This window comes from Cryptomeria japonica, chromosome 2, assembly GCF_030272615.1.
Source record: "Cryptomeria japonica chromosome 2, Sugi_1.0, whole genome shotgun sequence".
Taxonomy (NCBI): domain Eukaryota; kingdom Viridiplantae; phylum Streptophyta; class Pinopsida; order Cupressales; family Cupressaceae; genus Cryptomeria; species Cryptomeria japonica.
The window spans coordinates 84,186,186-84,258,274 of NC_081406.1; the positions used below are offsets into that span (position 1 = coordinate 84,186,186).

Consider the following 72,089-nt stretch of genomic DNA (forward strand, 5'->3'; position numbering starts at 1 on the left):
TCTGTGGGTTCACCTGGTTCTCTAAATGTCTCGGTGAGTTCATAATCACTAGAGGATTTGTCTGAACCCCATTCTCATCCATTAGAGTTAGTGGAATAGCGGCTCTCTTGTTGATCATTGAAAATCATGATTTGCAATGCTTCTTCTGATTTGTGAGTGTTTACCCTGGAAGAGATGAAACCAAGCCCTTTCGAGCGCTAATTTTTAAATGTTGATTCTAGTTGCAAAGGTTGAGTGATACCTTCTTTTCTTAAGCCAAGAGGAATTTTACCATCGTACCCAAACTTTTGTAAGATCTTGAATCCTTTGCCATATTTTTCACATGGTATCTTTACGTGATCTTGTGTAACATCTTCAGGGTCTTTGTAAAGCATTTTGTATAGGTCTTCTTCTTCCATTTCACCCCACTTTTGGAATATAGTAGGATCCCATTTTAACGTAATGATAGCTACCCGTTTAGAAGGATGTGGTTGTCCATATTCTTTTGGTGACCTCATAACTTTTCGTGAGCACATGGTTTGATTTAAAGTGTATTCACCCATGCCTTTGTCCTGATATTTCCCTTTAAGCTCACCTTGCTTTGATGTTGAAGGTTTTAATGATTCAGGGTCAATATATGCAGAAGATGGGATAGTCTCTCTATTAATTGGAATTATTGTCTTGGCTTTTGGCCTCAAGTTATTGTAGTATATAAATGGAGTAGGGTCACCATTAACTATTACTTCAACTCCATTATGAGGAAACTTAATGCATTGATGGTATGTAGATGGGACCGCTCTCATCTCATGAATCCATGGACGTCCTAGCAATATGTTGTATGTGAGATCGAGGTCTACGACTTCACAAACCACATCCTTTTTAACCAACCCTACTCTAAGAGGCAAGGTGATTGTGCCTTTGAATGAACGTTCTTCATCATCATATGCCTTGATGGTAATTTTGTTTGTAGCATTCATAGCTTTATCTGAATATCCCAATTGTATTATTGTGTTCAAAGTACATATATTGAGACCAACTCCTCCATCTATCAGGACTCATTTTATTTGATGTTTGTGTAGGAAGGCTTCAATGTGTAAAGGTGCATTATGTGGTTGGCTTATGGAGGCGTCGTCAGCTTCAGTGAATGTGAGAGAATGTGGAATGGAAAGGTATCCCACCATGGCTTGAAACTGGTCCATGTTCAAATTAGTGGGGACGGAAGTGTCTCTCAAACTTTTGTCAAGAATGGCTTTATGTGTGGGGGATATGTGTAAAAGCTCTAGGATGGAGATAAGCGTGGGCATCCTCCCTAGCTGTTCTACTAGATCGTACTTAGGTTTGATTGATGTGGAAGTGGTGGTTTTAGCTGGAGCACCTTCCAAAGTGACCTTACCTCGACGGGTTGTGACATTACATTTGGAGGTAGATTCAAAAGAAGGTCCAATGCCTTTTAGGACAACTTTGGGTCTTTGGGTAGAATTTTCAGGCATTTTGTCCTTTATGATAATGGTAGAGACATAATTGTCCATCAAAATGTGATTAACAGTTGAATCATAGTTATAGGATGCTCTGGTATAGTTAGTCTTCTTATCTATGGCTTTGGCTTTTCCCTTGTCATGTTTAGGGAATGGTTCCTTAAACATCTCATGTTCTTGATTGGATGAATGTCCTTCAATCTCAATGTCACCTCTATCAATAAGATCTTGTATGATGTTCTTCAACCGATGATAGTTTCCTGTTTTATGTCCCTTGCTCTTGTGATACTCACAGGTGTCATCATCATTCCACCAATTTGGTTTGACCTTTGGTTCATATGGAGGATTGTCTAGAATTGTTATTATCTTGTTTGCCACTAGCATCTTGAAAGCTGATTCAAGTGGTTATCCCAATGGGGTATATTTTCTTCATGGTTTTGAAGTTGTTTGAGTATTCACTTGGTTGTTTATAGAACTTGATCTAGAAAGAATGATTTTGGGTCTCACTGTGTTAGCATCAACAACGCCATCATTTACTGTATTCTTGTTTTTGTTCCAAAATCTTGGCTTGTCTTTTCCTTTAAAGTCCTCTTTGTTTTCTTTGAATATCTTAATTACTCCTTGTAGAATTAAGACCTTCTCTATCGCTAAGCCTTTCTTAATGATGTCCTTAAAAGTAGATAAATAAGCTTTCCTTAAGTCATAACCAATTTCTCCATGGACATTCTGTATGAACATCTCTACCTTTTGTTTTTGTGGAATTTCAAAAGAGCATCTGCTTGCTAAATTCCTCCATCTTTGTAAGAGTGATGAAAATGACTCCCCATACTTTTGCTTGGTGTTGCACAAAGTGGTGACTGATATGTCTATCTCTATGTTGTATGAGAAATGTTGTATGAAAACTTCCACTAGATCACCCCAAGACTTAATTCCAGGTGGAAGTTGGGAGAACCATTCCATAGCTTGATCACCTAAGCTTTGTGGGAATAGTCTCATCAAGTATGTTTCTTCTGATGCTACCTCAATGCAAGTTGTGAAAAACTATCTTATATGTGCCTTAGGGTCTCCCTTGCCTCTATACACGAAATGTGTAGGAAAAGGAGGCATTGGAATTCTTTTGTCAAATGGATAGGGACATATGTCTCTCATTGTGTAAGCTGGCTTTGGTGTATTTATATCCTCCATTTTCTTTTGTAAGTCCTTTATTTGTTGTTCCAAATTGTTCTTAGGTGGAGACCGACTTCTTGGACCATATCCCATGCCTGAGCCACCAGGTGGAGGAGGTCATACTACATGTACGGATGGTATTGATCATAAACATGTTCATACGAAGGAGGTCTTTAATGATACTGTGTATGAGAACCACCTGGTATAGAATCATAATGAGGAATGGAATATCTTCTTTGTCCATGTATATCATATTCTACAGACATGTCATGAGTTTGTTCTAGTGTGTTGCCCCAAAATTTGACACGGGGTTTCCTTGTGTCCAAATTTTGAGCATGCCTCTGGATATCCAATTGCTTTTGAGGTCGGTCCTTAGCATTGGCATGCAATTGAGTATATTTATCTGCATAAGACTTCCATAATGGTCTGCGCAGACGAAGTTGTTCATGAGATGCTCTTTCATGAGTATCATAAGCTTGACCATGTGTATTTGGGACCTTAGATTTTTGAAACAAAGATGATGGAGACTCAGGCATGAAATGTGGTCCTCTAGTACCTCCACTATTAGGTCTCCTTTGATCCATGTTGAGTTGAGTTTCTTGCATACGTCGATTTTCCACTATTTGAGACATGTCAAAATCATGAGGTATCTTAGCTCCACTTTGTGCCATTACTTGTAAGAAATATTGTTTATCTCTTCTCATGATTTCCTCAACCAATCTATTAAAATAGGGATCCATGATGGAGTCTTCCACTTCTATTGAATGTACAGAAAAGATGTCTATCTTGTCATTGTGTGTATCATTGTTGTTCGTATTATCCATGTTCTCAACATTTTGAGTGTTTCTATAAGTGTCCATGTCAGGTAATGTGGTATGATCAAAATTGAAGAAGATATCATTGTCATACTCATAGGCACTCATGTTTGCGGACTTTTGAGCCTCTTTAGCTTCTCTCCTAGATTTTTGGGAACAGGTTTCAACCATGAACTAGGTCTTGACCAAGATGTGTGAGACTAGATGAAAATGGAAAGAGTATGGAAGACCAAGAGTTGGATGGAATGTAAATGAATCAGAAGTGTACTTGCAATGTCCAAAGTGTAAGACCAAGTATGTATGTGGTAGAGTGGGTGTGGCTTCCAAAGAGATGATAGTTTCACTTGATGAGATAAGTTGACCTTGACACAAGTAAGACCAAATGAGACCCAAAGGTGATAGACCTTGATGAGGGACCACTTAGCAAAATGTTGTTGTATGTAGTGTGTTGACAAAGCAAGATGAGGACAAGCAAGTGACCTTTTGACTCAATTTTAGACAAATGTGAATGTAATGCAAGGTGTAAAGCAATGATGGACTTTGTGAGACCCAAAAAAAGGCTAAATTCTAGATGAAAACCCAAAGAAATAACCTAGGAAGCTCAATGAATCTGAAACTGACTGTTCTTGTTTGTTGGACTGTAAGTTTTTTTCAATACTAAACACAAACGTGCATGTATGCTTCACAGACGCAGTTTCCCAACACAGACATTTTTGAACACTGCACAGACGCGCTTTTGAGATTTTGTGAATGCAGTTTTGCTTATGATGACACAAACACGTTTCTATCCTACACAAACATAGTTAAATGACACATATATTTTTGAAAACTGCACAGACGCGTTTCCAGAAACTAAGTGCAATTTTTCCAATGTGTAAAGTTGTTGTTGTGACCAAATCTGAATTTTTGACTATTTTTTCGTGACAAGAGGACACAATGTTGATGAGGACTCAATGTTTATAAGTGTTTAGACTCAAAATGACTCAAAATAAAAGTGTTTTGTTTGATGTAAAAATGTTTTACATACACTTGAAGACATAGAAGACACAATGTTTTGATGTCTGATCTTGAATGTTCTAATGTTTAAAAGAAGACAAGCACAATTCTTATGGTTGGGCAGGACAATAGCTGTTGATCCTACATGGGGTTTCCCTTGAGGCTGCGCTATTCAGAGAGGATACTTAGATGCTTGATCCCACTGGCTCTACCCTCGACACTCACTTCTCCAGGTCAACCAAGCATCAGTCCCCACGAAAACTCCCTGTGGTGAACTTTGTATCTCTACTAAGAACCATATGTGTGTGGGTCGCTCCAAAGGTCCGACCTCCTGCCCCAACAATTAGAAGGATTTTGGCTTTCTAAAACAAAAAGGTGCTAGTAAGGGCATCCGCTCATGTGGCCATACATGCGGCACTTTCAGCTCTGTAAATATAGAAGGCTCCCAGCCAGTAGGTGTTACGCCCTACTACTGGTCAAATAAATTTGATCAAACGGGTTTATGGGGAGACATAGTGTCAGTATGAACTAATAAACACACGTTACCATAGCTTTCACCATGGATACAGTTATTTATAATGGTTCGGAAGAGGTGGGTTTTCCTCGCTACCACTTGGGTCATTCTCTCCTCATAGTCCTAATGACCACACTGGGAGACAGACCCTCTAGAGATTAAACAAAAAGAGCCTATTGCTCAAGACACAAAAGACATTGGTTCAATTTTAGTGCACTAATTGAAGTATTTGGTAATCTATGAAAACAAGGCACACAATAAAGATCAAAAAACCTTGCCAAAATTCTACAACAAAGATTTGTTAGTAGTTTTGCAATAATACCCCTCCTGCAAGCACACAAGTTAGGTAAATTTTAGATCCAAAAGACTTTGTGAAATAGGGGCCTTCGACAAGACATGTTGCTTCAAGGACAAGTTGCACCAATTTGTTAGCTAAATCACAAGATGTTAGCCCAAATAAACTAGATCTAAAATCAAAATGTCGAAATAAAGCCCTCAAAACTAGAACAAAAACCAAAATTGCAAAATCAAAAGCACATATGTGATTGGATCTCACGCAGACGCAATTAGACGCCACAAATGCGGTTTCAACCCTCACAAATGCATTTCAGCAACACAGACGCGGATCTAGAACACAAACATGATTAAAAGATGCATAGACACAATTTGGGAACACAGACGCAACCCTGCAATCTACAAAAAAGGTAAAATAATGTCGAAGATGCAGATGCGATTCTAGGGGTCACAGACGCGGCAAAAAAGAAAAAATGTGGTTTTGATATGCGCAGACGCGAAAATGTCAAAATGTTGTCAGAAATGTTAGATCTGCAACTTCAAAAACACAAAATCTACAACAAAAGATGTTAAATGCAAAAGGGACAAGAGTCCCACCGGGCATGCCAAAATGTTTATGGTAAAAATGGAAACAACAATATTGAAAGACTAAATAGATTCAACCACAAAACCCCAGCCTAACAAAAACAAAGATCCACCATAACATATGAAGATTACCTAAGACAATACAAATCAATGAAATCACAAAGATTATACCATCACATGTCCAATAGGGTTTGGATCTCCATTCTTCCTATCTCCATTGATCTTGCTTGATATATTTGCTCTCAGATTTTATGTGTGCACAAGAGCTCAACAAAGAACGGAAATGTGGTTGATAGCTAGATTGCATATGAAAGTTCGAATGCTAGATTGCTTGAGAGTGCTAGTAGTTGAATAGGGTTGATAATGAAGGAAGTATCTCCTTATATAGAAGACACTATAAGAAATGGAGGGATAAGATTGAGAGGTGTAAGAGATAAATGGCCGGCTAGGATTAGAGGGTAGGTAGAAGAAATAATAAAATAATGAGAGGGTAGGCAGTGTAGGATTTAAGAGATGAATGACATGTGTCATGGGTAGAAAAGGCTAATGAATTAATTAAATAAATAAAGATTTATTTAATTAATAGAAGAAGTGGGATCAACTAAATAAATAAAAGTATTTATTTAATTTAGGAAAAAAGACTATTTAAATAAATAAATGTATTTATTTAAATGAGAAATAAGGCTAGAAGAGGATAAATCAATTAATTAAATAAATAAAGATTTATTTAATCAATAGAAGAATTAGGCTTAAATAATTAAATAAATAAAAAAATTATATTTAATTAGATGGGACAATTTTAGGTGTCTACATTTTTCTCCTCTTTGAGACAATGCAGCTTGTCACGTTATTTCAAAGAAGATAAGATGAACTGATACAAAGTTGCCCTAAGATGGGAATGATATGCCCTCTCAAGAGATTTGATGAAAATGTCTGAAAAGATCGCAAACAGTATCTCGATAAGAAAGAAAGGCTAGAATGGACTAAAAAGATAGGATGGAGTGATAGAGTCACGGGATAAAGAAGACTCACTCGGGAGACTAGGTCTAGGGTAGTCTATAAAAATGACTACGAGGGAAAACATCCTCATTGTCATCCACACACGTAAGAGATCAGAGTGTAGAGAGAGCAGAGAGAAGTCAGCAGCGATGGCATTGGTTCACAAATTCGATTGTGTTCGTTGATATCAGAGGCCAGCAAATGCAGGAGAGCCTGTGAGTACCACAAAACCTCCTTGTACTTTGTTGCATTAATTGTTGTCATAAATGCATGATAGGTAGTATAATAAATGCGCCCTAGGTAGACTTCCAAAAAAATGTCAAGCGGAGTAAAAATGCTAAGGCGCGTCTGCGTTGGTGCCAAGCACGTCTAGGTAGGCTAGGTGCATCTATGTCGGGTTTAAGCGTGTCTATGATTGTAATAGTGTCTATGTTCAATGCGAGCGCATCTGTGAAATGCAGGTGTGTTTTTGTAGGATAGACATGTTTGTGTGAGTCAGGCGCGTCCGTGTTGGGCAGGCGCGTTTGTGAAGTATGCAAGCACATTTGTGTCATGAATGCACGTTTATGTCTTCAAGGTCGAATTGACAGTTCTGTGATAAACATATGTTGTCGATTGGATAAGCTTCTGAGAGGATACACTCAAGAAGGTCCTCTAGGGAAGACTAGGATAGGGCTAGGATTGACAATTTTGTGATAAAACATATGTTGCCAATTAGGAAACTACTCAAGAGGATACACTCAAGCAGAGACCCTAGGATAGGATAGATCGAGGCACTTTTTGATGAACAAAGAGTACCAAAAAAATTGACAATTCTGTGATAGAACATACGTTGTCAATTGGATTAGGCTGAAATTGACAATTTTGTGATAGAACATAAGTTGCCAATTGGATAAGCTACTCAAGAGGATACACTCAAGTAGGTTCCCTAAAAGATAAAAGCAACACTTTGTGATGAATAGGGAGTACCACTAGGATAAAGTGCAATATGATAGATATAAGCACTAGCATAAAAAGTAGCACTTTATGATGAACAGGGAGTACCACTAGGATTGACATAGTTGATTTGCTTGACTGTAGGAGGACCTACCTATGTTGGAGTCACGAGAGAGATTCCCTTCGACTCAGAGTTTACGACCAGAGCTAACATTTGAGGATAGAGCAGTAGTGGAGGCTATGAGCTTGCGATATATTATGTATGTGCCTAAGTTTTGGGCAAACATGAGATTGTTGAGTGCATTAGTTGAGAGATGGCACTCAGAGACATGCACATTTTATTTGCCAATGGGTGACATGACAGTCACCTTTGAGGATGTATACAGGATATTGAGGATACCGATTGTTGGTGAGTTAGTTCCTTACGATCGAGAGGGAGACAGGGATGCACTAAGACGAGTGTTTCAAGATCTAGGACTAGAGATGAGGGCTAGACATGTGGCTTGGGACACTATGAACGCTACAGGATTGGCTCTATCGCAGTGTTGGCAGGAGTGATCAGTGGATTTCTCTATTTGAACAGGGCGACACGAGGGTTGGCTGTGGAATGGGGGAGGACACTAGAGACATTGGTGACTAAGCACACTAGGTTTGGATGGGGGCCGTGTCTACTGGCACACTTGTATTATGAGCTACATCAGTTTGTATATCATGGATCAACAGGATTGGGGTGCGGAGTGACATTGTTGCAGGTATGGGCATATGAGCATCTTTCGGTTACACGACCGATACATTTTAGAGGCAGGGGACATGGGCGCAATTATGTGCACCTGGATGATATGATTACTTCTCAGCCATAGATTGGGAGGCTAGAGTATTGGCACAGGGTGATTGATGAGATAGACAGTGTGGTATGGAGGCCATAATTAGACTGTGAGGAGTGGGAGGATGACATAGTGGAGCGGATTTCTATGTTCTTGGATTGAAGATATTGTATCATGATGATTGTAAATGAAAAGAGATTATGCATCTTGTAATTGGTACCTATATGTAATTATAAATGAAATTGCAATAGGACATGATGTAGTGATTAGAAGAAGAGTTTGTTGATGTATCAGATGTTCATTATGTGATATGAGTTTATGAGATCTATTTGAAAGTGAAATGAAATTATTTATATGTATTTGAGTTGCATTTGTATTTATGAAATGGAATTGTGTTATGTCATGCTTAGAATAAATGATGGAAAGAATAGAATGGTTGCATTGATTCTTACCTAAGTAATTAGGAGATTATTGGGATCAAATGGTTAAAGGAATTCTAGAATGCTTTCATAGAGATTACTATGTGAAGAAATTATGCATGTGTTGATGTTGTTCTAGATGCATGAGAAATAAATGGTTAAGGGATAATAGAGTATGGTCTTCTAGATAGATAAATGTTATGTTAGAATGATGTCAAGTAGTGACGTTAAGATGCCCTAGGGAATGATTGTGTTTGCACTTGAGTATATTTGGAATATGGTGATGTTTAGAAATAATTAATCCGCTTGCATAATATAGATTTATGGTTTTATACATGTGGTTTTATGTGATCATGTAATTAGTTGATGTTATATTTATGTAGGTTAATGTTATCATAGTGTAATGGATTTTTATTTTTTTAAATTATCTTCGTTTGTTAGTAGATTTTTAGATTATTTCTCTAGGGTATTTTGGCGAGAATTACAGGGTTTAGGTTCAATTTGGTTGAGTGTTAAGGTTAGGGTTCAATCTGGTTTATTGTTTAATTTGGTTCTCTATGACCTCATTTGGGTTTAATTTGATTTAGGGTTTTGACTCACTTTGGTATAGGTTAAGTTTGAATGTGATTTCAACTAGAGTTTGGCTTCGGGTTCCATTTGATTTAGTGCTAGGGTTCAATTTGGTTTAGTATTAGGGTTAGGGTTTGATTTGGTTTTATTAGGGTTAGGGTTGGGGTTGGGGTTAAATTTGATTTATTATTTAGTTAGGTTTAGGGTTAGGGTTCAATTTGGTTTAGTGTTACGTTTATGATAAATTTTTATTCATGATAAGGGCTAAAGTTTAATTAGGTTTAATATTTAATTAAAATTATGGCTTGAGTTCAATTGAGGGTTAGGGTTACAATTAAATTTGTTTTAGGGTTAGGGTTCAATTTGGTTTAGTGTTAGAGTTACATATCAATTTAGTTTAGGATTTGGGTTCAATTCGGTTTAGGGTAATAATTCAAGGGACCTCTTGGTCTATTTTTCTTTCTTTTTTATAAATTATAATGTGATTCAAAACATTAATTGAAAAACTTATCACCTAATTAAATTTGAAAAAAAATTATAATTATTATATGATAGTTTATGAATTAATATTTCTAGAATTTTCATGATTCATTTTTTTAATGATAGACTATAGTATGTATATGTGAAGATCAATAAATTTGACCATCCTTTATCACATGTGAAGCCTTAGTATTAAATTATTTTTATTGTTCATAAATATATATATGTTTGCCCACTTTCTTTGCTAATCATACTGGTATTGGTTCACATTCACAAAACTTTTAAAAGATTATATATAATAGGAAGAAGTAAACCTTTTATAGATTTTTTCAAGATAATAATTTTATTACTATATTCATATTTATAAATATGAAAAAATAATTTTAATACAATATTAAATAATTTTTAGTAATTAAATTATAGAAAAAAAATATTATAGAAACATCAAGAAATTGAGAAAATAATTTTTATATAATCTTAATTAATTTTTAGTAATTAAATTATAGAAACAATCATGGAATTGAGAACTAAATGTAAAGACAAGTAATAGATATTTAATAATAACGGTTTTGTTACTATATTGATATTTATAAATATAAAAAAATACTTATGACATTATCTTAATTTATTTAAGTACTTAAATTTAGAAACATTATGGAATTGAAAGTTGGGGTTTATTTTATTTTAGTGTTACGGTAGAGGTCAATTTGATTTAGGTTTATGATATAATTTGGTTTATAATTTTAATTTATTTTAAAATTTAAATTATAGAAATATTATGGAATTAAGAATTGAATGTAAAGGCAGCAAATATATATTTGAAAAAAGTAACAATTTTGTTACTATATTGATATTTATAAATATGAAAAGATATTATTGACATAATTTTAATTTATTCTAGTAATTAAATTTTAGAAACATCATAGAATTGAAAATATAAAAATATCTTTATTCTCATTCATTACTTTTTTTTATAGAGCTTTAAAAAGAAATATTTCATATATTTTTTCAAAATAATAATTTTATTACTATCTTCATATTTATAAATATAAAAAGATTATTATGATTAAATCTTAGTTTATTTAAAATAATTAAATTATAGAAACATCGTGAAATTAATAATTGAAAATTCTTATTATTTTTTAGCATTGGTATGATGATAATAGCTTTACAATTAAACAATTTCAATATATTTTTTTTGAAAAAATCAACAATTTTTTTTAATAGGAGCATTAATATTCTATTGAATGGATATTTTAGCATAATTTTACAAAAAAAATGTATGGTTTTTAATGTTTTACTTGAGCAAAAAGTTGTATTCCTTGCTATGTTTGTGGATTGAAGATGAAAGTGAACATTATCAATTACATTTACAAAATCAACCTTATCATGAATTATATCTACAAAATCAAGATTATTACCAATTACATATACAAAATCAGAATTTCCATCCAAGTTTCTCAATCTTTCCATAATCATGCATATAACAAGACTTAATTAAAAGAGTGGTTTTTTTTTCTAAAAATGTGATCTTTTCTACAACTATACGTAGACAAAACTTGATTAAAGATTCAATAAAAACCTATCCTTGTGTAGATTGCATTGTGAACTATAACCTTAATTCAAAGGATATTATATTTAGATGTTTGCATTGCGATCATGAAACCTTAATTCAAAGACTAATATATAAGATGGATTAAATCAAATAAAATTTACCTTTATCCTTAAGAACCTCCACCTACAAGATATACTATAATAGTACATATGACTATGTGCAACGTAGAGGAATCAATGGCATTCTATACAATTAAATTAAGACATGTTTTGATTATCTTCTTTTATTAAAGATCATAGTCTTCAAAAATACAAATTTGAATGATAATAAAAGATCTAAGGATAGAAACTATCTTCTCAATAGTCCTTACTTTTTTGAAGGTGAATGCAACTCATTTACATCAAACTTGTAACATGTAATTACAATAAAAAACACAATAACATTATTCGTATAAATAAATTGGTGATAGTCAAAGCTTTGTTGGGCCTCGATCCTCGATTTGCCAATTTTTTAAAAGGGAACTTCATAGAACAAATTGGTGACAATCAGAGCTCTATTGGGCCTGTTGGGCCTTGATCCTCGATTTGCCAAATTTTGAAAAGGGAACTTCATAGAACAATGGCCACCCTGTGTTCTTCCTAAGGCAATAAACCCTCACGTTGTGTTTTTTAAAGAAACATGTTTAGCATTGATCTAACATGCGGTATCTTTTAAAGTTGGAAATATTAAAAACTTGCAAACTACCCATTCTTTATCTCTTTTTTTAATGACGTAGATAAGAAAGTGTGCTGCTAATGTATAATTATGCCTCGACATAAAATTGATAATATAAAATAATTTAATTTTTCACTATTTTACTTAAATAATATAATATTATACATTATTAATTATACCATTTTATATTATATTATATAAATATTAATTTAATCTTTTAAGAGATAGTAATTTTTTTTCATTTTTAAAATATTTTAAAAATATATCATTATTATTATTTTAAATATGAATTTAGAAATTTACTTTAATTAAGTATATTTTTAAGAAGGATATGGTTATGAAGATAATTTATTATTTAATATTTAAAAAAGAAAAAGCATTTTTGGAGGGATATATTTATCCATATCATTCTTATGCTTTTCTAATATAACATAGCTAATAACAATAATGTTTTTGATATTAAAAGTAGCCAAAACAAGGGGGCTGACCCAGGAATAAAACAAAGAAACAGTGGCAAGCCAACTATCAGCAAAGCATTAGCAAAATTAAAGCCCTCTCACTTTCCTCTATCAAAAATCATGATCATTCTACATAAGTTCAATAGATATATTAAAGTCTTAATAAACATTTTAAATATTTACCATGCAGGGCAACGGGTAGATAAGTTCAAATATAAACAGAAATTAAAACCATCATCCCAGAGGCTACTAGGGCCGAACAAAAAACTGGAGGTCCAAGACATAGAAACAAACTATTTCTCTTTTCCATGGCTCCTCTTGGAGAGGAGCTTCCTAGCCCATTCCTTGGTGAGGAATTTGAAAAGGGCCCTATAGTCATCGTCTTCCTTGCTTTTGCCTTTGATATAACTTTCCTGCAGAAGACACAGTGGTCGCCAAGCAATGCATCACGTTCAAAGAAAACCTGGAGAGGTCCTACAACTTGTTTTCCATGGCCTCCATTCTGTTGGTGATTTCCTACACATTAATAAACAAACCCGCCACTTTCTTACCCAACTCCACCAGGTTGTTGTCTTCTTCCTCCTTTATGCTACTTACTTCCTCCACCACCATCATCTTCTCAAACTGAGAGTTGGGGAGGGAGAATTTGTCTAGGATTTGGGGCCGGCCTCCAGACTCATGGAATTTTTAGGGTTTTTAGAGGTGTGGGTAGAGCTAATAGAGTGGGGGGTTGAGGTAGATTGAAACAAGGCCACATTCTCAGAGGGGATGGAATTCCTAGTTTCATGGGATTAGGAGGGGTCTCTTAGTGATTTTCCAGGGGGTTTGGAGGCCAATCTCACAGAACGGCGGGGGGTGTTGGCCTCATCTGTAATTTCCACATCGGAATCAATCTCCTGGATTCTAACTTTCTTAGGGGTTCTAACATCCTCAGGAGGGCGCTTTTTGTTTTTCTTACTACAAGAGCCAATTTCAGGCAGCCGAGGAGGGCTTGTATCAGGTTTATTAGTAGCAATAGCTAGGGGACGGTTTTCAGCCACATTTTGGACAGAGATTGTGCGGGGTGGGCAAAGGGCCAGGTGGAAGTTGTAGAGATGAAGGATGAGGCATTGGTGTAGAATGGGGAAGTCTTTTCCCTTTTTCTTGGCCTCGACAATATCCTTAGCATTTGAGTCTAGCGAATGAAGTAGGAAAACTAGAATGGAGATATGATCTTTGTTTCTAAGGTGGTTAAGGAAAGGGAGGTGGTAATAGTAAAATATTCCATACCTTCCTTCCAGAGTGAAGTATTTCATAATGATATAGAAAACCTCATCCCATGGTGGCGGAAGCTGCTCCCAGTTGAAGCCACCTACCCTCTTCACTGGGTTCTCTCCTTCACAAAAAAATTGGTTTAGGATGGTGGTATTCGAAATGCGGCTTTGTGTCTTTCATTTCCTCCCCTCCACAGATAGACCCGTCGCTTGGGCAATCACTTCTTCATTTATTTTGAAGGAGATACCCCCCAATGGTAACCCTTCTATCCTCCCAGGAAGTCACGAACTGCTTAGACAATCTCTCATCATTCCTTTTCATTCTTTCCATAAATTTGTCGATCCCTCCTTCTGAACAGACAAACCACACCGTCGTCTTAGCTTTAAAATCATCAGTTTTGTTGGGTTCCAGTCTTAGCCTGTCACCACCCATGGTTGTTTCTTCCAGCTTAGCAGAGCAGAAGAGAAATAGAGTATCAAAAACACAAAGCCGAACCAGAGCAAAGGCAGAGTCGTGATAAAAGCTTAGCCAATCCTGAGATAAAATCATGCAATAAATGATGTGATTATTGCAAGTTGTGCCTAAGTAGATTTCACATACTACACTCATGCGAACCCTCAATCCAGCCAATGTGATTTGGCCGATCCCAACTGTCGCCTTTATCATTGCCAATAATCTCCATCCGGATGATAATTAGGAAATTACCATTCTCGATATCAGTACTATAATCATTATTAAGCCCCTTTTGTAGGTGATGACAAGGCCATTTGTAGCTATGTGGCAGACTCAGCCCACGATGGGCAGGTTTCCCCTCCAAACCTGAAATTTGGCTCTCTTCATTTGGTGATAGTTAAACGGGTTCATCATTAGACTTGGTTTTTTCTGTCTCCAGGATCTCCTTGGTGATCATTGGTAGCAAATCGAGGTTCCTCCAGCATCACAAGCCATTCTGCAGCCTTCCCACTATCGCCATAGAGTCTGCAGTAGCATTCCCTTCTTTGAAGATATGGCGGATGGTGAAGCCATCAAGGTTAGTCAGAAGCATCCTAGCATCCCCTCCACTCGGCAGCAGATCTACTACTAACCGCTTCCACAATGATCTGCAAGTCACCTTCAATTTCCAGATGTTTAATACCAATAGATGTGGCAAGTCTCAGACCCCATAGGAGAGCCATTCCCTCGGCCTGAGTGACCGTATGGTTCTTTAGGTTGCCCGCATGTTGCAACAGTATTCCCTAAGTGGCCACTGATGACTCCACCTCCAACTTGGCAAGCATTTTGGGCAGACCCATCAAAGTTCAATTTGTACCAATGGGGTTTTGGGGCTAACCATTTGGTCCTTTTCCTATTGATTTTTGCACTGTTGTTGAAGACTTCAAACTCCGGGGGGAGCTTCCAAAGTTCAACAATTTTTTTTCCATCGAATTAGGAGGATTGCGGGGGGGGGGGGTTTCCACTTAGTCACTGATATATTATCCAAAATCATTTTGAGACAATTGTAGAAGACTCTATTTGGGGGTGCTTCAGTATCTCTAAAAAAAAAAATCTTTCTTTCCAAACCCCCCATCAGATATGCGGCGAGATCTGCCTCCATAATTGGAGGATCAAGGGGTGGTGGGAGGGAGGATTCCATCCAATTATAAACTAATTAATGCTATCCTGAAAAACCCATTGCAAACCACATTTTTCAAGAGTAATGGTCCACAAGTGTCCAACGAAGGGGCAATGGATGAAAAGGTAGTCAATAGTTTCCTCGTCAGCTTTACATAAAATGCATCTATTGGAAAGTTGGAAACCCCTCCTTTTTAGATTGTCCCAAGTTAAGATTTTTCCATGCATTAGGGACCACAAAAAGAGGTTGACTTTAGGATCAGTTGTGAGTTCCATATCTTCCTCCAACACTCAACATTGTCAGTGGGTCTCAAGAGCTGTCTGTAAAGAAGAATTGACTAAGAAAGCCCCCGACTGGGTCCCCTTCCAAATGAATCTGTCTTCCTGGGGAGCTAAGGGAATTCTAGATTCCAGCATAAGATTCTATAGCTCCAGAGCAATTGGTAATAGGTTAGGCCGATTAGAGAATATCTGGGCCATGTTCTTCCATCTTCCTCTGCTTGGTTCCATATAATCAGCAATGTATTCCCCTAGGTGCTCCTTTAGGGGATACATAATTTGGTGGAATCGAGTGTCTTCCATAAGTTTGTCATCCACCCAAGAGTCTTCCCAGAACCTAATCTTCCTACCATTTCCAATCTACCATTTCAGTCCTTCTTTGATAACTGGTCTGAGTTTCAGGATGTTATTCCAAAGTTTAGACCCATGAGGAAGGTCACCAGTATTCAAGTTACAATAGAATTGCTCCCTTTCCAAATACTTGGCCCTGATAATGTTGTACAAGTCCGCCTCACCTTAGCTAGGGTCCATCCCACTTTTGCAATTAAAGCCTTATTCAAGGCACTTATCTTTCTAATACCAAGTCCTCCCATGGATTTGGGATTAAGGAAAATTAGAAATGTTTTTCTTATGCTTTGAAAACAAAAAAAACTTTGCATTTTAAACTTATTAAATTTGATAATATTAAAGGAAATGCATTTTTTTTGCTTTGGAAACAAAAAATATATATATTTAAAAATTATGTAATTTAATAATAAATAAAAAATTAAATACTTTCTTTTTTTTAAAAAAAAAACTTTGCATTTAACAATTATGAAATCTAATAATAATAAAATAAATTAAATGTTTTTTTTTTAATTGAAAATTTGTCGACAGTCAAATGCATGTTAATTTAAATGGCTTTTGTTTTTATTTACAAAGGTTTTTTACATTCGTCTATGAGTGTAATATGCCTCTCGGTGTAATTATAATTCTCCAACAAAAATATTGTAGTCTATATTTATTTTTTGTTTTAAATGATTATAAAAATGACATTTTTCTTTATTTTAATTATTTTTGTAAGTATAAAATTTAATTTTCTAAAAAAAAAAGATTTTTATACACTCTGCTCATTAAATAGAATGCCAATTTACACAAATGGCATTAAATCAATAGCTATATACCCCCTAACTATAGTTCCCTCCCCCCCAGAATAGTTGTTGTTGGGTAGGAATTGCCGACTATAATTCGGGTGGGAAACTAGCTGTTCCGGGAAGAAGAAGCGTTAAGGTTCATTGGGTGGGTGGGAAGCAATAGTTCTAGAACTATAATTCGGGTGGGAATATAGGAAACTATAGTCCCATGAATCTTAGTTCGAACTAAAATTCCCTCCCACTGTGTGTGGGGATGGGTGGGGGGCTAAAAGGATTAGCCTGCTAGAATAAGGAAACTAGTTGTTCTTGCAGGGTGGGAGGTCTAACTAGAATTCTCAGGGAACCTTAGCCCCCCACAATTTAATCTACCAACTAGAATTCTTAATAACTATTCCCCCCAATCTCAAATCCCTCCCCCCCCGATGGGAGGCTATGGATTGGGTTGGGTGGGGATTATAGTTCACCTGCTACAATAACCCATCTCGAGTGGTTTCTTTTGGGAATCATAGTTACGAAAACCCCCGAAATATAATGGGTGGGTGGGAAGTAATAGCCCATAGAATAGTAGGGGTTAATTAATCAGCTTGCTAGTTTTTTTTGGAAAGTAAGTGCCCCCTGCCCTTAATTAATCAGCTTGCTAGAGTAAGGCAACTTTAGTCCTATTAATCAACTTACTAGAATAAGCAACTATAGTTTCCCACCCGAGCTTTAGCCCCCCATAATAACCCTTTAGAATAGTAGGGGCCCCCCACCCTACTATAGCCTCCCAGGGGTTCTAGCCAATCCCTAGAAGATAAATGGTGTCGAACCCCTATGAAGCAATAGTTCTATGGTGAGAGGAAGAGCATAACCCCCCACAATAACCATGACCATAGAATTTATAGGGTCATCCGACATATAGAGCGACAAGTTCCCTCCCACTTTATTAATTAGTAAATTAATCAGCCCGCTACAATAAGCTAGAATAAGGAAGCAATCCCTATATCCTCCCACCTACCAACTAGAATTGGGTGGGAGGCTATAGTATAGTTCTGGAAGACCCTAGAAGTCCTCCCACCCAATTTAACTAGCTTGAGAATTTCCCTACTATTCTAAGGCAACAGTTCCGAGTCTAATTTGTAGTTCATTATTTCTTTAAGGTCAACTTAAGGCTTTTGTTAATTAGTCTAGTTCCCAGAAGTCAAGGAGATGGTTGTTGGCATTATACTATCATTGATGTCAACAGTTGGGCAGATGCACTAAACAGTGATGCAAAGACTTCCACTGGACAAAGATGCAGGATGGTGAATGTCCCAAATGAAGGTCAGATTGATAATGATGGTGTTGTCCAAGTTGGCAGATGTGAGTAGATTTGATTGTATGTGTACAAGTTGAGTGTGAGAAAGTTGAAGGCAAACAGACCATAGAGTGGTAAAGGCATTGGGCAAATAGTGAAGACTCAAAAAAAGTGCAGTTGTGGTTATGCATAATTATTCATCTTAGTCGCACACAATTATAACTATAGCATAACACACTATGTTATCACACACACCATGTCTATTGCCACGGTCTACACACATCCGCAAGGCAAAATTCCATCACTAATAGATCATCTGTGGATCTGTGGGTAGAAGGTAAGCAATCTCCGCAACTCCACAGGTCCACGCAAAGTGTCTGCCCAACCACTCACGGAATTATTGTGCACATAACATAGAGTGTTAGTCATATAGCGGGAAACACCAAGCTTAGCACGCCGCCCATGAATTCAATGTGGATTTCTTATACACATGGATTATACACGTGGATTATTAATGAGCACAAGAATATCTTGATGGGTCCCACCATCCACTATGCTGCTAAGTGAGTTGTGAGGGTTAGGTGGACAATAAAAAACCATTTTGTTGGTTGGCCTTTGAATTTGAAAGAAGAATAAGTATGAAAGAAGATTTCCGATTTGACCAAAAAATAAAAAATGGAGTTAATGATGAACAGAGGACAGATCGATCATTTCCAGAATGGGGACTATGTACAAAAGAAAATCAGATTGCAGAAGTTGCAGTGAATGAGAAGAAAGTGGGCATTTAATGAGGGTTGTTGCCAGTCTGAAATGAAGAGAGAAAATAAATTATTTAGTGACTCAAAGAAGATTATTTTTTAATTTCCCTTTTGGAGCGAAAACCTTTGGGGTACGTAGTTGACCAAGAAGTAAACTTAGGAGATATGTGTAGTAGTTGATAGAGTTAGTGTTGGAGTGTAGGTGAAGAAGCTCTCTAAAAATAGAGGTTACAAAACAAAGGAAAAAGTAGAAGGCCAAAGAGAAGCTATTTTAGCAGGTGCACATAACACGATGCCCGGGCAGGGATAACACCACAGAAGAGACTGCATGCTAAATTATCAAAGGTGAAGAGTGGACAAGAGAAAACTGAGAATCAAAGCAGAGAGAAGAATAGAAGAGGACCAAGAAGAATTATTAGATGCACTCTTGTTGGAGGTAAGGTGAATTGTGGTGAACATAGTCAACACAACAAAGGAGAAGTAAAGAGGCAAGTTTTGGAGTGAGATAAAAGCCAAAGAAAAGAGTGTGTGTGATGTCTGGAGGAGTTGAAGAGAGGTGCAGAGACATTGAGAGGAGAAGTTGGTGCAAGAAGCAAAAGGTGTGAGTGTCGAGCTAAGAATGTGCAAAGGGTGTGTATGAGGAGTAAGTGTGCAGAAGAGAAAAGAAGAGAAGGAAAGACATAGGATGTAGAGTACAAGATAGAAAATAGGGCACAAAGAAAAAGTTTTAGCACACATGCATAACAAGACGCCAAAGCAGGCACAACATCACAGAAAAGATTGCATGCAAAACAATCAAAAGTTGGAGAGGAGATAAGATATAGCTGAGAATGAAAGTTGAGAGCAAAATAATAGAGGACCAAGAGGGTTTGTCATTGCACTCTTGGTGAATATCAAGTGAAAGGTGGTTTCAAATGATGAGTATAGTAGAGGATAAATCAAGAGGTGAGTTAGATGTGAGTGGCAGAGACAAAAAACAAGTCACAGAGCACAAGATCTAAGATATTCATGTAGAAGTGTGAACTCAGTTTTTGAGCATAATATTGGCAGAGAATTGAAAGTAAAGAAAGGTACAACAAAGAGGTGAAGAAGATAAAACAAGGAAGTGAAGAAGGTATCCATGAGAAGATGGTACAGTACAATAGAGAGCATGAAGGATAGTTGAGCCAAGAAGTGAAGAAAAGATATAGTTTAAGGTATCAACAGACTAGAGAGTTGAAGAGGGTTGTAGAAGAATGAAATCAGAGCGTCAGCATAACACAGAGGCAGTGCAAGCATAACACTGTGAGCAAGCTGCAAAATAACAACGAGTTACAAAACCTCATTTGTAACAAGGTGCTCAATTGTAATTGAACATCTATACAGTGTATGTCATATGAGTGGGTGCTTAGATTAGGGGTAGGTGCTCCTTTGAGTTGGTGCTCATAACAAATTAGGGGTTGGTGCTCCCTTGGGTTGGTGCCCATAAATGTGTAATCGATTTTTTACTTGTGAGGCTAGATTAGAGAAGTAGACTTTAGCAACATTTCTCACCGAGGTTTTTCCCCACCATGGGTTTTCCTCGTATATCTTATGTTATATGTTTGCCTTGTGTGTGTGTGTGAAAATGGGTTTAATATCTCCGCTCACAGTTTCTTGACTTCTGTTATTAATGTTTTAATTCATATAGTAATTTCAAGTTTTTTTTTTTATTACCACTGATTCACCCCCCCTCTCAGTGGTCAGTTTGTGTTCCTTCAATGGTAAGGTCGAGGAGATGGTATGATTTATCTAATGAAAAATTGTCAATTCTTACTTTGTCCAAAGTAATGGTTTGTCATTCTTTACTCGTCCAACCTATTTGGATGAGTGATGTGATAGTTTGCACCTTCTAGATTTAACTAGAGCATCTCTCCTTCAAAACTAAAGTAAAGGCATAAATACAAGTTTTAGAAAAATAAAGAATATAAATAAGTGATAGTTATGAATATAAATAATTTAGAATCAACTGTTATTATAAGTGTGTAGGAGAAAAAGTGACACTAAGCAAACATGCCCTAATCTCACTTTCAACCACACACTTGTGGAATACGAAAGAGCCTAGAGGTATCACACAATTGGCTACTTCTTCTTGTGGAAGAGAGAGCCACGGGCTACCTATTAGGATTCCTATTTCTTTGTTGCAATTGAAAGATGAAATGACGCAAGTTCAATCCCTAACCCCAAAGTGCAAGTATGAACTAATAACAAGATTGCAGAATTGAACTTAAACAATGGAAAGCTGTAAACACAAGGACAAGGCAAGAATACAAATGCGTACCCGGAGTCAAAATCTGAGTGAAAATGTTTGGGACGAGGGCGCGGGCGCCACTGTCCTGATTCTGCCCCTGAAACTGCTCCGGAAACTGTTGTTTTGCAACCTGGAAAGCTGTCAAAAATGCTGAAAACTGCTGTCTGTCAGGAGGACCAGGGCACCCAGCGCCCCTATCCCAGGGACCAGGGTGCCCAGCGCCCCTATCCTGGCAGGACCAGGTCGCCCCACGCCCCTGTCCTGGTCTTTTGTTCTGAGATTTGGTGTGAAGTTCGGTCTTCGTCTGCTTCTTCCGGATCTGTAACTTGCGGCGTCGTCCGAATCCTGAAACCTGCACTTATATCTAAAAAGGGTATGGTGGGCGGCTATATAGGGTTTTGCCTTAGTCAAACCCCCGCTTCGGTGATTTCCACCTCCACGAATAGCCAAGTTGTATTGTAAAATGTATTGTGTGTGCAGACCTAGTGTGTGTGCAAGGTCCTTAAATGCAAGAAAGCAAACTAGAGCAACCTAGAAAGTAAACCCTAATTGCTTGTAAATGATAATGTAAATGCTCTAAATCAAGATGCAAAGTGATCTAAAGCATGAATAAAGGATATATTGAAGCTTATGCAAAGACATGAAAACAACATGAAATCATACCCAACCCTTAAGGGAGGAGTACAAGCCAATCTTCAGTCGGTAATCTCCTATTGTTCTTCAATGTCTTCCAAGCCCTAAATGGATGAATGAAATTGATAAATGCTTGATAGAAGGATGTTGAATTTTGTTGAAGTCTTCAAAGATCTGCTCTTTCGTTGCATAGAAGGTCCTCCAAAGCCAAAATTCTCATCCCTTCAAATGAAGAAAGAGAGCTCTTATGTATGAAACCCTAGGTCTTAATTTCAACTTTTGGCCGACCTAGAGATTGAATCTCCCGCCAATTTCTTGGGGTTAAGCTTTATTTTATGATTGGATCGCGCTCCTAAAATTTCAGGAAAAATGTCCGGGACCATGTGCACGCCGGGCGCCATGGTCCCGACAACTTTTCACCAAATTTTCAGGGCCGTCGGATATGATGATTTTAGAGAGAATCCCGAAGTTACAGCTGATTTCGAGATGTTTTGACCCCCGAAATCAAGCCCCCAAGTTCAAAATAGGACCTAATTAGGGTTTTTGATTAAATGATGTATTGGAAGAATAAAATGAAAGGGGCACACTTTAATGAAAGGGCCCAACTTTATGATGTGGGAGATGATGAAATAGAACCTTAGACCTAATTAATTTGACTAATTAAGTGCTAAAGGGGAAATGCAATGCAAAATGCAAAATGCGCCAAGGCGGGTGCTAAACTAGGTGTGAAATTGTACCACCCTAGCAAGTGCGTACAATTTACAACGCTACAATAAGAATATAAATATCTTTAATATTAATTTTGAAGATGCATAATTTTGATGAAAGTTTTGTGATTTGACTATTGTTGATATCAAAATAATGTCTATCTATTTAAAAAATATCTTGAGACTATTATAAATTTTATCTTTGATATATATGAAAGTGAAGTTCACTTTAATTTGATGATAAAGATTACAATTTTAATATCTTTTAAAGTAAATCAATAAGTCTTCTAAAAATGTACAGATAATATAATTTATATATTTCCTTGTTTCTAAATATAATTTTAATATTAATTTTGCATACATTAAATTTCATTTTTTATCTTTATATATTCTTTCTATATAAAAAATATATATTTTTTGAAAATATATTTGAAATATTCTCTTTAAAGTAATAGACATTTTATTTTCTTTTTTGGATGTGTGTGTGTGTGTGTGTGTGTGTGTGTGTGTGAGAGAGAGAGAGAGAGAGAGAGAGAGAGAGAGAGAGAGAGAGAGAGAGAGATGTTTACTTTAACATATATGAAATGAATAGTTAAGTTTATAACACATTTGTAATTAATTGTTAATTATTTATTTTTCTAATTAAAATAAATTATTTGATAGTTTTAAATATTTTAAACAAAATAAACTATTTATTATAGAATATTTATTAATTTAAACTAAATAAATGACACAAAGCTAGTTTATTTATTTATTTATCTTCTTATTTTATTGTAATAGATAATGCATTATTAAAAAAAAATGTGATTAAGAAAGAAAGCCCATGTGAACAACAAAAACAAAAAAAATGATTCATTTAAATTTTTATAACTATATTTATCATTAAATACTATGTTTAAATTTTAATACTTTGGTTTTTAAATGATTTCAAATTTAAAATAAAAAGTAAAAGTTCTTATTAACATACTCACACTCAAGAACAAATAAACATAAGGGTACGATGTTTGATCTCAACGTCTCTTCTCTGTCATTTCCCACTCAGTGGAATTCGAATGGAGCCTCTGTTGTGGCCTCCTCCTCTACTCCACTAGTGGGTGGTGTTCCCCTCCCCCTGTCTGTTATGGGTGTCAGGGATGGTTCCCAACCTTTGCATAGCCCTACACCTATGGGTGTTGGTGTTGTGGCCGCTCTCGGTAACACTGTCGCTGTGAGTACTGTGTGGCCAGATTTTTTGCTCATCCTCCCAAGGGGAAATATCGACCTCTTCCTTGTGCCAAAACCTCCCTTGTGGTGGTGTGTGGCCAAGATGTGGTAGATAATGTTGGTTTCTACGAACAATGTGGGTTGGTGTGCAATTTTTTTGGATTCTAGCCTTCTCTCCTTGATCTCCATCATTGGGTGAGTGATTATTGGAATCCTTTGGTTGCTAGTAGCATTGAACTTTAGCCTTGTGCTAAAGGGTTTTTCATTGCTTTGTTTGCTTCTTCTGATGATCATGACTTAGTCCTGGGCAAGTTGTGGGCCTAAGGAGTTAAGTCTCTCTTTGTCAAACCCTGGACAACTTCTTTTAACCCTCTTACCTAGCCACTCAATGTGTGTCAGGTATAGGTTCGCCTCCCAAATCTTCCCCTTCATTTATAGGAGCATTCTTGTTATGAGGCCATTGGTAACAGTTTCTATTGGTCGATTCTTCATGATTGATGATTCAATGTCCACCATGGGTCATTCTACTTTTGCTTCCATTTTAATCAACATTGACATCTCCATGCCTCTCCCTAGAGATGTGGTTCTTATGGTTGGGATAGGCCTTGGACTCAATCGTTAGATTATGAGGGCCTCCCCTTTCATTGTTGGAGATGTTTCTCAATGGCCCACTTAGCTTCAAATTGTTCTCTCTCGCACCATAAAGGTGTTTCTACTTGGTGGAAAGACGTTGTTGTTGATCATTTGACCATCAAGGCTTCTAATTTTGATGACTCCTCACAGATAGATGATGACCCCTCTTGGGATGAAGTTGTGCCTCTTACTGTTGAGGCCCTTGTTGGCCCTCTGGTTGCTACTAGTGTGGCCTCCTCTGGCTCTAAGGCTTCTACATATGTTGCTCTTATTTTGCAACAACGATCTACTCCTAGTGAGTCTGCTCCTGATGTTGTTTTGCAGCAATAGTCTACTATTGTTGCAAACAGAAACTTTGTGGGGATCTCACTGCTTGATCCTTCTTATGATGGTCCTAATAATAGTATTGCCTGGACTGTTGTTTGTCGTAGGCAGAAAGGTAAGTCTCCCCCCTCCCCCCCCCCCCAACAAAAAAAAAATCCTCCATGTCTAGTTTTGGGTGTTTCTCCCCACTCTTGAGTCAACTCCTTTTGGTCTGTTACTAGTTAAACAGGCCTCGAATAGTGGTTTTCTGACTTGCTATTGAAGGCCTGTCCGACCTGAGTTTGTTAAGGGTCAACACCCTTGTTTTGCTGCTTATTTTAATAAAAAATATACTCACACTCTTACACTTCACCACTTGTCAATGTAGAATGCCTCTAGACTTAATGATATAAAATTATTTTATTTTACTTTAAAACCAATCTAAACAAATGATAACAACTTTTTATGTATTTATTTTCCTCTCCTTCTCTATATATCTACGTCTCTCTACTTCTTTCTATATATTACCTCCTATATCTTCTTATTGTCCCCTTCTGAACATCTCTCCCTCTCCATATATTTATCTATCTCTCTTGCCTCTTCTATGAACGTTTTTGGCAAGTACTTGACGCATTGCATCCCTTGTTGTATTTCTATATCAACCTATATCAATAATAACAATTGTATATAATTAATTTACATGTATAATTTTAATACTTAATTTTTATCTAGTGATTAAATATAACAATTATACTATAAGAATAAGGTTACTCGTAATAATCACCTTACAATATATATTACATAATATTATTTGTATAGAATAAATATATATGTATAATTATAATTTTATCCAGTGATTAAATCTAATAATTATACTACAAGAATAAGGTTACTCATAATAATCACATGACAATATATATTACATGATGTTATATTAGAATATAATATATTATAACAAACATTTGCTATTTTATAAAGAAAGTGTTGGAAAATGACGTTGAAAAAGAAGGGAAGTATAAGGATCTTTTTAACTTCCTTGAACATTTTGGGTGGTTGGTTTTAGATCTTTAGATTTTTTTGTTATATACTATTAAGACTCTTAATCGTTATACTTATACATATTACTTTTAATATATAAAAAAAAAAAACATTTACTATATTATTATTATTAAAAATATTGTTAAGTTATTACGTGCATTGAAAGGATATTGTATGTTCATCTTTTTTTACTACTTTTTACCTTTTTCAATCATTTTTGTTGTGGTTTACTGACTATATTTTCACGCTCAAAATTTTTTACTTGATATTTTACCAAGCTCAGTCAAAGTTTGGCGCACAAAAGTGCCCTATATATCTCGTTTAAACAAATAAATCAAAAAAGTTTTTTCCATTTTAGAAAGTGAGAAATTGTTAAGTTTGATCACATAAATTAGAGCCAAATAGCCCAAAAATAGGCTAATCTCGACATAAAATGAAACTAGAAAAAAAATTTAAAATTTCCTGATGTGCAAACACGACGATTTTTTGTGCCAATTTTTGTGTTTTTACAACAATAGAGATGAAGATCATGAAGATTTCATGCTGAAAATTTTGTCCAAATCTGTTGTGTTTTGCACATTTTGAAAATTGTATGGAATGGCATTTTATTTGGAAATTAGACGCTTCTGCAATAGCCCACTCTCATGCAAGAAGGATCAGAATTCTCATGCAAGAAGGATCAGAATTTTCTATTATTTCAAAATTTTGGGTATATTGACGAAAGTCATGAAAGAGATGCATCATGCAACCAATGCATCCCACATTTACAATAATATTTTAATGGAAACAAAAGTTTTCACTATAATTTCACTTTTTATAAGTAATATTAATTTATTATATAAAAAATTATAGAATTGAAATTGATATAAATTAATTTTGAATTAAATATAAGATTAAGTTTATGACTATCATTTATTTTTAAAATTTTAAGTTTGTAGATTAAGTTATCATTATAATTATGTATTTTTTAAAATAAATTAGAATTGTAGTTATGATTACTTAGAATATGGTAAATTAATTTATACAAGATTTAATTTTGTAAATTAGAATTAATAGTAAGTAAGAACTACAATTAAAATTAAAATTATATAAATTATTTAATTTTAGAATTCCAATAAATGTTAAATATTATTCTTATTTATCAATTGTTATTTCAAAATTATTATAAAATATCATTATGTTATGATTGTGAACCCAATAAATGATTGTTTTAAATTTTATACTTATTTCAAGTGTTTTAATTATATATTTTTTAATTCACGTTAGACAATTATAATTAATAATCTCATGGTAAAAAAAATTGTGAATAATCATCACCAACCTCTATAATTGTAAACTCACATATTGATGGAAGGAATGAAGCAATTGGTGATGTGTATGGATAAAATTATATTTGCAACCAAATTTATATATGACAAAAGCAACACTCTTTTGGAAATATCAAACCTTGATATTAATGTTTCCACTGGATCACATCAATATCTACGAAATAAATGATATGAAAGTTATACATATAAAAGTAATTTATATAATAAATATAAGGTTGTCAACTTATGAGTATAAGAATAAATTAATTAGTTATCTCTCCTTTTAACCCTTTATCTCCCTCTTTATATCTTTATCCCTATCTCTCCCCCCATCTCTATCTCGTTATCATCTCTATGTGTGTGTAGAGATATATCTCCCTCTCTACCTATCTCTCCCCCCCTCCCACTCTCCCTCTCTACCTATTTCTCTCCCTCTTCCCCCCTTCTTCTTTCTCTACCTATCTCTCTCCTATTGTCTCCCCATATCTCTCTCCCTCCCTCGCTCCCTCCCTACCCCCTATTTAACTCTCTATCTCTACCTCTTGTCTTCCTATATCTATTTATCTCTCTCCCTCTTTTCCCATATATCTTTATCTATCCCTATTTCTCTTGAACACTCCTGTTTCTCCCTCTCCCTCTCTCCGACTCTATTCTTCTATCTCTACTTCTCTCCTTATTCTTCTTTATCATTATCTCTTCCTCTCTCCATCTTTATTTTTATATCTCTACGTCTTTCCCTATTTCTCTCTATCTTGATCTCTCTATCAATTTGTCTCATCCTTCTTCTCTCCCTCTATCTTCATATGTGCCTCTATCTTCCTCCCCCTATCTCTAGACATTGCCCTGCCCCCTCCCCCCTCCCCCCCCCCGTCTCTCTCTCTCTCTCTCTCTCTCTCTCTCTCTCTCTCTCTCTCTCTTCCTATATACCTCTATATCTATATCTATTTCCTCTCTATCTCTATCTCTATATTTCTTGTTACACACATAATAAGATAGAGATATAGGGAGAGATGTAACAAGAAATATAGAGATAGAGATAGAGAGGAAATAGATATAGATATAGAGGTATATAGGAAGAGAGAGAGAGAGAGAGGGGGGGGGGGGGATGTCTAGAGATAGGGGGAGGAAGATAGAGGAACATATGAAGATATAGATACATATATATAGATATATATGTATCTATATATATACATATGTATATATATATGTATATATGTATATATATATGTATGTATGTATGTATATATATGTATACACATATACATATATATACATATATTGTATATATATGTATATGTGTATACATATATATACATACATACATACATACATATATATATACATATATACATATATATATGTACATATGTATATATATATGTATATATATATATACATATACATATATACATATATATATACATATACATATACATATGTATATATATACAGACACACACACACACACACACACACACACACACACACACACACACACACACATATATATATATATATATATATTTGTCTCTTCCATCTCTCCTCTCTCTCTTTACATCTCTCCCTCTCTTGTCCATATCCATTTCCATCTCCATCTTCATCTATATCTTCTTCACATATCTATCCCCTATAAGTGAATGCATAGTTGATTTGAAGTTGTCGTTTCTCCATTTGGTCCTTTGTTGCACATAAAATATCAATTGTTAAATGTCCTACCAATTGACCTCATGTACTGCATAAATGTATAACAAAAACTAGACCAAAAATTTTCCTTATTGACTTTCCACACCTCTTTGGCATACCCATTGCACACCAAGGTGCAATTGCTAGTTGTAAACTTACATCATTTTATTGCTACTATCGGTAGATTAATAGATACAAATAATTTATATATTTTAAAATAAAAAATAAAAAATAAAAAAACATTAAAAAACTAAATCAAACATTAACATTTAAAAACTAAAAATAAATAAAAATGAATTAGTATTCTCTGTGCTGACAAAAACTGCTAATTACATTAGATTAAGGAGGGCAATAAAGGAACTAAGTATTTCTTTAACTACCTAAGTTACAAGTATAAAAAGGAATATGTTGGTGCTATTAAGGATGAGGGTGGACAGGTTTTTACTAATAAAGAGGAGATTAAAAATTTATTCTATAGCTTCTATGAAAATCTTTCCAAGGAGGACCCACATTGGCTTGATGTCCAAGAAACTTTAGAGGATATCATTAAAGCCATCATCCCATAGAAGGTTGATTCTGATTATAGTAAGCATCTTGATCGAGATCTTTCTATAGAGGAATTGGAATGAGTTGTTTTTTCCATGGCCCCTAACAAAAGCTCGGGCATTGATGGGCTATCTATTGAGTTTTTCCAAACCATGTGGCAGCATATCAAGGAAGATTTTTATCTTGTTTACCTAGAGGCATTAAGATGCGGTTCGTTAGGTCCAATAATTAACAAAGGCTTAATTAAGCTTATTTCAAAAGGAAAGAATGAGGATTCTATTTCTGGATGGTGCCTCATTACTCTTCTTAATACTTCTTATGAAATCATTGCTAAAGCTATATCTTTAAGAATCAAACCAGTGGCTAAAGGGATAGTTAGACCTGAACAAATTGGATTCTTGGGTGGACGTTTTATCCTTGACAATTTAATCTTGGCTTGGGAAACTTGTGAGTGGGCACAACAAACAAGACAAGATGCTTTGCTAGTGAAACTTGATTTTGACAAGACTTATGATAGAATGAGGTGGAGATTTATTATCAAAATGCTTCAATGGCTTGGGTTTGGTCCTAAACAATTAAAGCATGTTCAAATGTTGTTTCAGGATGCAAATGCTCATCTTGTGATCAATAATTCACTCACTGATTCATTCCCCTTACAATGGTCTATTAGGCAAGGCTGCCCTTTATCACATTTTCTCTATGTGCTTGTTGCAGATGTCGTGGGTTATCTATTGCAAAAATTTAATAAAATGAATCTTATCAAGGGTATTCTTATTCCTAATAATATATCAGTTATTAATTCACACTTTGTTGATGACAATATGCTTTTCATTCAAAATTCAGAAACCAAAATTGATAATGTCATACAAGCCTTAAATCTATACTGTTCAGTTTCGTGTTCTAAGCTTGCTCACTACAAAACAGAGTTCCTATTGATCAGTTATGCTCTTTTTCCATCTTGGATCCCCAAATAGTGGAAGGAAATCAAACATGGAGAGATTACCTAATATTTGGGTATACCTTTTGGTTTGGGAGTTTCTTTATCAGATATGTAGAGCTGGTTTATAGTTAAGCTGAAAAAACAAGATCTTTAATTGGAAAAATAAATATTTATCACTTGCTGGTAAACTTCAAGTGGTTAATAAAATCTTTTTAGCCTCTCATGTTACTATTCCTCTTGTTGGATGTCATCCAAGAAAGGTTATGAAGAGCTTAATAAGATTGCGCGACAATTCTTATGGACAAATTGGGATGGCAAATCAGGTTTTAAGTCTTCACCTTGGTTCCATTGCATTTAACCAAAAAACAAGGGTGGGTTAGGGCTTCTTGATCCAAAGACTCGAGGTTATTGCTTATCAGCAAAATGGATCATTAGAGTGATGAGTGGGGATGAACCTTGGAAAATTTTGGTTCATCGTCATATTTCTCTTGCTACTGTTAACAATAAATGGCAAGGTGTAGGATGGATTGATAAAATATGGACGACTTCTTACTTTCGGTTAAGGGCATCTTTTCCTTTGCAATCCATTTGGAAACCCTGACAACATGTTTGTAATTTGTTGCAAATTATTTCCAAACTGGGTTCAACTTCTCTTCTTCTTCTATTCGGTGGAACAAATTAGTACAATATCATGGGCTTCCTCTTGCACTCATCTTCCCCAAACAAGCCTTATATTTTTTTAAGAAGGGGGTGCAACAATTTAATGATATATGGGATTTTAATTCACTAGATTGGGCTAAATAGCATAACATTAAAGTATCCTTCAAGTTGAATGACAAGTTTAAAGGGTTCCTGACTTTTGTTGAATCATTGGTGCCTGCAGATTTGCTAATGAAACTTTGCTCTCCTCTTCAATGCAATGTTTTTAAAGAGTGGCTTTGGCCGGGGAAAACTCCTTTCTTATTTTTTCCTTTGAAGAAGATTTATTTGACTTTGCTTCCAAGATTGAAGCTTAATCCTAGGTTGAACATTAAATGGGGTTGCAAATTTAAAGAGAAAACATGGAGGACCAAAGTTGATTCAAATGCTCAAATCTTAACTTGGAAAATTTTGTATCATAAACTGCCTGTAAGGGACAGATTAAGATATTTAAAGATTGTTCCGACTCTATGCCCTTTTTGCCAGCGTGCTAAAAGTGTGAAACACATTTTTTGGGATTGTTTTTGGGCTAAAAAGAAATGGTTCTCAATCTTTGAAAGTGTGAAACACATTTTTTTGGATTGTTTTTGGGTTAAAAAAAACGGTTCTCAATTTTTGAACGTTTCCCTGCAATTAGATTAAGATATTTAAAGATTGTTCCGACTCTGTGCCCTTTTTGCCAGCATGCTAAAAGTGCGAAACACATTTTTTGGGATTGTTTTTGGGCTAAAAAGAAATGGTTCTCTATCTTTGAAAGTGTGAAACACATTTTTTTGGATGGTTCTCAATTTTTGAATTTTTTACTGTGTTTTAAACTGAAAGGAAGCAGTTTTGGGTATTCGCTTGTCCAAGAATATTATTGCTGATTCTATGAAACAAACTATTTTGCTTCATATTTGGAAAAGTAGATGTTTAGAATCAAATTACTCTTCAGGAAGTGGAAATGCTACAGTTTTGCTATGACGTTATGTTACAATTTTTTTTTTTGTGCTCTCAAGTTGAAAAAGAAAACCTCCTACAGCAAGCGTTTGGAAGAAATAAAATACCAGTTTGTTCAATTGCATGTTGTGGATGTTCAATGTTCGAAACAGTTGCAATAGTTCTTCAAATTTCAAATATAATTTTTGAATGGCTGCTGTTATTTTTTACAGAGATATTTTGCTCATGTTTGCTTTAGTTACTGGGCTCATTAAGTGTGTTGTAACAACTTTAAGATCAGTTGTTAGATATGTTTTGTTGTTATTATTCATGACATTTATGTTGATAATGCTGTAACTGATCTGTGTCAGTTTCTTTCATTTCTTCTGCTCTTTTTAAACTGCTGATTATTTTCTTTATTGTATTTCTGCTTTGTTCAATTAAAAACATAAAAACCCTTTATTAGCTTCCACGTATGGATTTGAACACCCGATTCAACTGTTACATAGCAAACAAACATTTCAAATACTTTGTACTTGTAGTATAGAAGACGGTGCTGAAACTAGTGCAACGAACAAATACAGAGATATGATGAGAAACCAGACAAATCAAATGATAGAGAGAAGCCAGTAGCCCTTCCCTCCATTTACTTGCTGAAGCTGCCCTCCAATCTGGTGAGCCCAGCTCCACCCGCAGGCATGGCCAGATTTCACTACTTCACAAACAGGGTTACGCTTCTTGAGCTGAACAAAAGGGCCAGGCGATTCATTCCATCCATCCAAGCACTGCATCACACATTTCTCTAGCTTCCCTTCTCCAATGGCCACAAAAACCTTTTCAATATCCTCCCCAGGAGTTCCCCCTGTTGGCCCGCACAACAAACTTGTTTCGAGCTCCTCTCGCACAAATTTATACAGAGGATAGGTTCTGCAGCTCTGAATTTGGTTAGCAGCTTCGAATTGCCCTGCTTCGAAGTTCTGGCGAATTAGGGGAACCTCAACGGTGAGTTTTGTGCTGAGCTCTTGTTCAAACTGAGAGATTATATTAACTATACAGAAAGCACTCGTTTCGTCTGGTGATTTTAGGGCCTGCTCAACAAGCACCTGGCGAAGTTGTTGCATCAATGGTGAAGACGGTCCAGCAGGGTCATCTATGTAGGTGAAAACAGGGAGCCTGTCAACGACCTGCAGGAGCTCCTTTTCACAGAACCTGGTGGGTAATAACAGACCCTCTGTTGTTGAATATAGGGTTTTCCTGGCTGCCTGGCAAACTCCCTGTTTTATGCCGCCATGGAAGTTTTCTTCTAAATGGCGAAGATCGACGGCCTGGCACAGAGCAATCAGGTATGTGGATACCATGAGCTTGAGAATTTCGATTGCTTCTGTGGTCTTTCTGGCAGAGACCAGGCCCAGGGAGTTTACATCCTGGTTGTGCTGCTCTGCGCTCTGGACATGGTTTGTTACAGGGTTTGCAAGGTACTGTATTTCGGAAGTATAGGAGGCCATGGCGATCTCTGCGCCCTTGAGGCCGTAGTCCAGGCTAGGGTTCTCGCCACCGGAAAGATTGGACGGCAGGCCATTGTTGTAGTAATCGTTTACCAGCTCTGAGAATTGGGCGAACATGAGCTTGGCAATGGCGGCCACCGCCAGGCGAAGATTGTCCATGGAGACACCGATTGGGGTGCCCTGAAAGTTGCCGCCGTGCAGGGCTTTGTCTCTTGCAACATCTATGAGGGGATTGTCATTGACAGAATTGATTTCTCTGGTTATTGCCTGTGTGGCCATGCGGATGACTTCGATTTGGGGGCCCAGCCACTGTGGGGAGGTCCGCAGAGCGTACCGGTCCTGCTTGGGCTTCTTTAATGGGTCTGTCTCGTGCATCTTGGCTGCGGATTTCATGTAGGAGCTCCCCTCCAGCAGCCACTCCATCACTGCTGCGGCTTCCATTTGGCCTGGATGGTGTTTCAACCTGTGAGTCAATGGATCCGTGAACTCTGGTTTTCCCTGTCATAAATGCCACATTAGCATTTCAAACAATTATTGTGCGTCCCTATTGATCCAAAACAAATCTGTTGAAATTTTTTGCATTTTGCACTTTGTTTCGTTCAGGGATCTGTCTGTTCTTATGTTGGAGAGGTGTATTCAAATATTCTCTGGCAGAAGGGCAATGAGATAGTGATTGAACATAAAGACTAAATTGAAGATCAGGACAGAGTTTTTAATGTTAATAAGGGTTTAGCAGTAGTTCTTGTCCGTAGGTCAGGGGTGGAGGTTATTTTAGATAAGTATTTATTTTTTCTTGGAATCAATAAGGTGTAAAACTACTATTAATTGTTGGATTATGAAATCAAATAATATTTAAATAGAATGGGCAGTCTGAAACCATGTTTAAAGAACATGATCTCTAAAGAATTTGAATAAATTAAAAGAATAATTTATACAATAAAAATAAATTAGTAATTAGCTAATGTAAAATTGAACAGCTGGTCTATACTGACAAATTTATGTCATGATTACTAAGGTCTAACAATTCTAATGCTTAGTTTCACTATAAAAAGGTAGTATGGTATTATAAAGAACAATCTTCATGATTGTGAGTCCGCACTTGAGAGGGTATTGCAACAATATGGGAAGCTAAATAAGTGTAATATGAGTGGACTGTAGTAAGATATGGGAAGCACCTTATCAAGTGTAATATAAGTGAATTGTAGTAGACAGAAAATGAGATGAACCATAAGCTCAATATGAGACTGGTAGATAGAACATTTGAGACACCTTGAGTGTAATATGAGAGGATTGTAGTAGAATATGGTAATCACCATAGATGTAATATGAGAAGGCTGCAGTCTATATATTATGTTGAGTGCCATGAGATAATGTGAAGTGCCATGAGTGTGATATGAAGGTGGTAATAGTATATGAGAATCACCCAAATGCAAAGTGAGGGATAATAGTAAAACATGGAATGGGTCATAAATGTTATATCAGAATAACTAGTATCTCGTTGGTAAGCACAAGACTTTATCAAGAGATTGTTGGAGCAACAGCCCATATCAGAGCATCGAAGGTGATTGAGTTGCTCAATGGAAAGCACATGGTATCAGATTCGGACTAGTGGAAACCTCAATCGCCTATATTGCAAGCAGTGTCATAACAGAGAGCTCAATGGCAAGCACAGAAGTGTGACTCAAGATTGATTTTGGAAGTTTCTAAGGCACAAGTAACTTAATGGAAAGCACAGAGGTGTAATGGGGTGCTGTACTCAATGGAAAGCACAGAGGTGTACTGGGGTGTTGTAAAAACGATCCATAATTCATAAGAGTAACTGGAGCGGATTTTAGAATGAAAAAATTGTACACCATAAAATGACCTATTAGCTAAAGAGCACAGCAGCAACAAATCCAGCCATCAGACTGCACATTTGATCATATTTATTAATTAATTAAACATCAGATATATTAGGTGTGTTATATTCTGATTTTTAATTAACAAATATGATCAAATGTACACTCTGCCAACAATCCTAGCTAGCCCAAAGGAATTATGAAAACCTCAATTGCCTAACTATGTTGCAAGAAGTGTATCAGCAGAGAACTCAATGGTAAGTACAGAAGTGTGACTCAAGATGGATTATGGAAGTTTCTATGACAGCGCCACGTCTATCCAAAGATTAGGATGCACCTTTGACTTACCTTTTTCTATTTATTAATTAATTTAAAAATAAGAACAAAATTGTTTTGTAATTTTTAAATTTTTAAATAAATAAATAAAAGATACAATCAACAGTGCATTCTGATCTCTGGAGGTTTAAGGGGTTGTTGTAAAAACAGTCCTTACCTCAGCATAAGAATGAGTGGAGCTCAGTTTAGAATGAAAAAATTCCACCATAAAACCACCTATCCCGGCTAACCTAAGGAAATTAACTAATTATAATTAATTACTACTTAATAGGTTGCTTACTTCCAAGGAGTTTAGATGGACTTGGTCAAATAGATGCCTAGAGATATGTACATCTTTTTTTGATAATTCATTTGCACTACAAATTGTGAAGATAGCTATACATGAATACCAGACAGTTTCAGCCCAAAATAATTTTTTCCTGGATTAAAATTAAGAAAAGTAACGATCAAATTCCCATTGGCCAACTGTTGTACCGAAGATATTTTAGCAGAGCAGTGCAGGACATTTAAATTTTTCTCACCTGCATCACCTCGCAAAACATAGCAGACGCAACCTCTGCAAAAACAACCAACACATTAGCATCATAACAAGCAGTGCACGCAACTGCGGCACCGACTGCAGTTCCATTGACAAGGGCGAGCCCTTCCTTGGGATAGAGCTGAAAGGGGCTAGAAACCCCAGCCAATCTTAAACCCTCCTCAGCACTCATCTCAGTCCCATCTTCCGCAACAGCAACAGAATTAGACCTCCCAGTAAGCAGCCCTGCAATGTAGGACAGGGGCACCAAATCTCCAGATGCCGTAATAGTACCCCGCAGAGGCAGCTTAGGCATAATGTGGGCATTCATTAACTTCTGCAGAGCATCCAGAATCTCCCACCTGATACCAGAGTAGCCCTGCATCAGAGTATTCGTCCTTACCAGCATGGCAGCCCTAGTAACAGAGCTAGACAAGCAATTTACTCCGTCTCCTAACACTCCAGCATTCAAAAAACGGATCAATTCTTTCTGCAATTCGAAAGTCTGATCCGTTCTGCGGTGCGAAGTAGCCCCAAATCCAGTCGTTACTCCATAAGTATCGGTGCCTTTGCTAATATTATTGATGACCCAATTCGAGCTTTCATCGACTCTGTTCTTGGCAATGTTCTCATCGAGCACAACCTTCACCTGGGGGCTGCGAGCGATTGCAGCAACTTGGGCTATGTTCAGCGTCGATCCTCCCAAAAACACAGTCTTGATGCTACGGAACTCTTCCACCATGCTTTTCACTTCCTTCACATGGCTGTCTCTCAGCAAATCTGCGGCTTTCGACCAGTTTAGAGCATCATCACACCTTGCTGCTGCAAATTCCGCCATTAGAGTACTCAGCAACAGACCTCAGTACATTACACCAGTCTTCAGCATATTACACCTCGGGTTTATACTAATTATTGAGAAAGCGGCCTCGGAACTATTAAATTCAATGTGAGTCACAATGGGTTGGTGAAGATCTTGATTGCGAACTGTGCCTCTCTTCAGCGGAACGTGGAAGAGGGATACCGGCAAAATTAAAATCTGTGCACTGTCTCGCATTCAACGCCACATAAATGATAAATTTAGGGTCGTTTGACTGTGGGCTCTCTGCTTTCCAGAAATGAGATGAAAGCTTTTAATGATGCTCGGGGAATTAATTAGGGGTCTCAATCGGCTTGGCAAGCTGAAAGTGAATGGATGCAATATGCAATAGGTAATAGGAGACGTCTGTATTGGCAGATTTGGAGAGAGTTTGGACGTAAAGCCATGATGGCAAGGAAGATAGTTCCGAAAGATACATTGGATACGGGATGTGAATCTGCTGAGAAAAGTTTGGCACTTGGGTTGGGATATCACATGTTGAATCAGACTTATGGAGTGCTTGTTGAAGGGGTGGTATACAATCAAAGTTGTGCAATAGATGGAGGTTGAGGAGGCAAGCGGTTAAAGAGAAAGCTAGGATGAGAGAAGCAAAGGGGAGTCTACACAACATGGTTGGAGTTCGGCAGGCCTTCCAATGGATGCTAGGATAAGGCTTGAGCCCAAGGGAGATTGGAAGATGTAGTTGCAGTGTCACAGGTGCACAAGAATTGAAGGATCTATATGCATGCGATTTGTAGTATATTTGTGAGTTGGGTTGCTAGGAGCATACTAAGGGGAGAAGGTGTACTTTAAGATTTGTGAAAGGTTATATTTGTAGTAGAGGATGTGAATAGATATCATTAATGTTGTTGAGGCCACAAACAAAAGGATGAAAAAGGTGCCTTATTCATGGGTAAGTTTGGTTCCGTCATAGTTGGTATCAAAGTTATTTATAGGTTATTGTTGGTTTGAATGTTCAAGAGGATAAGGAATTTGGAAATTGACCTAGGACATTGGCCCCAAATATGAAGAAGAGTAATCTCGACATCTAGACATGATGTTGGGTGTTCTACATGGATCTTCGAGGTGATTGAGAGTAATATTGCCTCCTTGTGGATGGGTGAGGTTCCTTGTGGGTGTTAGAACACAATCTCAACCCAATGAAGTGGAGTAACTTGATTGAGCATTAAAGAAACTCTAGGGTTGGATCGAGATCTTGAAACAACAAAGTGAAGTAGCTAGGTTTGTAATGGAATGATTCCAAGGTGAGTTTGGAATCATAATCCAATCAAGTGGGTGTAATTGAACATTGCATGGGATGACTCCTTGGAATAGTTGTCTTTCTTAATAAAGGTACTCATAGAGTTAGGTGAGTTTAAGAGGGTGCTAGGCTCTTTTGAATGGCCACGTCGTATTTGTGCTAAGTAAAGCAAAGAAAGATACATGTACAAAGGAAGGGTCTTGTGCTACACGCACACCCTAGGTTGCCTAAGATGAAGGATACTAAAAAGAGGTCCAATACTTCAAGTTCCAAGAAGACAGAAAGTTGGCTCAAGTGGACAAGGTCCAAATGTGGGCAACTTCGGAAGAGTTTACATGTACTTAGGGAGTCCAAGTCATGTGGCAAGTAACAAAAGAGGTTGAGGGGTATGGGACTCTTAGTCCTTCTTGCAAAGTTGAACCTACATGATTGGGTTGGTATTTGAATGGTCTTAGAAAGTGGGATATGTGGTTGTGAGAATTTCAATATGAGTTGAATTGGAAACAATAACTTTGAGAGATGATTGCCTAGGGCACAAAACTAGTTGGATTAGTTCAACGCATACGATTTCACAATGTGTGTTTGTGAGTTGGAATGTTAGGAGCATACTTGAGGGGAGAAGGTATAGTTTAGGATTTGAAAAAGGTAATGTCTACAAAAGAGGACATGATTAGAGATAGATAGTGCTCGGTGAAGCCAAACAAATGGATGAAAAAAGGTGCCTTACTTTGTGGGTAGGTTTGGCCCCATCGTAGTGTGGGAGTTGAGAGTTGAATTGATCAACAAGATATAAAAGCCCCATCCAACCACCTTCAACTCTTATTTCTCACTATCCTCCATTTGTTTGTTGATCATAGGTTTTCTACTATGAATTTTGAACAAGTAACTTGTTGTTTTTGATATCCACTCTTCAAACAATGTTATTAAAGATTTAATTTTATAGTATCTACATATTTGATCCAAATGTCCTTGTAAACCATACACTCCATATCATTTTAATGCCATTTTATTTCCATTGATCCTAAGGTGCGAAGATGGCAAACCATATCTGCACATTACTCTGTGGGTATTCTCCACCACCCTATTTTGCATCTAAGATGGTGTGAACTAGTTCTTGGCTGGCCTATTAGCATTTTAACTTTCCATTTTATTTTTGTTTCTATACAATGCGTTTGCTCGTAGTTACACGTGGGATTGAATTGTTTTACATAATATTCTCTTTTTTATTTTCTGAGTTGATTTGTCAACAAGGTTGCTTTAACTTTCTCTTTCACATTCCTTTCGATTTCCACATTGTTATTTGGGCACTCTTGTATGTTAATTCCCTGTTTAGTCATCCACTTAGTATTTTGCTTAATCCACATATTCTTCTTTCTATTTAATTTTTCCTTCGTCGCATTTTTGAACCAACTGTATCCTATGTTCTCTATTCTTATCAAATATCCTTACAGCCAATCGACATTGTCACTTCTACTGAAAATACTCGAACCTCAATTAAGACAGGCTCATATAGAGCCACAGGTTCTTTTTTTGAAATTGCTTGTAATTAAATGTCTTTGCAACCTTTCTATTTGTATCCATTTTGATGCTAACATATCGCTGCCTCACACTTTACAATCATATAACATGACACAAATGTAACAAAAATCCCAACTAATATCTTCTTTGTTTTCCAATCTCATAACTCAATTTATCTATATCTATTTGAAAACATATATAACACGTTCCATCCCTTCTGCCTCTCAACTAGAATTGCTGTGAATATCAAAACCACATATTTGTATCCATGGATTGGCGTGGAACTCTTTTCTCCATGAGTAGCTTGCTTTCAGATTTATTGCAAAACTGTCATCTTTATGAAGGAACCTTATAATAGTTGAGTCTTCTGAAAGTCTACCTACTTATGCAAAATAATAAATTCAACAATCTATCAAGGATACGAATGTGCACATATATCCACAAATTTGAGCTTCCTCAGACAAATTTTCAATTGTCTATCCAACAACGTTGCCATTTCTCCACCTACCTGAAAAGCAGTTTTCACCTACAGAAAGCAACTTTTGCCTACTTCTCCAGTTTTTCCTTATCATCTTAAAAGCTTCAACGAACTGACATGTAATGAGTATTGCAATTTCAACCCCCACAAGTTCACAAATATCTAAGAGAGGAGTAAAACCGGTGTAGTTTGCGTGGAATGATTGCCATCAGAAATTGGTTGCTATTAATTTTGTTTGAAATCTTTCATTATTATATAGTGACACATGTCTTATGGTTTATGACTTCATATAGTGACAAGTCTTTTGGCTTAAGATTCTATATATGTCTTTAATTTGGTCTTACCATTGAGTATTTTGACCTAGTGTTCTTACACATTTGAGATTTTGCGACTCATGCTACATTTTGGGCTTGCATTTTGTAAGAGCATTGAAAAGTTTTGCTGTGCAAGTGTACAAATAGCCAAATATTTATTAAGTTATAAGTTTAAAAGATTGAACTTATAATAATGCTTCCCTCCAAAGAAATACTTAGTGAAAATCATTAATAAAGAGTAAGTTCAAAATAATGACACATATATTCTTACCACCTTGCAGATATTTATTAAAACAAAAGTTCAAAGTATAGAACTATTACTCTTCCACCTTGCAAAGAGTTCTTACTGTGAGATTTTGCTGAGATCAAGGGTACAATGAAAAGCATAAAGAGAGACAATAGAATGACAAGAACAAACTGTATTCTCATCAATATACAAATGATCAATTGGATTCACCAATACAATGAATATGAGCCTGCTTATATAGGCAAGGTCATATGGATGTACGAGCACACAATCATGACATGTGGCTCAATGAGAAATAAGGGTAGGTAAGAAATACTAGGGGTAGGTAGGAGAAACAATATAATATTCCACAAGAGGTGGATGACCCACCGAAGGTGGAGTGTAACAGCAAAATAAGACCACAAAAGGTGAAATTTCTCCTACAAGCTATATCTCTATGTGCACACTTCCCAAAGTGTCTCATATCCAAACTACGATGAGATGCATTATCCTAAGTTAACTTAAGTAAAGTGTAATGATATCCATGATGAATATTTATTTACACCAACAAACCCCCCCCCCCCTTAAGTGCAACTTAGGGGAATGAAGATTGAAGTCAACAATGCAAGATGGGTCCCGACTACTAGGCCATGATAGGTACCCATGTACAATATGCAAATGCAAGCAAAACTATGCAATGCAATCTCTCACAAACGGAGAAAAGGAGAAAACCCAATGGAAAAAAACTCCCCCCCAAAAGAGAGATGAATGTACAAAAGACTCTCAAAGAAGAAGGACAAAACCTCAAAGAGGAAAAAGTCCCCCCCATAAGAGAGGAAGGAGAAGTCAGCTAACCCCCCCTAATGAGACATCCTGCACCCCTAAGAGAGCTCGCAACTGCTGGAACTTACTCTCGATGAAAGGTTTGGTGAATATGTCTGCAACCTGCTCCGTTGTAGGACAATACTGCAAATCAATGACCCGCTCCTAAATCAGCTCTCGGATGTAGTGCATATTTTTGGTCTGCTGATGCTGGACCGAGTTCTTCAAGATTGCAATAGCACTCTGATTGTCACAATGTAGACAGTCGGTCGTGGAGTGGTGAACCCAAACTCTGTGCGAATCTGTTGAAGCCAAATGGTCCCAGTCACTGCGTTAGCAACTCCTCGATACTCAGCCTCAGTCGAAGAGAGAGAAATAGCATGCTGCTTCTTGCTTTACCAACAAATGGGGCTTAAACCAAGGTGAAAACTATAACCTGAAGTAGACTTACGATCATCAAGATCGTCAGCTCAATCGAAGTCTGTGTAACCAACCAAGAGAAGTCCTGTGCCTGCTGCATAGTGAATCCCATAGTGATGTGTACCCTGGATGTAATGAAGGATGCGTTTGGCGACTTTCCAATTAAGCTCATGTGGTTCCTGCATGAAGCGGGAAACCATGCCAACTACAAATGAAATATCAAGGTGTGTGTGAGTCAAGTAGATGAGACTACCCACAAGCTGACGATACAATGTGACATCAACTGGTGGAGAAGAACACTGGGCCTCGAGCTTGACTCCTGAAAGAAAGGGAGTCGATGCAGGCTTACAATCAGCCATATGAAAGCGTGCAAGTAGATCAAGAGCATACTTGGGTTGCAAAAGAGTGATCCTAGAAGGTGACTGTAAAATCTCTATCCTGAGAAAGTAGTGCAAAAGACCCAAGTCAGTCATAGCAAATTTGTCATGCAAAGCAGATTTGACCCTGCTAATGATGGATGTGGTGCTCCCTGTAATGGTCAAATCATCAACATAGAGCACAAGTATCAAGTGAGAGTCATCCTGTCGCAAAATGTAGACATTCAGATAGGAATGACACCTGGTGAATCATGCTGAGAGAAGAAAGGAATCCATCTTGGTGTACCAAGCCCTGGGGGCTTGCTTAAGGCCATAGAGAGATTTTCGTAGTCTACAAACCAAGGAAGAATCCTACATGAAACCCTGTGGCTGCTCCATGTAAATCTCCTCATCAAGATCCCCGTGAAGAAAATCACTCTTCACATCCATCTAATGTACAACCCAACCATGAGCTGCGGCAATAGCAAGTGTCAAGCGAATGGAGTTCATCTTGGCTACGGGCGCAAAGGTCTCAGTATAGTCAACACTTGGAACCTGAGAAAAACCTTTCGCAACAAGTCGAGCCTTCTACTTATCCACACTACCATCCGCTACATACTTGGTCCGATAGATCTACTTACATCAAACCATCTTTCTCCCCTTAGGGAGAGTGACTAACACCCATGTGTTGTTCCTCATCAAGGAACTATACTCTTCCTCCATAGCTTGGTCCCACTCAGGAACCCTTGATACTTCCTGAAATGTATGTGGATCGGAAGTGGTAGCAATGAATGCATGTGGAAGATCTTGATGTTGTGATCGAGTTCTCCGTGTATCTGAAGGATCCCCAACAAGAGAACCTACTAAATCAAGTGTTTGTCGAGCCCAACGAGGTCTAGGTGGAGGTGAAGAACGCGGCTCCTCAACTGCAAGTGGACCCTACAAAGGTGTAACCCTGCGAGTCAGAGTTGAAGGAGTCTCATCATTTGAATCACTAGGATCATTATCCACAAAGGAGGAAGGTGGAGGAGGTAGAGAGGCTAAGCTAGGAGAGCTTTCCTCAAAATGAACACTCCTCTCAATGAACACCTCATGTGTCTCAGGATCCATCAATCTATATGTCTTAACACCCTCAGGATATCCAACAAATATGCAAGGCCTACTCTAAGGTTCCAATGCCTTGTGTTTTTGTGGAGGTATGCGAGCCCATGCTGGACACCCAAAGACTCTGAAATGTCTCACAGTCGGTTTCCAGCTAGCCCAAGCCTCAAAAGGAGTAATACCTTACAAAGCTTTGTGAGGAACCCGATTTTGGATGTGTGTCACAACTGATAGCCTTTGCCCAAAAGGCAGGATCAAGAGAACGTGCATGTATCATATAGCTAGCCATTTCCTTGAGAGTTCTATTCTTGCGCTCTACAACTCTGTTCTGTTGTGGAGTGTATGCAACAAAATGTTGAAGATCAATCCCCTCAAATGTACAAAAATCCTCAAGTCTTTTGTTCACATATTCCCTTCCATTGTTTGTACAAAGAATCTTGACCACTTTCCCGAATTGCTTCTCCACACAAGTCTTGAAGTCCTGAAATCTGTCAAATACTTCACTCTTATGAATAAGAAAGTAGACCCAAGTGAAGCGGGAGTAGTCATCAAAAAAGGTGAGGACATAGCGGGCCTTACTAAATGAAGGTGCGGGAAATGGACCTACTACATCGTTGTGAACAAGTTGAATAACTTCCAAAACTCTGCAAGCTTTCCCCTTATCAAACTTCTCTTTGGAATGCTTGCCCATGGAACATCTTGAACATACACCCTCTGAAAACTGATTCAAGGTAGACCTGTGAACATGTCTTTAGAGCTGAGCTGCTGAAGATAGCGGTAGTTGAGGTGATTAAACCGCTCATGCCATAGCTTACTTTTTGAATTTGAATGAGCAAGCAAGGCCCTAGAAGAACTTCGCACAAAGTGGGGGAATGAATAAATCCTTGAGTTGTCATTGACTTGTCCCACTGCTACCAAGGCATCATCATCAAGTTTCTTTACCACAACTGAATTAGGTGTAAACTCAACCTTTTTCCCATTCCCATAGTGAGTGATTTGGTAGATAGAGAGAAGGTTGGTAAACAAGTTAGGAACATAAAGAACATTCTCAAATGTTCCATAATCCATGTCAATTTAACCTTTTCCTTCAACCTCAACTTGTGTATCATCACCTATGTAAATGTGAGGTACCTTTGATATCTCCAATGAAGAAAAATGCTCCTTTGTAGAACCCATGTGATAAGAGGCACCCGAGTCAAGTATCCACTACTGTGAAGAACCTGTTGTAGCCACAAATGCTTGCCCTTTTCCCTTAGACTGTGAGGAAGAGGAAGGAGATGAATCCTTCTTTGTGTAGGTGGATGGCAAGTTGATGTTGTTTTTCTTAAGAAGATTTGTCAACTCATCAACTTGTTTGGTGTGGCATCGATGCTCATCATGACCATACTTCTTGCAACATGCACAAGTCGGTTTATCCTTCTTAGGTGGAGTCCCCCTTCTTGGAAGAGGATGAAAAATTGCCTTGTGATGGAGAGGATGATTGCCCTTTTTCCTGTTGTGGCTTTGACTTAGATTGCTTCTTCTTGTTGTTGAAATATTTGCCTTGACTCCCTTGATTAGCCACCAAAGCCTTGGACTTTGAAGACTTGAGAAGCCCCATGTTCAACAACTTAGATTGTTCCAATATCAACATTTATGTGAAAGCATCAAATGAAGGCATAATGTAGGAACTCCCCACTGTCAAACGATGAGTTTGGAAACTTGAAACAAATGTTGCATATTCTAGTGCAAGCTTGTCCAACAAGTTGAATATCAGTTGAGCATCCTTTTTGTCAATTCCACAATCCTTAAGCTTTGCTCTTAGCTCATTTTCTTTGGTGACATAATCTTGGATTGTATCAAAACTCTTGGGATCCAAGTTGGTGAGCTCATTGTCAATCTTGTAACTTCTGATTTCATCAACTTGACCATACAATTTCTAAAACATAACCCAAGCCTCTTTGATTGTAGTACACTTCTCAATGTAAAAAATGAGATCATCTGATACATACTTACGCAAAGTTCCAAGAGCCATGCAATTCTTAGTGACCCATTCTAACTGAGCATTAGGATCAGCCTTAGGATTAGGTGGTGTTTCTATTGTTCCATCTATGTAATGTGTGAGACCTTTTTCCATTAATTTGCTCCATACTTTAATTTTTCAAGATGCATAATTATGTGGAGTTAAAGGTGAAAATTTATGAGGACTCATTGCAACAAAAATGAAAGAACACAAGGAAAGAGAGGCACAATCACACAAGACACCCCCCCCCCCCCAACAAAAAAAATGATGATTTGACACTTTATACTTAGTGCGTGTACAATGGGCCACTTGCAAAAATTGGCAAAGTGGACTTCTGATTTCAACTTTACAACTGCCTCAATAAGGCCAAAGGAGACTCAAACTAATAATGCAAGAGATCTAAACTAAGATCCAAGCAAATTACAAGTACCAAGTAGGCCAAAAAAGACCAATATCTGAAAGTACAATATCCACTCAAAATCTCTAAAAATGGATCATATATTATGAAAGTAGACGAAAACATATGCACTTAAAAAAAATGACACCTTAAAAGGAGGTGGTATGAGCTCAAACAAAGCCTTTGAAGTTGCAAAATTGAGGATTGGACAGGTACAACTGAGAGAATCCAAACATTCTGAAAAACCTGTGCACCAAAATTAGAAAATAACCACACCACTGCGAATAACACGAAAAATTAGCCCAAATAAAAAAATACTGCACCCAAAAAGGAGCAAAAATGAGCAAGTTATGAGCCTCCAAAGTTGACCCAAAAATTCAAACTGGTCAACGGAGAGGGGTCTAAAAATTTTCAAAAAATGTTGACTGGGTGTTGACTGGGCAGAAGGTATGGATTGCCCCCCCCCAAAAAAAATTCAAGTGGAAAATTATTTCTCAAATTTTATTTTATTTTTTTGAAAAAATCCGAAAATTTTGTATCGTACCGCCCGAATTGGGCAAAAAATTTCTCCAACACCCAAAATTTGACTTTCACCAAAATAGGTTGATTTTATACTCGATTTTTTATGGAAACGACCTCCCAGACGCAATGTTGAGGTCGAAAATGCTCTAGGATGCCTCCAAAATGCGCAGTTCCTCAGATCTGAAAATAGAAGCCTTCCAAGATGTCTTCCAAAACCAATCAATGAAACCTCAATAGCTCTGATACCATGTGAGATTTTGCCAAGATCAAGGGCACAATGAAAATCATAAAGATAGACAATAGAATGACAAGAACAAACTGTATTCTCATCAATATACAAATGATCAACTGGATTCACCAATACAATGAATATGAGCCTGCTTATATAAAGGCAAGGCCATATAGATGTATGAGCACACAATCATGACATGTGGCTCAATGAGAAACAAGGGTAGGTAAGAAATACTAGGGGTAGGTAGGAGAAATAATATAATATTCCACAAGAGGTGGATGACCCACCGAATGTGGAGTGTAACAGCAAATAAGACCACAAAAGGTGGAATTTCTCCTACAAGCTATATCCCTATGTGCACACTTCCCAAAGTGTCTCATGTCCAAACTACGATGTGATGCATTAATCCTAACTTAAGTAAAGTGTAATAATATCCATGATGAATATTTATTTACACCAACACTTACGTTCATTACTCATTATTGATAGGATTATTTTGGTTCTTTCAATCGTTAAATAATATTTCTCTCTTTCTGGCGGTAAGTTCCTAATGGTAGACCAATACCTCCAATTTTGATAGTGAAGATCCAAATTAGCAAAGGAATCAGCAACCTTTTTTTTCTTCTCGAAGAGTAAGGTTCACTTTTAAATCATAAAATTTATATATAAGGATCCAATTTCTTTAATATAATTACAAACCTTCCAAGGAGGGGATCTAGACTTGTAAATCAGATCAATTATTAATTTCAAATCTAGTTCAACTTCAACTTTCTAAAAATCAAGATATAGAGCTCTCTTAATTCCCCACCAAAACATAGAAGCTTCAACTTCATTATTAGTACTGCAACCAATGTTTCTTGCAAAATTTTAATTATAAAACTATTATCATCTCTAATGACTCCTCTTGCAATAGCTTAGCCAAGGTTTCCTTTAGAGCACCCATCAAAATTTAATTTTACCTATCTTTTCTAGTGTCACTTCCAATTACTATGCTTCTTAAGAAAATGATGTAAAGTTAACCTTATTGAGGTTTTGAGAGATTCCTCTATTTTGACTAACTTTTATTTCAAGAATAGAGGGCAACCTTTGAGAAGCACCAAATTTAGCCACATTCATAGTTTCCTAGATAACAATCTTAATACATTGAAACACCTCTTTGTACTTATCTCTATGAGAAGAGGGGCTTCATTCAAAATCTCTCTATTAATAATAAGATTAAAAATGGAGTTATTAACCCATCTTCTAACAAAGTCAATTAACATCAAAATTTGTAAAGGCCTCTTCCCAAAATCCCTTGCAAACTTGTAATGAAAGAAAAGATGATTGAAAGACTCCACATTAGAACAACACAAGATGCATCTATTGACTAGTTCAAAACCACATTTTATAAGGTTATCAAGAGTTAGAATCATGTTATGAGAAGCATCCCACCAAAAGCAATTTACTCTATAATCAACCTATAAAACTAGATTAAACACTACTTGAAGGTAGAGATAGTATCATTAGAGATCATGTTGTAAGTCGATACCATAGAGAAATAGCTAGAGGCATGCAGAGTCCAAACTAATTCTCCTCCCTATAAGGATTAAGAAAATTACAATTCTCAATAACCTACAAGAAATGGGCAATTAGATCATCTCTCTTAAATACTTACAAGTGATATTTTTTCCACTTAGGAGTTTGGTCATTCCAATCAATATAGTCACGCAACTAAGGTCCATTGAACCTTTTCAATTGTTTCATCAAACCAAAAAATTGATTAAAAGAAGAAAGAGGGGGATCATCCTTCTATTTATCTTTGTAGAAGTTGATTTTGCTCCCATTCCCCTTTTGGTATTTGGTGGAAAGAAGTACAGTTAGAGAGGAATCAAAGAGGAAAGGAAAACATAACCATATGGGATAGGATTGTGCAAAAATTGAAAATGTACTTTATTCTAGTAGATTGTGATTTAAAGAAGATGCAAAGTTTGAGGCAATCAAATAGACCAGTCAAAGAATATAATAAAGAGTTTTACAAGGTCAGCATTAGCATTGGCCACATAGAGGCTAATAAATAAAAGTTACCTAGAAATATCAATGGGTTGAAACCTAATATCCAAGAAGAACTAAACTTGGTTAGGTTGACCACTATTGAAGAAGCATACCAGTTTGCAACACTTGTGAAGGTAGAAGAAAAGCTAAACAAAATATTTGAGATCAAGTAGAGAGGAAGGGGTTGTGGAGGAAGATATAGTAGGAGATCTTATGGACGTCAACAACATGAGAAAAAAAAGAATGAGGATGCAAGATCTAGTCACAATAAGAAGGGAGAAAATACTTACTGCCCTAGAGACCGAAATCATTGATATCAAAGAGGACAAGGAAGGTTTGAAAGGGGATTTGGAAGAGGAGGATTCAATGGAACATGTTTCAGATGTAGTGAAGGACATATAACTTATGATTGTCATCAAAGTCAAGGAGGGTCAAATATAATACCAGAGGGTAATTCTAGAGTTGCCCATGTAGATGAGGAGGATAGATCTAAGCATTCAAAGGAAGCAAAAAGAAGAGAAAACCTTTTTGTTAGAAGAGACTTGTTGAAGGATGAAGGAAAATAAGAAACAATGGGAAGGAAGAGTTTATTCATAACAAATTCCTAATCAGTGGGTAAGTATTGTAAGTAAGGATTGATAGTGGAAATATTGATAATCTAGTCTGAGCACCCACATCCATATGAGATTGCTTAGTTACAAAAAGAGTGTACAACTTTAGTCAATGAACAATGTTTGGTCAAGTTTAAGATTGGAGATTATCATAATGAAGTATCCTATGATATCATATCGATGTATGTTTCTCACCTTTTATTGTGAAGATTGTGGAAATATGATAGGTGTGCTATCCATGATGGTCATCCTAAAACCTACTCTTTGACAAAAGATGGGGTGAGACATAAGTTGAAACCTATGAAAGAAATAGAAGAAAATGTATGTAGCAATACCATAATTTATTTGGTAGATGGTGAATTTTTTTTGGATGGAATGAAGGGTGAACCATATTTTCTTTTCTTTGATACCTATATTAGGTGAATAAGAAGCAAAAGATGCGCCTATAGAGGTTTTAAACTTGTTGGATGAATTTCAAGATATAGTTTCAAATAATGTTCTAGAAGGTTTTTCGTCTATAAGAAGTATAATTCATTATTTGGACTTCATACTAGAAGCTAGTTTGCCTAACAAGGTTGCCCATAGAATGACTCCAATAGAGAATAAGGAGTTGAATAAACAAGTTCAAGAGTTGTTGTAGAAAGGGCTAATCAAAGAAAGTTTGAGTAAATGTGCAATACTTATATTAATAGCACCTAATAAAGATGGAGAATGTAGGATGTGCATTGATTCTAGGGTCATCAACGAAATCACAATCAGGTATAGATTTTTATTGCCGAGGATGGATGATATCATGGATTGTTCAAGTGGAATAAAACACTTTACAAAGATAGATCTGAAAAGTGCATACCACCAGATATGAATAAGAGAAGGAGATGAATAGGAGACAACTTTCAAGACATAAGAAGGATTGTTCAAATGGTTGGTAATGACATTTGGATTAACAAATGCACCGAGCACTTTCATGAGGCTCATGAGTGAAGTATTGAAAGAATTTATGGGTAATTTTGGCATTGTCCATTTAGATGATATTTTAATTTTTAGTAAAAACATTCGAGGAGCATTTGATGAATGCACATAGATTTTTGAGAGGTTAAGAGAAGAGAAATTGTTGATAACCTAAAGAAATACAACTTTGTAAAGGAATTGGTGTATTTGGTATTTATAATCTCAATTGAAGGTTTGCAGATGGATCCAAAGAAAGTTAGGGAAATCATAGAATGGCCTACATCAAAGAGCAATACTAAGGTAAGATCATTTCATATATTGGCTAGCTTTGACAAAAAAATTAACAAGAATTTCAATAGCACATATATGCGCCCTTAATTGAAACAATGAGGGGAGATAGGAAAGAATTTAGATGGACTATAGAGGAAGCCAAGAGTTTTGATTTGTTGAAGCAAACAGTTATAGCAAAATGTGTTTTAACACTTCTAGATTTTAATCCAGGTTAATTGTGCTGCTAATGGAAATACCATATGAGTTGTTTTAAGTCAATAAGGAAGACCCATTGCATATTTTAGTGAGAAACTTAATAATGTTAGGAAGAAATATTATGTTTATCATTAGGAATTTACGCTATTGTTCAAGCCTTAAAGAAACAAAGACATGGGAATTTTTTTGTATATTGATCATCAAGCTTTATAGTATTTGAATAGTCAAGAAAAGTTGAATCAAAGGCATATAAATGGGTTGAATTATTGCAAAACTACACATTTGTGTTGAAGAATAGAAGTGGGAAGTCTATCAAGGTTGCAAATGCCTTGAGTAGGAGGTAAAATTTGTTGGTTGAGATGAGGATTAAGGTTGTTGGTTTTGGAGAACTCATAAATTTGTATTTACAAGACCTAGATTTTGTGGAAGCATGGAGAGCTTGCTTGAACCTATCATCATGGATAGAAAAAAGTGGTTAGACTATATGATCTAATATGGTATGCTATTCAAGGGAATTCATTTGTGTATTACAAGAAGTTCCATGAGAGAGAACTTGATAAACAAAAAACACAATGGAGACTTAGTAGGACATTTTGGCAACAAAAAAACAATTGCATTGGTAGTAGAAAAATATTATTGTCCATAGTAATATCAAGATTTAAGGAAGTATGTACAAAGTTGTAGAGTATGTTTGATGGCTAAGGGGAAGAGTCAACACACTAGTTTATATAAGTTTTTACCAATACTTGAAAGACCATGGGAAGACATCAACATGGATTTTGTACTTGGTTTACCAAGGACTCAAAGGGGTCATGATTCTATTTTCAAAGTTGGTACATTTCATTCACTTCCATAAGACCAATGATGTACCAATGATGTAGTTCATATTTTAGAGATATTTTTCAAGAATGTGGTTAGACTTCATGGTCTACCCAAAAGAATAGTTTCTATTAGAACACAACATTTGTTGGTTATTTGTGGAGGATGTGGAAGGTGTTAAAGGAAGATCTAAAGTTTAGTTCAACACACAATCCACAAATTACTGGTCAAATAAAGTTTGTAAATAGAAGTTTGGGAAATACATTAAGATATTTTGTAGGAGAAGAGACAAAGGGATGAGATTTGACTTTAATAGAAGTATAGGAAAATCACCATTCCAGATTGTATATGAGTAGTCTAAGAAATGTTTCAAAATTGAGGAAGATGGATAAGGAGAAGAAGAGAAGTGTAGATTTAGAAGATATTTCAGAGCACATGGAGAATTTGCATAAGGAGGTAAAGAATCATATTGCAAAAATGAATAGTTAGTATAAGGAGAAAGAAGACCAAAAGAGAATATTCAAACAATTCATATTTATATGGTAATTTTAGAGATACCCACTTGATCATTTGTAAGCTTGATGATGACGAAGTCGAGAAATCATGTTGGAGGATGAAAAAATGTGTAAAGGGACAAAAATGGGGGGAAATTGGGCTTGCAAGCCTTAGGGCCGTTTTCCAACCCTCTTACCAAGCCAAAACCATCATGGGTTTTGGAAAACAAAAAGTGCTATTCGTAGTTCTAAATAACCTGTACAAGTTATGTAGAACTAAAACCATTATTTTGTGTTTCACAAAACCCATACAGGTTATGAAGACATAATAATGTATACTTGTAAACTTAGCATTTACTACACATATGTTAGACATACATATATTATGTGTTTATATATATATATATATATATATATATATATATATATATATATGTTTGTATACATGCATGTATCTCTTATTTTCCTCTCTCTCTTGTCTTCCTTCCCCCATCACAGTCTTTGTCTATTTTGAGCCCTAATTATCCTCCTTGAGTTCTATCTCATCTCTCTCCCCCTCACACTTCTCTCTTTGTTGACTCTCTCACCCTTTTCTCCTTCTTTTTCTCTCTCTACCTCATGTCTCTCACCCTCTCCTCTCTCTCTCTCTCTCTCTCTCTCTCTCACACACACACACACACACACACACACACACATTATCCTATCCTATTCTCACCCTCTCCCCCTTCTCTCTCATTCTCTCCCTCTCTCTCTCTCTCTCTCTCTCTCTCTCTCTCTCTCTCTCTCTCTCTCTCCTATTCTCCCCATCTCCACCCTCCCTCTCCCTCTACTTCTCTCCTAGTTTCTCCTATATCTCTCCCCCTCTCCTTATCTCTCTCTCTCTCTCTCTCTCTCTCTCTCTCTCTCTCTCTCTCTCTCTCTCTCTCCCTCCTTTTTCAAATCTCCCTCTCCCCCTCTCCTTTTCCCAATCTCCCTCCCTCCCCCTCTCCTTAACCCCTTCTCTCTTTGTCTCTAACTCTCTCTCCATCCCCCTCTCCTTATCCTATTCTATTCCTCTCTTCCTATCTCCTAGCCCCTCTCCTCCCTACTCTCTCTCTCATTTTTCCAATCTCTCTCTCTCTCTCTCTCTCTCTCTCTCTCTCTCTCTCCTTATCCTATTCTCTCCCTCTCTTCCTATCCCCTATTCTCTCTCTTACCCCCTCCCTCTCTCCCTCTCCTTTTCCCAATCTCCCTCTCTCTCTCTCCCTCTCCCCCTCTCCTTTTCCCAATCTCCCTCTCTCTTCCTCTCCCTCTCCCCTCTCCTTTTCCTAATCTCCTTCTCTCTCTCTCTCTCTCTCTCTCTCTCTCTCTCTCTCTCTCTCTCTCTCTCTCTCTCCTTTTCCTAATCTCCCTCTATCCCTCTCCTTTTCCCAATCTCGCTCTCCCTCCCTCTCTCCCTCTCCTTTTCCCAATCTCCCTCTCTCTCTCTCTCCCTCTCCTTTTCTCAATCTACCTCTCTCTCCATCTCCCTCTCTCCTTTTCCCAATCTCCCTCTCTCTCCCTCTCCCTCTCCCCCTCTCCTTTTCCTAGTTCTACATAACCCGTATGGGTTATGTAGAACTAAGGCCAAAACATCTAGTTCTACATAACCTGTACAGGTTATGAGAAATTGTGAATGTTCACATTAAAGATTTCCATAACCCCGGCAGGTTATGAGAAAATATTAATATAATTTAGTCCCAATGGCCTAAAACCCAGCATTGCAAGTTGTTTGAAGCCCCCAAACACTTTTGCACATGATTTTATGGGACACTAATAGTCAGGTTTTCATATTTTTTTGTCACTTTTGCTTTGAAATGATTGATTTGTCTCGTATATTGAATTGTTTTTGAACTTATTTTATCATTGTTACTTTAGATTATAACAAAATGATGATCATTTGTTGTTTGTTTTCTTTGATCATGATTGATTTGTCTTGTATTTTGGTTTTTTTTAAAGTTATTTTATTATTGTTACTTTAGATTATAACAAAATGATGATCATTTGTTGTTTTTTTTCTATTTGATTGTGGATTGTCATCATGATGTTATGTGTAGGACAATGGGAAAGAACAAGAGAGGAACAAATGAACAAAGAGAGATAGCAAAGGAAAGACAAAGGGAGCGTATGAGGAGATTACATGAAGGTACGCCATCTAATGCACCTAATGAAAGTGATGAACATTCAACAATTGAAATTGATATGATGGATGCACCAAATCAAAATGATCAACATACATCAATTCAAATACATATGATGAATGCACCTAATGAATGCAATGAACATACACCATTTGAAAATGATTCGGTGAATGCACATGTTAATGAAATTGAAGAAGATATACCATTTAAATTTGATTTGATCAATGCACATAATGCACCAATCTTAACACTTCTTAGAATAATTCGTAGAAAACCAAAGTTCCTAATAGATATTCATGAAAATATTGTGAAGCCAATGCATGATAAAATTTCTGAAAAAACTTGTAGAAGAACAATTAGAAGAATTTCGAATAACTATTTTGAAAACTTAAATCAAAGTGGAAGATGCCAATTAGTTGTTGAAATGATTAAAAAATTGAAATTTAGAGAGACAATGAAAATTTTGGGGCTAAGAACATTCAAAAATAATACTGAAAGAACCACTGTGAAAAATATTTTTGATGCATACCAAGCCATTGGTTCGAAATCAAGCACTAAAGATGCTAATGTTACTCGTCGTGTCCTCACATCAACCATAATGGGAAAGGAAATGAAAAAATCCCATTTAATAAGCAAAACAAGCAAGTCATTAAGGATAAGTAGAATCACATTACTGATGCAGAGCCCTCCTTGTAACTTGCCAAAAACCTCAAAATGTATGACACTGACCCCTCAAAACAAAATTGGGATCCTATCAAGACAAGGCTCTATAGCTTTAGTTCAATCCTCTCACCATCTTCAAGACTCATGCCTACTCAATCTTGGGTACCTTGCTCCAACACACTCTATGATACCTCCAAGGGTTACTAATCATTTGCATACCAGTTTTGGGTCATACAAGACTACCCAAGGTCAGACCAAGCACCGGTTGTAAGGATTCATACCCATTCCTTAAGAAACCTACCCAATTAGGCCTAGTTACTTGTAGCCCTTTTTAACGGGTAAAGAGACCTTAAGTTCAAACTTTCCCAAACACCTTAGAAATTTTTTTTATGGATTCAAGTACCCTTTTGGAAGTTACACAAATCCCCAAAAGGAAGGGTTAAGGTCTGACAAACAAAGGTCTGAGCCGGTAGGATGTTGATTGTCCTAAAGGGCTAATTAGACCTCCATTTGTGAAGCACCTATATCCAGATGAATGAATCAGCCAATTACAATCCCATGGGCATGGAGGGAACCATAAACCATAAGGGATTCCAGGGTTACATGCCTGGAATCATCACCATTTGCACACAAGGGTAACTTTGTTGTTCAAGATCTAGGTAGCCACATAGAGATGTCTACCTAGGGTCGCTCCAAACACACCTCTCCCTTGATCCTCCTACAAAACACTCTTGAAATCCTATAATACACTGACCATAATTTCCTTTCCCCAAATCCCATGGGTCTCAGATTGATAAAGTGCAAGATATGGCCATGGAGGAGGAAAAACCCAAGGTAAACGCTAGTTTTCTGGGTACCTACAGTAAAATTTGACTATCAGGAGAAAAACACACAACTAGAACTTCAAAACAAAGCCAAATTTTTTTTAACTCTCCTCTCCAACCAATTCACATCATTGGGAATGAATCCCAATCCGTACAGTACCATACCACAGACCAAAACTCCTGAATTGCAAGAAAAACTCAGAATTCTATTAGTTTGTTGTCACCACAACTCTCCTCCATACAATCTCTCCTTGGGAATTGGATTCACAAGGTGTATAACCCACTCCACAACTTATCTCAATCGAAAACCAAGAGGTTAGAGCCATTGGGGGAGTTTCAAATAAAAAATGCAAAAAAGTGCATAAAAGTTGCTCATGGCAACTTTTGACAACTTTTGCAAAAGTTGTCAAAATGTCATTGTTCGCCTCCTAATGCCTTGGGTCAATTCTAACCCCTCCTAAAACATCCTAGATGTACTAAAACCAACACATTTTATTCCCTATTATCCAAAAGTCCTAATTGGCTTAGAAATGCCAAAATAGGAGTTTGGCTCACAAGATGGGGTTCATTATTACAAACACATAATGCATGATTGAAAACCTATACAAAACATTCTAAAGACATTTTGATGCCTTATCCTCACTTCTCAGAGTCTAACTTATCATCTTGAAGGGTTTGATGAGGTGCTCCTGCACCAATTACACTATGCCTTAGAGAGGCGAGAGAAAATCGAGGATCCTAACAATAATTCTCTTTGGGAGTTCTCGGGTAGACTCCCACGCAATGACAGGGATGTTGTTGATGCACTAAGAATGTTATTTGAGAAATATTGGCATGACAACACAAGGGTTTCACCCAACCAAAGAGATGTTGTTAGAAAGAAAATTGGAATTAGTAATTGTGAGCCACATCCAAAACACTATTTAGATACAACTCAAACACAATTTTATGAAAGGTTTCTTCAAAGCTTTTCTCAGATTAAAATTAGTCAAAGATTTTTTGAGATGACAAAACCATTTTATGTTAAGATTAATCATGCATGTACTACATGTTGATGTAGGGTCCATGTTGAATTTTCAATGCATTGTGATATTTATCGCTATATATGTTGTACTTTGCACACTAATGATGTTTTGCAGGAATGTGGTCTACAAGCAACTCCTAAGTCGCCGAGAGAATTTATTTCAAGTGTACTATGTAGATGAGATGACGGGTGCATTTACTATACGATGATGTGTTTGAGAGGTTTTTGTTCTACATGTGGTAGTTTGCAACAGTTGCATAGATGCCTGCATCTAGATAGCACACATGAAATTGGTAAGGAACTAGTTTCTATTGGAAAATACATGTCAGTCACATATGGTGTTAAAGATGGAAAAGAATTAAAGAGGTGTGAGTTAGTGAAAAGGGATATATGCGTAACTGATTTTATGAAGATGTTTCAAGAGAAACTAGTGTAGGTCACACACATAGAGTTAGGTGGTTAGATGAGAAATTCAAGTTGTGTAAGGACACTTTCCCCCTCGGTACTATTGTCTATGCCATTGATTTTGCTGATAATTATACACTAAAGCTGCAAAATGAAGTACAATCTATGTATTACCACTCTACACAAGTTACAATTTTTGCACACATAACATTCATGCATTCACATGATAGCATCGAGGAGGACAAAAAGGTTATAAGAGAATATCGCTTCTATATTAGTGATTATCGTACTCATTCCTCAGAGTTTGTGCAAGGATTATTTATAGTCTTCTATGACAGTTTAAGGGAAAGAGATATAAGGTACAACCAACACTTAATATGGTCGGACAATTGCACCGCACAATTCAAGAATGCAAGGATATTCTATTGGTTGACTAGGATCCATGAGACAAGTGGTTTGCAACATTTTTGGAATTTCATTGAGGCGGGGCATGGAAAGGGAGAGCATGATGGTGTGAGAGCATGTGCGAAAAGAGCTCTTACCAGAGAGAAATTGAAGTATGAAGGTGGTGCAATATTAATAGATGTAGAATCAACTGTGCAATGGTGTAACTCTACGATGGGACCAGGTAATGTAGGTAAGTCTATGGTTTCTAGATATTTTTGGTTAATACGTGAATCTAACATTGAAAACTATCTAGATTGTTGTACACTTACCGGATCAAGTGACATGCATTCATTTAGAAGTTCAAATGCAACATCACTAGTTATTTATACTAGATAGATTGCATGCTTTTTCTCTTCGTGTATGCATTTTGTGTGGGATGAATGTGAATCAAAAGAGTGGGTTGACCAATGGTCTTGTAGACCTTTGCAAACCCTAGATACATATCAACTTCCTAGAGCACTACAAATGAACCAGATTGAAGCATCAGTGGATTTTGACCATGTATCAGACATAGTTGAACCAGGTAAAGGGTTGTAATTTGCTACAATTTTAAGCTCAATTTATTAGTATTAACTTATGCTGATTTGGGTATTAACTTATATCCTTCTATTAAATGTAGGTCATGTATATGTAGTTATTGCAGATGAGAACAATGAAGGAACAAATTACTATTTGTGTTGTTGTATTGAGGCCAAAAATAAATTGACTTCTATAGTGGTTGATGGAGAGGGTATTGAGTACCCAATAGGATCCATTGTTGTGATAGGGACATGGCTTAGAAGGTACCGTTGTTGTGTCAAGTTGTATTGAGACCTCTTAAACTCATTTATTTAGCAGTCATTGTATTGATTTTGGCATTAACTATTCCTTCTATAAAATGCAGGTACCCTATCAAAAATTCTAATGCCTGGTTGTTTGAGGACTTTGAGACACATAGACATATTCTTTATTACTCAAACCTTCTTGTTGCAACAAATATTCATTTGATTAAATATCGTGGTAGATCTCTTAACAAGGATTTGTGGAAAGTTCATGAATATGACCATAAGGCAATACTTGAGACACTAAGGGTTAGAGCTGATCCAAAAGGTTCACTTGATTGATTTTGGGTCATCTAGAAGAATAATTCTACAATATGGTAGAATAATTTTGACAATTTTGTATATATCTTTTGTGAAACGTTGTAACTTCGCTTTTTGGGATGTGCTCTACATGCATATGAGCTGTAGTATGCATATGATATGTAATGTGCATATGCAGATGCCAAATTTTGCATATGAAAACATCAATGAGTTGTAGTGTGCATATCTAGATGCTAAATTTTCTATAAAAAGACAACAAGTTGTAATGTGCATATCTAGATGCTAATTTTTTTTTTTTAAAACAACAACGAGTTGTAATTTGCATATTTAGATGCGAAATTTTGTAAATATAAACAGTAATGAGCTTGATCGTTTATATTAGATGCCAAATTTTATATATGAAAGTGTCCATGGGGCTGATTTGCAAATTTTGAGAGCCCAAATTTGTACCATTTGATTATAAATACATTTGTAATAAACTTGTACCATTTGATTATAAATTTGTACTATTTGATTATAAATATCTGTGTCTGATTCTGACATATGTTAAATAAATTGCAAATGGGTATCTGAATATGCAATTTTTTTCCAAGTGTTTTGGAAAAGTTCTAAGTTATTGTTGAATTACCCAATTTGAAGGGCAAGTAGGAATAAGCTTCCCAAGTGCAGTTTTGTGTATTGGGAATTGAACCAGTCAACTTGGGCATGTGAAGCCTTGTGTCAGGTTGTCATAGGTGTGTTAAACCCCTGAGTTATGTTTGGTTAAGCCGTTGAAGTTGAAAACCTCATTTGAGTGGTTGGGTGATGCCTTGAGATTGCATTGAGACAAGGTGTGAAAGGGTGAGAAACCTAGTATTGGATGATTGGAGTTTGATTGGTGAGAAACTCGGCCATCCGGATGCGCTTGTGTAGACGGTTTGTTCCCACGACAAGAAAAACAAAAGATGCACTATTTTGCCACCTTTCACTAACGGTTTTTTATGCGACAGAACAAGTCTCACCACAAGAAAACAGAATCGAGTTGTCCAAAACCGAGAGAGGCCCTTTTAGGCAGAAACAACATGACCCCATAGGTTCAAATGGATCATCCATAAGTGCCATGGTCTCCAAGTTACGTGATGTCAAAGTTTGACCATTTTTTCCGCTTTGAGCGCTCAAGGGAAAACGTCGCTATGAGGTGGCTCGGAATGATCGAATGTCTTGGGGAGCAAGAAAAGGGAATACCTAGTGTAAACCCAAGCACCCAGACATACTTGCACTGATGGTTCGTTCCCACGACGAGAAGAACGAAAGATGCACTATTTTGCCACCTCTCACTGACAGTTTTTTATGCGACAAAAAAATATGACCACAAGAAAACATAATTGAGTTGTCCAAAACCGAGAGAGTCTTTTTTAGGAAGAGACAACACGACCCCATAGGTTCAAAGAGATCGTCCATAAGTGCCATGTTCTCTGAGTTACGCGATGTTAAAGTTTGACTATTTTTTCCACTTTGAGCACTCAAGGGAAAACGTCGCTACGAGGTGGCTCGAAACGATCAGACATCTTGGGGAGCAAGACAAGGGAACAAATAGCATAAACTTGACCACTCGAATGCGCTCGCGTTGACGGTTCATTCTCACGATGAGCAGAATGAAAGATGCATTATTTTGCGACCTCTCATTGATGGTATTTGACGGTTTTTTATGCAACAAAAAAATCTCACCACAAGAAAATGGAATCGACTTGTCTGAAACCGAGAGAGGATTTTTTAGGCAGTGAAAACATGACCCCATAGGTTCAAATGGATCATCCATAAGTGACATGGTCTCTGCGTTACGTGACGTCAAAGTTTGACCCTTTTTTCCACTTTGAGCACTCAAGGGAAAACATCGCTACGAGGTGGATCAGAATGATCGGATGTCTTGGGGAGCGAGACAAAGGAACACCTAGCATAAAACTGACCACCCAGATGCACTCACACTGACAGTTCATTCCCACGATGAGCAAAACGAAAGATGCACTATTTTGCCACCTCTCACTAATGATTTTTGACGTGACAAAAAAAATCTCACCACAAGAAAATGGAATCGAGTTGTTCGAAACCGAGAGAGGATTTTTTAGGAAGCGACAAAATGACCCCATAGGATCACATAGATTGTCCATAAGTATCACGGTCTCCGAGTTATGTGATGTCAAAGTTTGACAATTTTTTCCACTTTGAGCGCTCAAGGGAAAATGTCACTATGAGGTGGCTTGGAATGATCATATGTCTTGGGGAGTGAGACAAAGGCACACCACAAGAAAATGGAATCAAGATGTCTGAAACCAAGAGAGTAATTTTTAGGCAGAGACAACACGACCCCATAGGTTCACATAGACCGTCCATAAGTTCCACAGTCTCTGAGTTACGTGATGTCAAAGTTTAACCATTTTTTCCACTTTGAGTGCTCAAGGGAAAACGTCGCTATAAGGTGGTTCAAAATGCTCAGATGTCTTAGGGAGTGAGAAAATGGCACACCTAGCGTAAGCCCGACCACTCAGACGCACTCGCATTGACGATTCGTTCCCACAATGAGCAGAACGAAAGATGCACTATTTTACCACCTCTCACTGACAGTTTTTGATGCGACAGAAAAAATATCACCACAAGAAAATGGAATCGAGTTGTCCGAAACCAAGAGAGATTTTTTTAGGTAGTGACAACATGACCCCATAGGTTCACATAGATCATCCATAAGTGTCATGATCTTTGAGTTACGTGATGTCAAAGTTTGATCATTTTTTCCACTTTGAGCACTCAAGGGAAAATGTCACTATGAGGTGGCTCGAAATGATCGAATGTCTTGGGGAGTGAGACAAGGGAACACCTAGCGTAAAACCTCCCACCCAGACACGCTCACGTTGACGATTCATTCCCACAATGAGAAGAATGAAAGATGCATGATTTTGCCACCTCTCACTGATTGTTTTTGACGAAAGAAGAGATAATTGGTTTGGTTTGATGTTAAAATGATTGCTTCAACACTTCTTTTATAGGCAATTTGGATGAATAGGTGTGTCTTTTACCCTAAGGACAACTTGTTATGGAATAAAATTTAAATGAAAACCTTACCTAAGCCGGCTCATCCTTAGATAAATTTCAAATCTGCTTTGTGCACTCAAATCTTGTCTTAATTGGTTCTTGAAATGATGAACTTCGCTCCATAAGCATGAGTTTATGAAATAATAACTTCACTCCAATCTCTTCATGCACGAAGGACTCAAAGAAAATTCACTCAATCAAAATACACAAAATCAACATTACCGATGGGGTTACTTGGGTATACACAATATGAGCAATAGATAGTTTAAAAGTATACGCCATATGAGTTACAAGTAATGAACAAATTGGATCACATTTCAAGACATATACACAATGAACAAGTTTGATCACATTTCAATAGAAAATAACTAATTTTCAAGAATATCAAGTTTCATATATATCAATGAACGAATTGGATCTAATATCAAGTTTCATATATATTAAAATGAACAATAATCGCGTAAATATCAAAAAATGGCATAGATGCCAAATCAATAATAGTTACAAAAATGTGGCATGTGTCATGTTTGTCAAAGTTGATATATACATATACAAATGTCGAATATATAAAAAAAATTGGTCCTTCAATGACCACAACTATAACTATATGTCTCTATCAGTATCTATGACTGTGACGGATCATCAAAATCGAGCCTCTTAGAAGCAGTATGTGGATCTGCAAGTTGCCGCACAAGGACAATTCAAATGTCGAATCAGATATATTTTCTCAATATAACATCAAAATAACTAAACACTGAACTCTAAATTGTTTGAAGTTGAAATATTGATTACCTCATCTCTGTCTTTTGCATTTGGGTGAGACTGAGGATCCGTGGGATGTCTTGAAGGGGGTTGTAACTGGTAAAACAACATTAATACATGTTAATAACATATATGTCAAATAACACGTAATAACTAAAAAATGAATAGACTAAAAAAATAAAGCATATCAGAGCCTTAGATGGATGTGATGTGGTCGTAGAAGGCAAAGTCATAGATGAATCAGTTATGACCATTTCCTATATCCATGGTAAGTGATCCAAAAGGAGTTAACTAGAGGGTTTCAACTCCGTTGTGCACTTAGTGAAAAGGTGTTGACCTAAGATAGACATACCTTTTCCCTTCGTCGTGTTGTATCCCATAATATACGGGTAGGACTTCTACTGAAATGGAATGGTAGAATAACAATAGGAAGTTTGGAAGGGGCCTGTAATAGGATAAAGACAATTATACAAGTTAATAACCCAAGTTTCTTGACAAACTAGATAAAATAAATATTTTTAACATATGTAGAACAAATGCACACCGAAGCCTCGTATGGTTCTCCTGTAACCTTAGGAGGCCTAGTCGAATCTAATGCAGCTATTACCATTTCCTATATGAAAAATGATAACATATGATATAGACATAAAATGATTTAGTTATTTCGAACAAGGAAGAAAGTAATCCAAAGTGAATATAAGATATCACCTCTTCCCTCTGCTGAACCTCATCGACATCAAGTGCATTCATTAATTCTGTAAACCCCATATGTTTCTGTATATAGAACAAATAAATTAAGTGCATTTATCAATATCTACATATACATGTTTAATCATAATACATTTCAACAAATGAATTTAAATCGTACTGAATTACCTTTTGTCGTTTGGGTGTCCAAGAGGATATCTTTTTCTGCCTCGAAGTGCTAGAGGATGGCTTTCTCACACGAGATGTCCTTGAGGCAGGTGGGGTAAACTAACAGAAAAAAATTAACATAAGGGAAAAGAGAATGCATTTAATATATCACTTAAGTCAAAAATATATAAATCTAAATGGTACCGCATAGCTATCTTGGCCAAAGTCAATGGCCGAGAGCGTGATATCATCAAGTTGGGACATCTTAGCCACTGATAAGCCCTATAAAACACCAAGTAATGATACATATAATTAACAAAAGATATTTGAAACCAATGTATTATTGTATTTTTAACAAATTTACAAATCTTTACCTCTGGTGGCAAAACTACTCGTGACTGTGGAGTCGACTGAAAAGTATGTGGTGTACTCCCACCATCTGTTGTACCCTGCAATGCATTTTATTTATATGTCACTTTAAATTGTTCTAAAAATAAAAATTCATTTCTTTTTATAAGATTTAGTCACTTAATTGATAACATGTCATAAATAGAATTAAATGCACCTATGTTTGATAGAGAGGGTACAACATATTGATTAGTTCGTCGGTGAGGTCCACGTCCTCTGCAGTGGAAGCATGGCATCTAATCCCATAAAATGTACACGAATGAGATGTTGAACCATCCTCATCCGCATCAATGTCTACACCAGAACATACACCCTAGCAGGTGGGGCACATATGTTGAATGGGTTGGCTCATGCCAAATGATGCATGAGGTGACACTAATGAAGGAGGTGTCGTTGATGAAGGAGGTGTTGCTAATGAAGGAGGTTCCACTGATGAAGGAGGTGCCGCTGATGAAGGAGATGTCGTAGCTGCTAGTACATCCTCTGCTCCAACCAACTGTTTGTCATGCTAAACAATGACATCAGTCAATGATGCAGCTGCCTAAAGAGTCTGCAATTCCATAGACTCCTTCAAGGATATAGGGACAGTGACATGAACCATGGGTTTAGGATTTGTACACCTCCTATGTTGTGGCTCTACCATCCTATGGGCCCCGGGTCTATCCTGCACAAAGCCTCTCCCTCTACCTTGAAATTGTTGGATGTCAAAGTAATTCGACTTCTCGTTGAGGATAAACTCACAATAAAACTCTCTCAAAAAATATAGAGGCACCTCCCAATTATTACAAGGTGGTTGGTCAAAGACCATATACCACCTATCCCAAAAAGCTTCTTTTAGCCTAGCATGAACACACCAATGTATAGGAAATTGAGTCGTATTTAGTTATAGGTTGTTACTGGTAACAGGATCAGTGAAAAGAGCACATATGTCAGGTTTACCTATGCCCTTTTTTTTACTTGATCATATGACAACCCATCCGCATAAAATGTTCAACATCTATCCCTCCATGAACCCCATTTTGTAACCTCCCTAGATACCTCATTTGTACTATTATCCATTGTTTCTAGTGTTCTAGCGAGGGTTGAGTGGTTCTAAAGCCTAGAGGACCTCAACCTATTCACCAATATAGAAATTTGGGCACTATTTTGTGTAAGGCGATTGATGAGATCCTCTTGTGAGGCATCTACATGATCTAATGAAGGACATGGATGGTTTTAGGGTTGCAGTGGTTGTTGAGGAGCAACATTTTGAGGATTTTGAGGGTTTTCTTGTTGCTCATGTGCAATGTTTACAGGGTTTGCTTGTGTTGCTTGTGCAGGAGGAGGTCTTTATTGTCTACTTTGTTTTGGGGGATTGCTTGAAGAATCTGACATCAAATTAATAAAACCAAAACTTAAATCAATTAAAAAACCCTACTTCAATTCAAATGCAAACAAAAATAATCAAACCAATCAAATCTTACATTTTCGACGAGGTGCCATTGTTGAAAATTGCTCTCAATGTTGGGAAAATCCAAAATAATTGCAAACCCGTGTGGGTTCTATGGATTTTTGGCTTTCTCTTGCTGTTGTTCCACAAGTTTTGGCATTGAAAATGGCCAAAACCCGTGGCCTACACAAAAAATTAATGTTTCTCAAAACTCATATGGGTTTTGAGAAACTTTTGAATTTTCAATTTCCGCATGGGTTATGAAAAATTTGGTTTTTTTTTGGCATGTGGCCACTTTTCTATTCACCATCTTGGTGCACTTACCCAGTTTTTATGTTCATAAATTTTGCATGATTGTGTATGGGCCTAAATTTTTTCCCATAGCTCCAGATTTCAAAATTACATATTGTGTAAATTTTTCAAGTAGAGATCCAACCTAGAATATAATATTTTAAAGATTAAACCTTTAAAATTCTTATAAAATTATTTCATATTGAATTTCAAGCCTTCAGATGATGTTTTGAGGCCTTGAAAGTTGGAAAAAAAATTATTTACAATTTTTTGGCATTGTAGAGCTCATCGAGTACTTCAATTTAAAAGAAAATGAGCTCAATTGAGACATTGGATCAAAAGTTATGGCCTCTATAAGTTGTTCTAATTTAGGAGTGAATTAAAAAAAAAACTCAAAATACTCTTGTAGCGACAAAACCCATTTTGGGCATATTTTGACATATTCCAAGGTAGAAAAAAGTGGTCAGTCATAGAAAAGGGAAAAATATAGAAATTGAATCAATTTGGAAGCTACAAAGAAACAAAAGGTTCCAAAAGCAAGGGTAATGAAGTCAAAAATATTTTGTAGCTTGTTACATGTTAGATATCATATTTTTGTTATGTAATATATCAATTTTTTATGTAGTCAGTCATATTTTTAATAAAGAAACCTATATTTTACTGTGTTTAATTTGTGCTATAGTGTTATTGTGTGTTGTTTGATCTAACCCCTATCAATTATGGGCATAAATGGAACAACACTGATCATTTTTCTCAAGATTCTTAGCCCCAAATATTAACTCCCAATATTTATTACATACTAAAATATTCCATCCAACTTTTGATGAAAGAGCTTTATAAACAAGATAAATTCTAATACCCCTATCAAGATGCTTAGCCCCAAATATTAACTCCCAATATTTATTACATACTAAAATATTCCATCCCACTTTTGATGAAAGAGTTTTATAAATAGTTTTATAAATAGTTTTCCAATTGACAAGATAAATTCTTTTCTTTTCTTCCATTCTTGTCCAATTTTGAATCTACTCAATTATTTCAGTTGTAAAAGATTTTTTTTAAAAACAAGGATAGATAATAAGAAGGAATATTTTATAAGGAAAAATAGAGAAGATGATACTTCCTAGTTTGATTAAGAAGTTCCCCTTTCCATCCAACCAACTTGCTTTGAACTCTTTCAATAATACCATTCTAATAATCATATGTCAACTTCTTTGTTGATAGAGGAAGACCCAAGTAAGTTGCAAGAAGGTCCACCTTTCAACAACTCAAAATCATAATGATCTTGTTTTGAAGGACAACATCAATATTACATAAATATAAGACACTCTTATTATAATTTATGTACTAACTAGAAACATTAATAGATGTGTTCAATAACAACATTTAGCCTTTCTTTAATGACCCAAAAATAATGGTATCATCCACAAACTATTGATGTGAGGAGGTGGTAAGAATTAAACTAAATGAGAGCTCTATAATTAATTGTGTCTTTCAATAGTCCTACCTAAGACCTTAGCAACAATAATAAAGAGGTAGGGAGATATAGGATTACCTTTTCTAGGACCCTTATTATTGCTAAAGAAACCTCTTAGGGTGTCATTAATAAGAACAAGGAACTTAGGAGTAGAAACACACTCATTTAAGATATGCAAAATTCTCCCCTTGAACCCAAATTTTTGAAGAACAACAAATAAGAGCAACCAAGAGACTCTATCATAAGCTTAAGAAAAATCAAGTTTAAGGATGCCTAGTTTTTATTATTTTTTGTTTAGTGTAAGATCTCACGAGTGATAAGAACAACATCCAAAATCCATCTTCCATGAACAAACCCTTTCGGATATTGGGAAAGAAGGTGATGTAAGTAGGGTTTAATTCTATAAACAACCAAATTAGACAAAATCTTATAGACAATGTTGCATAGACTTGTAGTTATAAATTAGCAAAGGTAGTCACATCTTCCTTATTCAGAATCAACACAATAAAAAAAATTAATTAAAAGGGGTAAAAATTTACACAATAACAAGATCGAAACAAAGAAGAAGGACATGTCACTCCCCAAGGAGCAAATGGAACTTAAGGAGCCCGATCATTGTCCACTAAATGATCTAACACAATAGCCATTTTAGGAGGCAACTTCCCCTTATCCACAATATTCCAAGCATACACATGATCAGAAGCCCACTTAGCCAAACAATCAACAACCCATTCCACTCCCTAGGAATGTCCTTGAAAACAACATAATCAAAATAAACACACAACTGAAGAATATGTCTAATAACCAGCTGTAAGTGCCAACCAACACCATTAAATTGTTGTCTAGTAAGAAAATTCACTGCAACTTGAGAATCAGACTCACAAATGATCCTTCTCCAGCCAAGAACACACCTATGCTCAACAACATACAAAATGGTCAGAGCCTCCATATGATTATTTGTTTGAAGGCCTTTATAAATAGAAAAAATGAACTAAATGTCTCGAAAGCTATCACAACCAACCCCACCAATACCAACATGACTTGGATTCCCCTGAGAAGAACCATCAATGTTAATTTTGAAAACTCCCTGTGAAGGAGGGGCCCAACGACCCTCCCTACTGATTCTCCATAGAAGGTCCTTGCATCTATTCCTCATGCCCTAACTAACAACTAGTGGAGCACATCCATGAAGGGGAAAAGTGAGGCGAGTATAGATAGCAACATCCCCATGATCCACACGTTTATAAAAGTCACATTTCGCTAAGATTGTCTCTTGAAAAGAATGAATAATTTTCCACCACAAATGTTGAAAGAGCATCTGACTATCCTAAAAAATCCTACAATTCCTCTCCAACTAAATATGCCAAATGATAAAGGACAGTCCCACAACCTAGGCCACATGAAAGAAAGAGGTTGTCACAAGGGCTCTCCCCTAGCGGGTCCAAAACTCAACCAAAGAAGAAACATGCCAACAAGATTTACCCTAAGCTGCCCACCATAAGTGCCCAATCTCCCTAGCAAAGGAGCATTGAAAGAAAATATGAGAGACATATTCCTCCTTGGAGTGACACAAAACAAACATTGAGGGACCTTGGAAGCCTCGCTTACATAAATTATCCCATGTAAGACACCAATTATGAGTAACTAATGCAGCCATAACTGGTAAAACCCTCAAAGAGAATCAACCAACTTATGCAGCAAGAGTAACACAATGAAAGCAAAAAGAAAACATAACAAGATTTCTTAAACGGATCATATTATTGCTTTAGAATTTCCGACAACCATCTGATTATCATCATATAACCATCAATGAACATCTGGTAGTTAACCAGTTACATGCAGGCTATCAGCCAAATACAATCTAACTAGGACTCTAAGAAGCAACCGGATCACAAATTGCGAATCTCAATTCTACTTCCTCTACCCCCACAAATGATTACATAATAACATATTTTTACCCATCGGAACATATTTGGGTCGGCCTCATAAGATTACAATTACCAATGCAGGAAAATGAAATGTGTAACTAGGTCAGCCCTAAGAATTAAAGAAATCTTTCCAAAAAATAACAACCACGAAGTGCAGTTCAGCAGGAAGGTTGGCCACATTCGAAAGAACATCATACAAGATCCCAAATAGGTCCACACACCAAGAATCGCACTGGTAAAGAAGGAAAACCAACCGGTAAGCACAAGAAGTGTCCCAGAACCTAGAAATAGTCAACCAGAAGTGATAACTGACCGAAAAAGAACCCAAATGAACTAAAAATCTGGAATTAAGCACATGAACCAGCTTGGAAACCAAAAATAAGATCTGTCACGAAAAGAAAGAAACTACCGGTACCAACCAGTAAGAACACATAAAACTACATAAAGAACTAGACAAGAACAAAACTAAAAGGAAACATTTTTGGTTGATGCAAGATTTCTCATCGACCGGGGATGCTCCTGCATCAGATAGCCTAGGTAAAAAGATGTTCCATGAGAGGCAACTCATGAACATCTAAATGGATTCGAGATAAAGACCTAATGCTCATTTTTTATCCAAACATCTTCTTTATCTACCAACCTCCGCTTTTGCTCATTTGGTTCCTTAACCAGCTTCTCTAACCCCTGACTCTCTTTGTTTCTCTTCCTTTGCTTTAGATTTATACATTGTCTCTATTTACTGCCTTCTTTCTTCTGCAACTCTGATTTGTTTCTGCTACAAGAATTCATCTAGTTTGTTTCCATAAGATTTATGTCATCTGATTACATCTGTCCATCAAGCTCATCTGTCAAATCCTTCAACAAACTCATGTCACCCTCTGATATAACCTCTACAACCGATTCTATCAGATCTTTCTGCAAACCTTCTGGTATGACCTCTGCCACCAGTTTCTCAGTACTGCAACTGTTCTCATGACTCAGATTCTTCACCTCCCTCAAAGAAATCAATGTGAAATTTTCCCCATCGTTCTCAATAGTGACTATGTTTCTTCTACAGTCATAAATAGCTCCTCTATAAAACTTCCAAGGTCTTCCCAACAAGACATGACAAGAACTCATAGATACAATATCACACAAAAAATCATCACTAAAAGGCCCAATATTAAAATTTACCAAACATTGCTCCTTTACTTCTATCTTTTGATCATCTTGTAACCAACTTACCTCATAAGTACAAGGATGCTCAAGCCTCTTCAATCCAAGCTTCACAACCATCTCCTCGGTTACCAAATTTTCAGTACTCCCAATATCCACAATAACCTTGCAACACTTACCACCTGATTTACACACAGTCCAGAAAAGACTCTTCCTCTGAGTAGATCTGGTATCCTTTCTTCCGAACATAAGCGATTCTCCTTGCTCTGGTGCACAGTCAGATCTAGTACCTTCACCTTCCGGTTTCTCATTTGCCACACAACTTCTTGCTATTCCCTTCTTACATTCATAGAATCTATGTCCCGTTACTCCACACTTGAAACATTTGCCAGAAAATTCTCTACCGGTACTGCTAGTGCCTTTCCTCTGTATTTTCTGCTTCGATTCTTTACTCCACTTAGGTTTTGATTCATCTTCCTCAACCAGTTTCTTCATACTGTCACTCATTTGTTCTTTGAATTTCTCCTTCCCTCTATTTGGTTGCCTTCTTCCAATCTTCTCCTTAGCATTCAAAGCATACCAGTAAGCTTCTTCAACTGTGGAAACCCTCAATATACTCATTTCATCCTGAATGTTAAAAGCAAGTCCATTTATGTACCTCACCACCTTTTCTGTGTCCATCTCTCTATGTCCAGATCTAATCACCACATTGTAGAATTCCTCAGTATATTCCTTCACAATCATGTTTCTCTGTTTCAGGTTCTGCAACTTCTTGAACAACTCCAATTCATAGTCTCCCAGTATGAACTTGGCCTTCAATCTTGCAACTATCTATCTCCATCGGGTGATCTTTACTTCACCATTCTCCACTCTATCTTTCAACAATTATTTCCACCATAAGGCAGCATGTCCTTTCAACTTAGTTTGTGCCAATTGGACTCTTTGTGGGTCCTTGACATCCTCAAACTCAAAGTATTACTCCAACTCTCTGATCTAATCAATCAGATCCTCCGGGTTCAGTATTATGAAAAAAGTTGGAAACTTCAACTTTATGAACTTTACTCACTTGCACCACTGCTCTGAGGAATATTTCCTCTCTTTCATCTTCTGGTCCTTCAGCTTCTTCAAGGTCTTCACCGACTTCTTCATATTCATCCTTAGATTAAGGGTTTCTCCACAAACCAGCCAAAGCGTTTTGAATTTAGTTCCTAACTTCATTCTTGAAGTCTTCCATCATCTACTCTACCCTTCAGGGGTTTGTCCTTCTAGGTGGCATATCCTCTTCCACTTTGGTGAACTGCCTCAACTCAACGATCTGACTATCGATTTCAATTGCCTCCATGCAGCGATCTATTGAACACACACACATCCTGCCTCCAATCGATGATATGTCCACCCAAAGGAATGCCTCAATGTTCACAAATAATTCTTCCACCAGCTAGTCCATAACCAACTTTGATACCACTTGATGTAGCCATAAGCAGTAAAACCCTCAAAGAGAATAAATCAGCTTATGCAACAAGAGTAACACAACAAAAGAAATAAGAAAACATAACAAGATTGCATAAATAGATCATATTATTGCTTTATAACTTCCGACAACCATCCGGTTATCATCATATAATCATCAAAGAACATCCGGTAGTTAACCGGTTACATGCAGTCTATCAAGCAAATACAATCCAATAGGGACTCTAAGAATCAACCGGATCACAAAATGAAAATATCAATCCTCAATCTCAATTCTACTTCCTCTATCCCCACAAAAGATTACACAATAACATATTTATACCCACCGGAACATATCTTGGTCGGCCTCATAAGATTAGATTTACCAATGCAAGAAAATGAAACGTGTAACTATGTTGGCCCTAAGAATTAAAGAAATATTTCCGGAAAATAACAACCACAAAGTGAAATTCAACAAGAAGGTTGGCCACATGCCAAAGAACATTGGAAAAGAGCCCAAATAGTTCCACACACCAAGAATCACACCGATAAAGAAGGAAAACCAACCGGTAAGTACAAGAACTATGCCGAAACCTAGAAACAAT

The 72,089-nt window shown here is 36.7% G+C and overlaps 1 protein-coding gene across 1 annotated transcript; it reads right to left on the reverse strand.

Annotated features, from left to right (window-relative positions):
* Nucleotides 1-32,410: 32,410 nt before the first annotated feature.
* On the reverse strand, nucleotides 32,411-37,267 carry LOC131078832 (phenylalanine ammonia-lyase 2). Its single transcript, XM_058016620.2, has 2 exons — nucleotides 36,171-37,267; nucleotides 32,411-33,973 (listed from the first exon to the last, which is right to left on the reverse strand). Exons 1-2 carry the CDS (start codon nucleotides 37,002-37,004, stop codon nucleotides 32,579-32,581), a joined length of 2,229 nt encoding a protein of 742 aa, XP_057872603.2. The 5' UTR covers nucleotides 37,005-37,267; the 3' UTR covers nucleotides 32,411-32,578.
* Nucleotides 37,268-72,089: the final 34,822 nt, after the last annotated feature.

Bases quoted from the DNA above. Each gene is read 5' to 3' on its own strand.
- LOC131078832 (XM_058016620.2), bottom strand. From the start codon at position 37,004: ATGGCGGAATTTGCAGCAGCAAGGTGTGATGATGCTCTAAACTGGTCG. The intron at 33,974-36,170 runs GTGAGAAAAATT...CATTTATGACAG, and splicing joins TGTTTTGCGAGGTGATGCAG to GGAAAACCAGAGTTCACGGA.